Raw genomic sequence first — 72089 nt, 5'->3', positions numbered from 1 at the left:
TTAATTTCTAAAATCGTACCATTTGGGGTATCATGTGAACGGATAAAGCTAACAAGTAAAAAAAAAAAAAACAGCAAAGTTCGGCACGGCCGAACTTTTAATACCATCCACCATTCCGGTGAATAATGTTGTTAATATCATCAAAATACGGAATCGAGAGAGGTACCGTTTTATATTGGCTATACAAAGACCTGGACCTGCATAGAAAATTTTTCGTCATTCAAACTATAAATACAAAATTTGAAACAATTCCGGTCAAAAATGTCGCTAAAATCATGAAAATACCGAATATGGGATGGTAATGTTATATGAGGGATGTACGATGTCGTGGAATAATGTAGAAAATTCTCCTTTAAGAGGTGAAGTACACAGAAGGAGCTCCTGGTGTGAAGGTATAGCCAATTAAATGGGAACCATTAATTGGGGGCTATAGGAAGACGTGGACAATCTCATAGATTGTAGTACCGATTCCGAACGAAATTTTAAATAGTTTCTTTGAATAATGTCGCTAATATTATCAAATTTGTATCAATTCCGGTGAATAATGTTGCTAATATCATAAAAATACGCAATAGAGGGAGGTACCGTTGTGGGCTATACAAGGACGTGGATCTGCATAGACAATTTTTCGCCATTTGAGCTTCAAACAATAAATGCGAAATTCCGGTCAAAAATGTCGCTAAAATCATGAGAATACCGAATATTGGGAGTTACCGATATATGAGGGATATACGATATCGTGAACCTATGTAGACCTTTAGGGGTGAAGTACTCAGAAGGAACTAATGGTGTAAATTTTTTGACAATTTCGGTAAAAAATGTGTCTTATTAAAATACCGAATATCGGGAGGTACCGTTATATGGGGGATATATGATATCGTGGACCTATACAGATAATGCCTTTTCAGGGTGTAAAGTACTCAGAAGGAACTCCTTGTGCGGATTTTTAGACAATTCCATTAAAAAATGTGGCAAAAAACATTAAAATACCGAATAATGCGAAGTACTGTTACATGGGGGTATACGATATCGTGGACTCATATAGACAATACTCTTCCAGGGGGTGAAGTACTCAGAAGGAACTCCTTGTGAAGAATTTCAGAAAATTCGATTGAAAAATTTGGCTACTATCATCAAAATGCGGAATATCGCTGGGAACCATTATATGGGGGATATACGCAATCGTGAACCGATATAGCTCATATTCGAACTTGACCTGCCTGTACAAGCTTCCTATGTAAAATCAAGCTTCCCATCTTAATTCGTTTAGCGACTTTAGCGTGATTACAACAGACTGACAGACGTACGGACGGACAGTGCTATATCGGCCAATATTACAATTTGTACTTCAAGTACACGAAAAGCACTAAATAGTACTATATCCGGTGCAGTTTAGTATAGAGTGAATAGATAGTACTCGAAATTCGAAGTTTGATATTAGGGTAGCTGTTCATGTGTAGCTTGACATATAAATGTGGTATCGAAAATGGGTACTATAATTGTACAAAAAGTGATTTAGTAATTTACTTACAATTATATTACGAAGTTTGGTATTGTGTGAAGTGATAGAGATAAAATTCTGAAATTTGATATTTGAATCACTGATGGTACCTGTATTTAAGATTTGATGTTGTTTTCGAATAAGTCCTATATTTGCACGAAAAGTACTAAGAGGTACTAAATTTGGTGTTGGGGAGTGATAAATGGAGGTGGTTTTGGAAATGTGTACTGTAATTTTATTGGGTGAAGAAGTAGAGCTTAAAAACCTGAAATTTGAAAAAAAGTTGTTGTGGGATATGCATGCTATAATTGTACTATACTGTTGATATCTGAGTTTGAGATATGGAGATTGTTTTGAAAATGTGTACTATAATTGTAAGAAAAGTAGTGAATAGTACTAAATATGGTATTGGGTGAAAGAATAGAGCAGAAATCCAAAAATTTGTTACGGATATTTGTTACGGTGCGAAAAGTTTTAAAATGTACAAAATTTGGTATTGGGTGAAGGGATAAGGCTGGAATCCTCAAATTTGATAGTCAGGTCTCTGTTGGTATATTGAATTGAAATATAGAGATGGTTTTGGAAATGTATACTATATATGTACAAAATGTACTAAATAGTGTTAAATTTGGTATTGGTATTTGGAGAATGTGACTGGAAAGCAAAAAATAGTCCCATGAGTTCCATATTCACAACAGAAGTAGTGTCAATGAAGGTATTGCATTGTGGGAAGAAGAAGAAACAGCGAATAATTGTTTTATTTTTATTTTATGTCACTTGAATTATTTGAAATGTTGACCCCTTGTGGGCTGTTGACTGTTTGTGGGAGAGGTACCAGAAGGAGTGGTCCGATATATTCCTTACTTACAACCGATCTTGTGTTGATATAAATATTAAAATTTGCGAACTTCGGAGGCAATCGGACTTTTATTTCACATTTTACAAGAGTTACAGTTATTCAAAATTTGGACCTTTTGTGGAGGATGTACCAAAAGGAGCGGTCCCACATATTCCTTATTCAAATTAGATATTGTTTTGACATAACTCTTGGGATGTGCCGAGTTTGAATGGAATTGGATGTTTATTTCCAGTTTTACGAGCTTCATGGTTATTCAAAATTTTTCCCCGTTGTGGAGAGATACTAGAAGGAGTATGCCGATATCTATCCTTTTTAAACCAGATCTTGTGTTAGTAGAAATATTGAAATGTGTGAAATTTAGAATGAATCGGAAGGTTATGAGAGATATAATTATTCAAAATACTGACCCGTCGTAAGCGAGGTACCGGAATGATCGCAGTATGATCTTCACACCATTTATGTGTTGATAAAAATATTGGGATGTGCGAAATTTAAGGACAATCATGCCCTTATTTCAGATTTTATAGGAATTATAAAAATTCAAATTATTTACCCTTTGTGGAGGAGGATGATCCTTTTTTGTTCTGAGAGGTAAATTATTTTCTGTAAAATTTGTTTTATCATTTGGGGGGTGGTTCCAGATGGAGTTGACCTATGTTGCCCATCTCTGAACTCGTCAAATGTAGGACAATAATATTACTATGTAGCCAGTTTGGATCAAATCGGATACTCCTTGCGAGAATTATCGTGCGCAATAACCAGTAAGACGGACGGGGGGCGGACACCCCAAGATCGACTCCAAATATAATTGAAACGAATTTGGTCCAAAGAGACCTAGGGTGCGAGAACGTTATTTCGATGAGACACGTTGTGGCGGTGGTTCCGAACTTGATACAATAAGTCCATTGTTACGCGTGATCTGTGACATATGGCACCTTCCTTTTGAAACCATTTATAATGTAAGTCAAGCTCTTACATTTTTCCATAAAAATGTGGGATATCAGCTCACGGCTAGCGCCCACCATTTACAGTTACGTTACGATTCGCAGTATATTTTGTAGAAGTACAGTCCAATGATGCCACCAGCCCATAAACCGCCTCAAACTTTGACTTTTTTAAAACGGATGGATGACTTGGTAGCTTTTGTAATGCGTTTAGCTGATCTTTACTCCAAAATGGACAAATCTGCGTATTTACGTACCCATTGAGCCAAAAATGTGTTCCATCTCCCTCCCTCCCCACGTAGTTGTATGGAGTATAATACCGACAACAAATCTCCTTTTATTTAAAACTCTGATAAATCTACATTCCTCAGAAACATGGCTAATGATTTAAACAATTTCTATTTTAATTAATTCCTTTCAAGGAATATTTTTTGTGTTGAACTACAAAAAATCCCCATAACCAACATCAAAAGGAGAACATCTTAAAATCTTCTTATTATGCCAAGCTATAATCACTTTTAATTGGCCTTGACTGGTGTGGTGTATATTTCAAGGCGCCTCGTAATTTATTTCTACTCTGCTTTTCGCCGTTTTCACAATTTTCTTTCTTTTTGTATCCACCGGAATGTGCTTCGTAAACACCTCATTTTATTCGATTTAATTATCGTGGCAAAAATATATAGAATATTTATAATGCCAACGTTATCATTATTTTCTACTCTTTTTTTTTTTTTCAAGCGTTTTAACGCTTCGCTTTTATTATGATAGACTGCAATAACAAAAGGCTAAATAGGCAGCGGTTTTGATGAGTCAACAAAAGTGTTGCAGAGCATACTTTTGGGAGATGATTTACTAGGAAGAATAGATGGAGAACAACAATTCACTGCTTCCGTCTTTGTGAGGCGCGTTCTTTCCGCTCAGTTTAATCTCTTTTGAGAACATGTTATTAAAAAATCTCTGTGCTGACTGACATTTAATTTCCTCGGTCGTTTCAGCAAATGTCAGTTTAATAAATGCGCCGTTCATAATCTAATCTCGGCAAGGTCAGGTAAGGATATTATAAAGTTATAATTTTTTATCATCGGTATTAATCGTCTAAGTTAAATTGATATTAAAGCAATAGATATTTGGATGGTTGAGATGAGTTTTATAAAAAAAAGTTAGAATCTTTCAAATGAAAGCAACAAATATCAGAAATAGCATCAAATTTTAGAATAAGTTTAGATTTGTTCGAATTGGTCACCTTTGGCACAAAATATGGCCTTCCAACGGCCAATAAAAACGTCACACGCTGCCCGAATGTTGCTTTGCGGTATTTTGGCCCATTCCCGGCGAAGCGCATGCTTGAGTTGATCGAGACTTTGCTTTCCAAAATACTCCAGACACAATAGTCCAACGGATTGGTATCCGGAGAGTTTGGTGGTCATTGTGCGCTGAAAATGAAGCGAGAAACCTTGGGTGGCGCGTGCTGAGTGCGATGGTGCTGAGTCCTGTTGGAATGTCCAAGGTCTGCGGACAAAATGATTGCGTACCCAGGGTTTTAATACACCCTCCAGAATATTTTCGCGATATTATTCGGCATTTATTCTGATGCCACCGTCGATTAATACGGGCGGAGAGGGACCATCGGCCGGCGCTTGAGTTCTGGTGGCCAACCGAAGGTGCACATTTTCATCTGACCTCTTTGGCAAATAAACACGATAATTTTGTTTGTTTACAAACTGCCGGACAACGAATGTTTTCTCATCGGAGACGGAGAAAACCAAATTCGGCCGTTCACCACTTTCGGCTAAGCGAAGCAATTCTTTAGCTCTCTTGAGTCTATTTTCTTTCTTTTGCGGTGTAAGTTCTTGCACTTTTTGGAATTTCAATGGTTTTACCCCGAGCTCATTTTTCAATATTTGCCGAATGGAATATTGCGATATGTTCAGCTCACGAGCCATTTTTCGGCCACAGCGATGCGGGTTTCGATCAAGTCGCTTCTTTACTTTTCGAACCATTTCTGCTGATGTTGCTATTTTCTTCCGTCCATTTCCTTGACGCCGGGCTACGCTACCAGTATCACGGTAACGAGCGATGATACGAGACACAAAAGATTTATGCACATTTAAATGCTGGAGTGCTCTAACGACAGCCACTTGTGGTTTTCCAGCCAAATATTAAGAAATCACACTATCCCTCTTGAATTCCGTCGCGAGTAATTTTTTTCTGGAAAATTCTCACCAAAATGCTTTTGTACGCTTGTAAACAACATAATGAGCTGTGACTGGAATAATTTTAACAGCTGTCGGATGAGTGGCTTAGAAATGACAGTAGTCTGAAGTTGGTTGCAGTTTTTTCAACTCAACCTGTATTCCATATTTACATCGGAATTTGTTTTAGTATTAATATTAAGACGAGTGAAATTTTAAGAGAATTGGGTACTCAGTTGGAATTTTATGATTATTCCAGTTATTCAAAATTTTGTGGAGGTACCAGATGGAGCAGGCCGATACATTTCATTTTCACACCAGATCTTATGTTCATAGAAATATTTTGATATGGTGAGCTTGAGAGGAATTTGATGCTCATTTCGGGTTTAATGACCTTCATGGTCATTCAAAATTTTGACCCGTTGCGGGTGAGGTACACGAAAAAGTGGTGAAACATATTCCACTTTCACATCAGACCTTGGATGTGCCGAGTTTGAAAATAATCGATTGCTAGTTTAGCGTTCCAGGGCCTTCAAGTTTATTCAGAATGTTGACCCTTTGTGGAGGAGGTACCAGAAGGAGTGGTCCGCCAAATCTCATCTTCACACCAGATCTAGTGTTCATACAAATATTGGGATGTGCCGAGTTTTAAATTAATCGGATGCTCCTTTCGGATTTAATAATCTTCCTGGCCATTCAAAATTTTGACCCGTTGTGGGGGACGTACCAGAAGGAGTGGTCCGACATATTCCAACTGTACACAAGATTTTGTATTAATAAAAAAATTTGGATGTACCGAGTTAGAAAATAATCGAATCGAATATGAGCGTTTTTGTATTCAAAATTTTGACCCGCTGTGGGGGAGGTACCATAATGAGCAGTCCGATATATTCCCTCTCCACACCTGATCTTTGTTCATAAAAATATCGAGATGATCGTAATTTGAAGACTATCGGACTCTTATTTCAAATTAAAAAAAAAATTAAAATTATTCAAAATGTTGACCCTTTGTGAGAGAGGTACTTGATGGAGATAATTTCTTGTTCTTTACGGTAAATTATTTTTTGTGAAAATTTTGACCATTTATGGGAGAGGTATCAGAAGGAGTGGAAAGATTTTGCCCATATCCGAACTCGATCTAAATTTGACAATAATATTACGATGAACCAAGTTTGGATCAAATCGAATACTCCCTTTAAGAATTATCGTGCGCAGCAGCCAGACGGACGGACGCATGTACTGACGGACACGCTTAGATCGACCCCATACGTCCTGATACAGATTTGTTTCAAAGACACCTAAGGTCTCAAACAGTTATTCCGATGAGGCACATTTTGGCCGTATCAAATGATATATCTTTACCATATGGCTGAGGGTGTAAAAATGTATTTGTCTCTTAAATGCATTTAAAAAGCAAACATAAAATATCTTTTAAGACTTAAATTTCCCAGTACTGGCTCTTCGCTTAAACACTCACTTAAAACCCCTACAAATTTTCATCTCACCTTTCAATTGTCCTGAAGGTGACACTTAAACATGCACAAACACACACTTTCTCCCCAAAAAATACACTGGCAAACTAAAAGTGTCTGTTAAACTGACACATAACCTAAAGGCTAAAACATTTTTTTTCTTCTCTTCCTGCAGTAGCATACTTTCAGGCATCATCATCGTCGTCAACAAAAAAAACGAAATTATTTAAATTTTCTCGCAGTGTTAAGCTTCTTTAAGGCTGACAATGAAAAACAAATTTTGAAGTCTTCATTTCTGCCATACTTGACATTCTAGGTTATCTCAGGGTACTGTTCGTTTTTATTTTCTGCTATTCTCTCTCTTTCTCTCTCAGTTTCCAACCCATTTCGATGACCAACATTTTTTGTCCATGTCTTTTTTGTTTGGTCTCCTCTCAAAGTCAAAACATATCTTCATTAGAGAACAATGAAAATCATTGAAGCATGTGACACTGACTGACTGTTTGGCTGACTGACTGAGTGACTGACTGACTGACATGATGATAGATAAAATGCCAAAGACAAGGGCTTATTTGGGCAAGAGTAGAATAGCGATTGATAACCGTGTTTCAAAGTAGAAAACTATGGCAATATGTATATACCATTAGCACAGAGGGTATACATCGTTCGATGCGGCCATAACGTGCCTCATCGAGATAACGGGTTTAGACCATAGGTCTCTTGGGACGAAATCCTTTTCTGGACATTTGAAGTTGATCTACGGATGTTCGTCCATCCGTCTGTCTGTCTAGCTGAAGCGCACGATAACTCTCAAAGGGAGTATCCGACTATTATCAAACTTAGATCTAGTTCGGAGATGGGCTATATCGGACCACTTCTCCTGGAAGCTCCTCCACAAAAAGTCAAAATTTTCACAGAAAATATGTTATATCTTAGAACCAGAAAGGGTTATCCAATTTTTTTCAAACTTTGCAAATCCTAACAATTAAATTAGGTCAGCTGTGAAAATGGGTAATATTGGTCCACTTCAACAAGTAGCTCCCCCACATCTGGTCAAAATTTTAAATGTTCATAATTCCTATAAACTGTGAAATAGGAACCCGATTCTTGTCTTCAAATTTCGCACATCCCAATATTCTTACCAACACAAGATCTGGTAAGAAGATGTGTTAGAGCGGACAACTCATTCTGTTACGTCCCCCACAACGGGTCAAAATTTTGAATAACCATGAAGATGAAAAAACTTGAAATGAGAATTCGATGATTTTCAAACTTGGCGCATCACAATATTTCGGACAACTCCTTCAAGTACCTCCCTCAAAAAGATTAAAAATTTAGAATATTTACAACTCCTGTAAAATATGAAATAAGAGCCCGATTATCTTTAAACTTCGCACATCCCAATGATTTTATCAACACAAGATCTTGGGTGACAATAGAATATGTCGGAGCACTCCTTCGAGTACCTCCCCCACAACGGGTCAAAATTTTGAATAACCATGATGGTCATAAAACGCAAAACTAGCATCGAAATAAGCATCCTATTATTTTCAAAGTCAGCACATGCCATTATTTTTATCAACACAGGATCTGGTAAGAAGATGGTATAAAGCGGACCACTTCTTGAAGTATATCCCTCACAAAGAGTCAAAATTTTGAACAACCATTAAGCTCATAAAACACGAAACCAGCATTTGATTATTTTCCAACTCGACACGTTCTAGTATTTTTATCAAAGCAATATTTGGTACGAAGATGGAATGTATAGGACCACTCTTTCAAGTGCCTCCCCAACAAGGGATCGAAATTTTAAAAAGCCATTGAGCTCATTAATCGCTAAACAAACATCCGATTATGTTCAAACTCGGCAATTCCCAATACTTCTTTCAAAACTAGATCTGTTTTGAAGGGGGAGTGTAGCAGCAAAGGATCTGATGTAAAAATTGGATACATCGGTCTTCCCCTTCTGGAACCTTCCCCCACAACGGGTCGATATTTTATGAAGGACATAAAACGCGAAATCAACATCCGATTATTTCCAAACTCAGCACATCCCAATATTTTTTTATCAATAAAAGATCTGTTGTGAAGATGAAATATATCGGACCACTCCTTCAAGTACCATTTCCACAACGGGTCACAATTTTGAAAACGATCATGAAATGAGAATTCAGGATTCGATTCTCTTGAAATTTAATATATCTAAATATTTCCATTAACACAAGATCTGATGTAAAGATAGGACATATCGGTCCTTTCTTTCTGGTACCTCCCCCACAAAGGGTCAAAATTTTGAATAACCATGAAGGTCATAAAACGCGAAACAAGCATTCGATTTTTTTCAAATTCAGGCCATCCCAATATTTCTATCAATCCAAAATCTGGTGTGAAGATGGAATATGTCGGACCACTCCTTCAAGTTCCTCCCCCACAAAAAGAAAAATATAAAATATTTACAACACCTATAAAATAAGAAATAAGAGCCCGATTATCTTCAAACTTCGCACATCCCAATATTTCTGTCAACACAAAATCTGGGATGACAATGGAATATGTCGGAGGAATCCTTCTGATACCTCCCCCACAACGGGTCAAAATTTTAAATAACCATGAAGGTCATAAAACGCGAAACTATCATCCGATTATGTTTAAATTCGGCATATCCCAATATTTCTATCAATACTAGATCTGTTTTGAAGGCAGAGTGTATCGAACGACTCTTCGTGGTACTTTCCCCACAACGGGTCAAAATTTTGAATAACCAACGCGAAACCAGAATGCCAATAATTTTCAAACTCGGCACATCCCTATATTTTCATAAACATCTGATCTGCTAAGAAGATGGTATAGAGCGGACCTCACCCATAATGGGTCAAAATTTTGAATAACCATGAAACTCATAAAACGCCCTATAATTTTCAATCTTGAACACAACCCAATACTTCTATCAACACAAGATCTGCGCTTCCTTATATTTCTATCAACACAAGATCTGGTGTGAACATGTAATATGTCAGATCAATCCTTCAAGTACCTTCAACACAAAGGGTCCACATTTTGAATAGCCATGACCTCTATGGTCATTGCGAATTCGCTAAACGATCATCCGATTATGTAGAAACTCGACACATCCTAATGTTTATATTAACACAAGATCTGGCGTGTAGATGAAATATGTCGGACTGTTCCTTCTGGTACTTCCCCCCCACGTGTCAAATTTTTGACAAAACAATCAGGTTAATATCATTTGCATAGCGGTTTGACTGAAATCCCCATTGGTCAAGAACCTCCGCTGAGAATTTCTACTACCTTCTCACGGATAAAGTGGGACAATTATGTTCTCCCTGTGACATAACTTCAGCAGCTTTGCCCCTTATAACACCACCTAGTAGCTCCATGAAGAATAAGAATTTGTGTGATTAAATGGTACAATAAAAAAATCAGATGTCCTTCGCCAAGCTGTCCAAGGACCACAGCAGAGTCTGCAGAAAAAGGGTTAATAACTACCAGGAATTTTTGCAACTATGACAAGCATTCATAGCTCATCACATTCATTTCTTTCATGCACCACCCCTCAGCAGCGAACAAAAAACCAGCATCCACAACATGTAAAGATATTTTCCATCAATACATTTGAGGGACGTATTCCTTTTCTTTTCCGTTTTTTTTTTTTTTTTTTTTTTGTGGAATTTGTTGCACAATTGTGATGAATTGCAAACAGAATGAAGGACAGAGAAATAGAAAAAAAGAAATGGGGGGGAAAGAATGTAAAATATCCACACACCTCTTCGATGTATGCATGCATACAAAGCATATAATAATGTATAATCTTGAAAGGGTTAAACGTAGGGCGGGTAAGGGTAAGTGGGGAATTGATTTGTATTTGTATTGTATTGAACAAAGGTACAATACAAAAATTGACAACAATGTCAAACTGAAATGAAATTAAATGACACATTGTTGTGAAATGAAAATTGGCTATTGCAAAGAAAGAAGACAACAACAAAAACAACGCACTTACACAAGGACATTTGAATATTTGAAAAGAAAATTGATTGTAAATGTTTGAACTTTCAAAAAAACAGAATGCATTAATTTTTAAACAAAGGCAATACTCTTTATGTACAGTTGATTATGTTTTGACATTTGTGGATAACAAATCAAATGACAGTGAATAAATGTTGAGTTATTGTCAACATATATATCATTTAAAAAAAATATGCAATATATCCTCCATTCGGACCGAAATAAATATGATATAAATATTGTGACGTGTCATGTTTGGGCTACATCGGCTACTTCCATCAATTTATATGTGATATGTGATAATTTTTAGAAAATGTGCGTGATGTGCCCAGATATAGTCGACCGAAGAATTGGTATGGGAAAATTTTCAAGAAAATCAAACATTTTGATTCAATTTTATGCGAAATTATAAATTCAATTTTCATCTCAGGTTTCTGCTTGAGAGAAACATTTAGATCAGCGCTAGCCAGAGAAATTCAAAATTATTTTGTGATTGTATGTGTTTTGAAATAAAAAATATTTGGAAGCGTCTCTTTACCCGGATATACACAGTGAGAAACACTTTGTAAATTTTGTTATTATTATATCTGTTTTCATATTTTTAAAGCACTTTCGAGACTGAATTTTTCAAAGAACCTTCGAGACGTGGATTTTTTAAAGAATATTTTCTGAAGAGCCTTCGAGACGTGGATTTTTTAAAGAATATTTTTCGAAGAGCCTACAAGACGTGGATTTTTTAAAGAATATTTTTCGAAGAGCCCTCCAGACGTGGATTTTTTAAAGAATATTTTCTGAAGAGCCTTCCAGACGTGGATTTTTTAAAGAATATTTTTCGAAGAGCCTACAAGACGTGGATTTTTAAAGAATATTTTTCGAAGAGCCTTCCAGACGTGGATTTTTTAAAGAATATTTTCTGAAGAACCTTCCAGACGTGGATTTTTTAAAGAATATTTTCAGAAGAACCTTCCAGACGTGCATTTTTTAAAGAATATTTTTCGAAGAACCTTCCAGACGTGGATTTTTTAAAGAATATTTTTCGAAGAGCCTATAAGACGTGGATTTTTAAAGAATATTTTTCGAAAAGCCTACAAGACGTGAATTTTTAAAGACTATTTTCTGAAGAGCCTTCCAGACGTGGATTTTTTAAAGAATATTTTTCGAAGAGCCTACAAGACGTGGATTTTTTAAAGAATATTCTTCGAAGAGCCTACAAGACGTGGATTTTTAAAGAATATTTTTCGAAAAGCCTACAAGACGTGGATTTTTAAAGAATATTTTTCGAAGAGCCTACAAGACGTGGATTTTTAAAGAATATTTTCGAAGAGCCTACAAGACGTGGATTTTTTAAAGAATATTTTTCGAAGAGCCTACAAGACGTGGATTTTTAAAGAATATTTTTCGAAGAGCCTACAAGACGTGGATTTTTTAAAGAATATTTTTCGAAGAGCCTACAAGACGTGGATTTTTAAAGAATATTTTTCGAAGAGCCTTCCAGACGTGGATTTTTTAAAGAATATTTTCTGAAGAACCTTCCAGACGTGGATTTTTTAAAGAATATTTTCAGAAGAACCTTCCAGACGTGCATTTTTTAAAGAATATTTTTCGAAGAACCTTCCAGACGTGGATTTTTTAAAGAATATTTTCGAAGAGCCTATAAGACGTGGATTTTTAAAGAATATTTTTCGAAAAGCCTACAAGACGTGAATTTTTAAAGACTATTTTCTGAAGAGCCTTCCAGACGTGGATTTTTTAAAGAATATTTTTCGAAGAGCCTACAAGACGTGGATTTTTTAAAGAATATTTTTCGAAGAGCCTACAAGACGTGGATTTTTAAAGAATATTTTTCGAAAAGCCTACAAGACGTGGATTTTTAAAGAATATTTTTCGAAGAGCCTACAAGACCTGGATTTTTAAAGAATATTTTTCGAAGAGCCTACAAGACGTGGATTTTTAAAGAATATTTTTCGAAGAGCCTACAAGACGTGGATTTTTAAAGAATATTTTTCGAAGAGCCTACAAGACGTGGATTTTTAAAGAATATTTTTCGAAGAGCCTACAAGACGTGGATTTTTAAAGAATATTTTTCGAAGAGCCTACAAGACGTGGATTTTTAAAGAATATTTTTCGAAGAGCCTACAAGACGTGGATTTTTAAAGAATACTTTTCGAAAAGCCTACAAGACGTGGATTTTTAAAGAATACTTTTCGAAAAGCCTACAAGACGTGGATTTTTAAAGAATATTTTTCGAAAAGCCTACAAGACGTGGATTTTTAAAGAATATTTTTCGAAAAGCCTACAAGACGTGGATACAAGACGTGGATTTTTAAAGAATATTTTTCGAAGAGCCTACAAGACGTGGATTTTTAAAGAATATTTTTCGAAGAGCCTACAAGACGTGGATTTTTAAAGAATATTTTTCGAAGAGCCTACAAGACGTGGATTTTTAAAGAATATTTTTCGAAGAGCCTACAAGACGTGGATTTTTAAAGAATATTTTTCGAAGAGCCTACAAGACGTGGATTTTTAAAGAATATTTTTCGAAGAGCCTACAAGACGTGGATTTTTAAAGAATATTTTTCGAAGAGCCTACAAGACGTGGATTTTTAAAGAATATTTTTCGAAGAGCTACAAGACGTGGATTTTTTAAAGAATATTTTTCGAAGAGCCTACAAGACGTGGATTTTTAAAGAATATTTTTCGAAGAGCCTACAAGACGTGGATTTTTAAAGAATATTTTTCGAAGAGCCTACAAGACGTGGATTTTTAAAGAATATTTTTCGAAGAGCCTACAAGACGTGGATTTTTAAAGAATATTTTTCGAAGAGCCTACAAGACGTGGATTTTTAAAGAATATTTTTCGAAGAGCCTACAAGTCGTGGATTTTTAAAGAATATTTTTCGAAGAGCCTACAAGACGTGGATTTTTAAAGAATATTTTTCGAAGAGCCTACAAGACGTGGATTTTTAAAGAATATTTTTCGAAGAGCCTACAAGACGTGGATTTTTAAAGAATATTTTTCGAAGAGCCTACAAGACGTGGATTTTTAAAGAATACTTTTCGAAAAGCCTACAAGACGTGGATTTTTAAAGAATATTTTTCGAAAAGCCTACAAGACGTGGATTTTTAAAGAATATTTTTCGAAAAGCCTACAAGACGTGGATACAAGACGTGGATTTTTATAGAATATTTTTTGAAGAGCCTACAAGACGTGGATTTTTAAAGAATATTTTTCGAAGAGCCTACAAGACGTGGATTTTTAAAGAATATTTTTTGAAGAGCTTATTAGAAACTTCGAAATTTTTTAATCGCATAAACTCATATTTTGATTAAAAAAATCGATGTTATATTTACACAATTTAATAAACTATAAATAATTATGGAAGAGAAAAGATAACACGAATGACATAAAAAAATATTTAAGGTATTGAGACAATGGTTTAAATAAAATTATAAATAATTGGCCCGCCGGTTTTTTTTTAAAAGATATGTGGGAAATAAAAGGATATTTAGAACCTTCTCATTCACTATCGAAATTACACAAATTTTTGGGGAGAGGAAAAATATATAAGAAGTTAAATTTATGTACATCAATATTTCTAACGGTGTACTTGTAAAAATATCCGGCAGCACCTTCCTAATCGACTGCTCGAATAAAACTAAATATTCTACCAAAACCATTTTGACAGAAAATGCAAAACAATTTATTTTTACAATTATGTTGGTAAACACACAGACATCCCATGGGATACTCTTTGCCTACCCCTGATTTAAATATAGAAAGTTTTAAAGAATTTCTGACATGTTTCGCAAGTTACGATATATAAAAGTATTGCAAATTGTGACCCTTTCTGGGAGTGGTACCAAAATGGGTTGGCAGATATATATCATCTTCGCAACATATCTTGAGTTAGCAAAAATGTTTGTATGTGTGAAATTTGAAGAGAGTTGGATGCTTATTTCGCTTTCTTAAATATTGAACCCTATTTGGGGAGAAGATATGGTCCGATCTCAACCCCATTTATAACTGATCTTGTGTTGATAGAAATATTGAGATATACCAAATCTAAATGGAATCGGATTTCAATTTGGAGTATTATGAGCTTTATGGATATTCAAAATTTTGATCATTGTGGGGGGATAACCAGCAGGAGTGGATCGATATATTCCATCTTCTCACCAGGCCTTGGGTTAATAAAAATATTGTGATGTGTGTAATGTGGAGACAATAGGACTTTTACATAATATTTTTAAGATTTAAAATTATTTAAAGTGTTGACCCTTTATGGGGAGGTACTTGATGGAGTGGACCGATATTGTCCATTTTCCTGCAAATATGGGCATTTACAAAGTTAGAGCAAAATCAGATTATCATTTATCTTTCTGTGCAGTAAAATATAACAATACGAAGGAACGGATAAATATCTTCCATCTCCGAACTCGAAGCAAGTTTTATAATAATATTACGATGTAGAAAAGACGGACGGAAATGGCAGTATCGAATCCAACGCATTTGATCCAAAGAGACTTAGGGTCCAAAACCATCATGCGACACGTTTTGGCCATATCAAATGATATATACGTTCTCTAGCTATATGGCTGAGGGTATAAAAATAACACAGTTTTATTACAACATCATGGCACCCAACGTTCAAAAATTTTTGATATTTTCAAAAAAAAATTTTTTTTTGGACTTACCATTAACCGAAAGTTTTCTTTTTCGCCTGAAAAGATAAATATTTTTAATTATTTTCTAGTGATATAAAAAAGGGTGATTTTTAAGAGCTATAGATAAGTTAAAAAAAAACTAGTTGTCGGTTGGTTGATGTCCGAGAGATGTCCGGACATCCGTTGTCCGTTTAACCAAAATATATTTTGGCTTGCGTTGTAATTCCTTCTTTTCCAATAATTATTTAAAAAATCCAGCAGATTATGAAAGTAGAGCTAAAAACGAAGACGGTGTTTTGAAAGTTTACATTACAAAATAAGTAAAATAGACAGGAGCAAGGTTCTGCCTCTCCCACAATTTTGGAAATTTTCAGATTAAGAATCCTCGAAACCCGTGCATTATTGGTATATACAGGATGAGATGAAAAAACTGCAACCAACTTCTTACTGCTGTCTTTGCAAAGACACTCGGTCGACAGCTGTTAAAACGGTGTATTAAAGCCTTGGGCCAACAGGACTCAGCACCATCACACTCTGCATGCGCCACCCAAGAATGGTTACAAAATGATGTTCCTTGCTTCATTTCCAGCGCACAATATCCACCAAAATTTCCGGATACCAATCCGTTGGACTTTTGTGTGTGGAGAATTTGGAAAGCAAGGTTGGCACTAAAAAATGGGGAATGGGCCAAAAATACGGCAGTGCCGTTTGAAGGCTATAATTCGTGCGAAATGTGACCAATTCGAAAAAATCTAAACTTATTGTAAAATTTGATGCTGATTCCGAAATTTTTTGTTTTCATTCAATAAAACTTAAAAAAAAATTAAAAACTATGGCGTTTGACTTTGTTGCAGTTTTTTATCTCAGCCTCTATATAGGTCCACGATATCGTATATCCCCTATTCATTATTCACCGGAGTTGTTTCAAATTCCGTATTCAGAGTTCGTAATGGGAACTACAGTCTATGACAGAAAATTGTTTATGCAGGTCAAGGTCTTCGTATAGGTCCCATATATCAGTACCTCCCTATATTCGGTGTTTTGATGATTGTAGCCAAATTTTTCAATGGAATTCTCTGAAAAGCCACAAAAGAAATTCTTTCTAAGAACTTTTCTCCCTGGAAGAGAAATCTTTTTATATGTCCACGCACCCATACAACGGTACCCCTCAATATTCGGTATTTAGATGATTGTTGTTATTCACCGGACTTTTGTATGAAGAGTTGCTAATGGGTACTACAGCCTATGACAGAAAATTGTTCATGCAGGTCCAGGTCTTCGTATGGGTCCCATATATCAGTACCTCCCTATATTCGGTATTTTGATGATTTTAGCTACATTATTCATCGAATGTTTTCTCAAGTTTCGTATTTGAATATTGTAATGACTTATAACAAAAGTTTTGTATGCAGGTTCATGTCTACGCATAGACCACAATACAACGGCTATATTCGGTATTTTTAAAAAATTAAGAAAACTTTAAGTGATTTTTTGACTTGATGAAGTCGGCCGATATTGTCAAATTTCTCTCCTGACCTAGCACTGATGCAAATATTAACATTTCGACCATTTGTCGTGGATGTACCAGAAGGAGGGTACCGATTCGTCCTGTCTCCGAACTAGATCTAAGTTTGATAATAATATTACAATGTACCAAATTTAAACCAAATCAGATACTCCCTTCGAGAGTTATCGTGCACACCAGCCAGCCAGGCATATGGACATACGGACATCGCTACATAGACTCCAAATGTCGTGAAAATGAGACCTAGGGTCTAAACCCGTTATTACGAGGAGGCATGTTTTGGCCGTATCAAATATACCCTCTGTAGCAATACTGCTGAAACCGAAAATTTTTGTTCTGACGATTTAAATATTTGAAAAACAAACATGTTCCTTCCATTTCCATTTTATATTTCGATAAATATTCTTAAATTTTTTCGTTAAATATTGATTTTAGATTAACAGGAAATTAATGTTGCGATAACCAACAAACAACGAGAGTTTGTCAAGAATGTGACAGTTCTTCATCTTTCTCTCTCACTCCCTTGCTGGAAGGATGGAGTGACAAAACATGAAATCTATCATGTTCGTACATCCATTATTATTGAACTTTTGTCACAATAATCCTCTCCCCCCATTTTGTTTGCTAATGAAATTTTTATATTTTGTAAGGATTAAATTTTTGTGCCGAAAGAAAGAACTTCAACAGCAGCAGGAAATCGACAACAAGTCCGATTGTTGTTGCTGTTGTAGATGTGTCCAATATTGTACTTTTGCCATGATCCATAACATGAAAGTTTCAAATCCATTTAAAAGGCTCAACACAAGGATACTTGTGTTGTGAACAGATTTGCTGGAGAGGCTGAATGCTAAACACTCACACACACCCACCCACAAGGACTTGTAGGTAAACGAATTTAGAAATATGTAAATGTTTGGTTTGAGTTGTGAGTTGTGAGTACGAGGTTGGATGGTTGTGTCTCTTTGGCAGTGTGTGTGTGTTGAAACTTTCTATTGTCTTGTTTTGGACAAGTTTGAATAATTCATTTTGGAAAATTTTCATTTAATTATTCATAGAAGTCTTTAACAAAGTCATTGTAGTGTGGTGGTGTGAGTTTGTAACACTCAACTTCTAGTTTTGTTCTCCGACATGTATTGACTTTACAACGAAAACTATCCATATACTCGTAGACGAGCATAATGAAAAATTGATGCCTTTCTTTCACATTGTGTGTAGCCAAATTGGAGGTCCTTTCAATAATGTCCTAGTAATACCTTGGTAACATGTAATATGTTGTGATTTTTAAACTGCTAGAAAATTATCAAATAAAACAATGACAACTTTTCTAGATTGTTATTTTTAATACTAAGTGATATAAACTGTTTCAACATCTTTAATCCCAATGGACCACTTTAAAAATGTGCAAACGTATCTAGCCTAAAAGTAGGCAAGGTTTTTTATTTAAATGAGGTTTGATGGGAGGTGACATACAAAAATGGCATGGAACTGTTTAGAACTTGGAACGTTTATTAAGAACATTAAGTTAGACCGCCAGTTGAGGAACGGCTTTCATGATCATCAGGATCTTCCACGACAGTTTGATGATTTAATTAAGTTAGTTAGTGGAGAACAATGGTAATGTTTACCAGAGGATAAGGCAGGGATCTCGTCACTTGGGTAAAAAATGTTTTTTGTCATAGAAGTTATTTTCAAAATAACTTCTGGGGAGAATATCCCTGACAAAAAAACAAGGGAACTTATGAGGATTGGTGGCTCTTTCCGAAACCTAGGTATATCCTGCCTTACCCCCTCATAAACATTACCATCGTTCTCCACTAATAAACAAACTTTGTTTTTTATAAAAACAACAATAAAGGGATTAAGCCTGACCATTTCGCAACAACAAAATACTATGGTATCCCGAACAAACTAGCCAACACTGTTCTATTTTGTTTTCTGTAAATTTCCAAATTCGTTCTAAATGGTGGAGGGTATTCAAAGTTCGACCAGGCCGAACTTACTGCTTTTTAACTTGTTTAAATCATCAAACTGTCGTAGAAGATCCTGAAGATCATGAAAGCCGACGTGGACATACATATGCATTGTTTGTCATAAGCCATCGGAGCTGTGCAAAGACCTGGACCAGCGTAGACAATTTTCTGTCATAGGCTGTAGCATCCATTACAAACTTCAAATATGACATCTCAAACAATTTCTGTCAGTATTGTACCTAAACTCGTCAAAATACCAAATATAGGGAGGTACTGAAATATGGGGCCTATACGAAGACCGGGACCTGCATAGACAATTTTCTATAACAGACTGTAGTTCCCATTACGAACTCTAAATACGTAATTTGAAACAATTCTGGTGTATAATGACGCTAAAATCATCAAAATTCCGAATATTGGGAGGTACAATTATCTGGGGGCTATATGAAAACGTGGACCTACATGTCCCATTTACGAACTTAACCTGCCTACTGGAAAAATAAGCATGTGTACAAAATTTTAGCCTTCTATATTAATTCGTTCCAGACAGACTGTCATCGCTAAATCGACTTAGAATTGAACGCTGATCAAGAATATATATACTTTGTTGGGTCTGACATGAGTATTTCGAGGAGTTACAAACGGAATGACAAAGTTAATATACCCTCCATAGTATGGTGGAGGGTATAAAAACACGTAAATAACACTTTAGACTAGAAAATGTTTAGTCAAAAACAAAGTAGAGATTGTCTTTCCTATAATTTCAATTCCGACTTGTACCCTCATAGGCACTATCAGTAATTGAAATTTAGTTTAAACTTGGAACCCAAATTTAACTTATCACAATAAAGGTTATGATTCTATGTCAATTGTTAGGGCATTTGGAGGGGATATAGCCATATCTGTCTGTCAGGCAGGCTAGTGAGCACACAGTAAAATTTTTTTTATCAAATTTGTCACAAATTCGAAGATGGCCATATCGATCGATCCCTATCCCTTGGTACTAACCCTACAAAAAATCGAAAGATACAAGTTAAAAAGTATCAGCCGGTTTTGCCGAGAGATGTGTATCCTCAGAAAATGTTCGATTATTTAAATATATTTTGACTTCTGTTTTGATGATTATATATGGAGTTGGTTCCGAAAGACTAGGCCAATATTGCCATTTCGTATCGGACCTAAATAAATATGATATAAATATTGCGACGTGCCAGTTTTGAATTATACAGGGAGAGATAAAAAAACTGCAACAAAGTCAAACCCCATAATTTTTATTAATTTTTTTTTTTAATTTTAGTGAATGAAAGCAACAAATATCAGAAATAGCATCAAATTTTAGAATAAGTTTAGATTTGTTCGAATTGGTCACCTTTGGCACGAATTATGGCCTTCAAACGGCCAATGAAACCGTCACACGCTGTCCGAATATTGCTCTGCGGTATTTTGGCCCATTCCCGGCGAAGCGCTTGCTTGAGGTGATCGACACTTTGGTATTTTTAACTGCAAAACTTGCTTTCCAAAATACTCCAGACACAATAGTCCAACGAATTGGTATCCGGAGATTTTAATGGCCATTGTAAGCTGGCCACTGTGAGCATTTGTAACCATTCGTGGGTGACGTATGCAGAGTGTGATGGTGCTGAGTCCTGTCGAAATGTTCAAAGTCTGTGGCCAAAATGTTTGCGTGGGATACATGAAGGTGGTTTTGGAAAAAAGACCAAACAGTACTAAATGATACTAAATTTGGACAGCTTTGGTTTAAGGTAACGAATATAGCTGGATTTTGAAATTTTGTATTGGGTCCCTGTTGGCGGCAGGATTATGATATAGAGATAATTTTGAAGATGTGTACTACAAGTCCACGAAAAGTACTACATAGTACTATATTTGATACAATTTGGTATTTGATCAACAGATGGTGCTTAAAATCTGAAATTTGGTAATAGGATCGCAGTCCTTTGTAGCCTGAACATAGGGGGATGATTTTGTAAATGTGTACAATGATTGTACTGCATGTGCTATACTTGGTACTGGGTGAAGGAATAGAGATGAAGTCCTGAAGTCTGATATTAACGTAACTGTCGAATGTGTACCATAATTGCACAAAAAGTACTGAATGGTACTAAACTAGGTATTGGGTGAGGGGGTAAGGCTGGTATCCTTAAATTTTATATTGAGGTGTCTTTTGGTATATGGAATAAATATATGTTGCTGGTTTTGGAAATGAGTACTATAATTGTACGAAAAGTACTAAATGGTACCAGTTTTGTTATTTGAAGAAGTAATAGGACTGGTATCTTCAAATTTGACATTGAGGTCTCTATTGGTATCAGGAATTGAGATATGCAGTAAGTTTTGGAAATGTGTACTAAAATTATACGAAAAGTACTAAATGGTACTAATTTGGGTATTGGGTGAAGTAACAAAGCTGTAATCTGTAAATTTAATATTGAAGTCTCTTTTGGTATCTGTGTTTAAGATATGGAGTTGGTTTTGAAAATATGTACTATATTTGTACGAAAAGTACTATTATTGGATCAGATGTAGATTATTTTGAATGTTACTAAATTTGGTATTGAGTGAAGGAATAGAGCTGAAATTCTGAAAATTGATATTGAACATATAGCTGGTTTTTAGGGCTTATGTATGAAGAAGTTAAAATAGTTTTTGGGTCTATTGTGCTATGGTTTTACTAATGTCCTTCTCGGTAAACTTCGAAATGCAAGATTTCAAAGACTTTTTGGTGCAAAGCCTAACACATTTTGTTATTTTTCTATCCGAAAAAAGGATAAACTTGAATGAAATATATAACCTTGAAAGTCTGAAAATTTTGTATGATATATACATTTTTGATTTAAAAAATTTTACCAAACTGCACTTGCAGCTTGCACTGGCCAGTTTATTTATATTTTTTCTACTTATGAACTCAGATAGTGTTTCACTTTATTTTTTTCAGTTTGCCATTTTTATGAACACTTGACTGCATCTGACACTAAAAAAGCATTCTACAAAATAAATATTATGCAGAAAATTTCTGCATATACAAGCTCAATTCACAATTAATTTAAACTCTAACATTCATTCATGTGAACTGGTTAAAATTGGTAAGCAGTATTTAATTGAAACAGCAATGCATTTTTATGCTGGCATGCCGGGTTTTTTTCTCCCTCTCTAGGGTTAACGAAATAGTTCTGCTATAACATGAAGGATAAATTAAAAGTTAATTTCGCGAAAATTCCATTTTTCTCTGGAATTGTAAGCAAACGTTTTTTCGAGTACCCAATTTTAATATTTCGTACAATTATGAAATTCATTCAGAAAATTTTCAATTAAAAACTCGTTGCACAACCAAGTGCCAATTGCAGAAGTGTGTGTTTCGAAATAACTAAATTAAATCAAGTAACAATTAAACGAACAACAAAAAAAATCACTGAACTAGTTAGTGCAAAAATGTGCTGTATAAAATGGCAAAAAACGGAGCACAACTTAAACAAGAAAAAAAGCAGTGATTTTCTGAACATTGAACGCCCTCCACCACTTTGAACGAATTTGAAATTTTTCAAAAAAAAAATTGAATTTATTAAAAATTCTCTTAAATTCTTAAAAATATATATTTAGTCCATAAGAAGACGTGGACCTGCATAGGCAAATTTTGTCATAGGCCATTACAATATTGAAATACGAAACTTAAAAAAAAAACGGTGAATAATGTATCCAAAATCATCAAAATACCAAATATAGGGAGGTACCATTTTATCGGGTCTATACGAAGACCTGTATCTGTACAGACAATTTTCTGTCATAGGCTGTAGTATTCATTACGAACTTCAAACACTAAATTAGAAACGATTTCGGTAAATAATGCCGCTAAAATCATCGAAATACCGAATATAGGGAAGTACCGTTATACGGGGGCTATAAGAAGACGTGGGGCTTTGGCAGACACTTTTCTGTCTTAGGTCCATTATGAACTTCTAATACTAAATTTAAAACAATTCCGGTAAATAATGTCGCTAAAATCATCAAAATACTGAATATCGGGAGGTACCGTTATATGGGGGCTATACGCGGACGTGAACCTGTACAGACAATTTTCTGTCTTAGGTTGTAGTATCCATTACGAACCTCAAATACCAAATTTGAAACAATTCCAGTGAATAATGTCGGTAAAATTATCAAAATACCGAATATAGAGAGATACTATTATATAGGGGCTATATGAAGATGTGGACCAGCACAGACAATTTTCTGTCTTAGGCTGTAGTATTCATTAGGAACTTCAAATACCAAAATTGAAACAATTCCGGTGAATACTGTTGCTAAAATCATCAAAATATCGAATATCGGGAGTTACCTTTATATAAGGGCTACACGAAGACGTGAGCCTGCATTCGCAATATTATGTCATAGGCTGTAGTTGTTTCAAATTTCTAAATATGAAATTTGAGACAACTCCGGTGGTAAACTTCCCTAAAATTGTCAAAATATCGTGTATCAGGGGTGGTGCCGTTGTATGTGGGCTACACGATATCGTGGACCTATATATGTCTTCTTCTCTTCCAGAAAGTAAAGTGCTTCGAGAGAACTTCTAGTATGGATTTTTAGACAATTCCATTGGAAAATGTGGCTAAAATCATTAAAATAACGAATATCGGGAGGTACCGTTATATGGGGGATGTACGATATTGTGGACCTATATAGACAATACTCTTCCAGGAGGTAAAGTACTAAGAAGAAACTCCTTTCGTGGATTTCCCGACAATTTTATTGAAAAATTTGGCTACAATCCTGAAAATACCGAATATCGGGGGTTACCGTTATATAGGGGCTATACGATATCGTGAATCAATATAGCCCATCTTGGAATTTGATCTGACTGCAGGAAAATGACTGATTTGTGCAAAATTTAAGCTTCCTATTTTTATTTGTTTTAACCCTAGTATGATTACAACAGACGGACGGATGGACGGACAGGGCGAATCGTCTTAGAATTTTACGCTGATACTTTGTTGGGTCTAAAATTATTATTTCGATAAGTTACAAACGGAATGACGAACATATACAGGGTTAGAGGAAAAAGCTGCAAAAAATTCAGACTGCCGCCATTTCTAAGCCACTCGCCCGACAGCTTTTAAAATTATTCCAGTGACAGTTCATGACATTGTTTACAAGCGCACAAAAGCATTTTGGTGAGAATTTTCCAGAAAAAGTTATTCGTGATGGAATTCAAGCGTGATAGTGTGATTTCTTTATATTTGCCTGGAAAACCACAAGTGGCTATCGTTAGAGCACTCCAGCATTTAAATGTAAATAAATCTTTTGTGTCTCGTACCATCGCTCGTTACCGTGATACTGGTATCGTAGCCCGACTTCAACGAAGTGGACGGAAGAACACAGCAACATCAGCAGAAACGGTTTGAGAATTAAAGAAGCGACTTAATTTAAACCCGCGTCCCAGTGGCCGAAAAATGTCCCGTGAACTGAACATATCGAAATATTCCATTCGGCAAATATTGAAAAATGAGCTCGGGATAAAGCCATTGAAATTTCAAAAAATGCAAGAACTTACACCGCAACAGAAAGAAAATAGACTTAAAAGAGCTAAACAATTGCTTCGCTTGGCTGAAAGAGGTAAACTGTCTAATTTGATTTTCTCCGATGAGAAAACATTCGTTGTCCAGCAGTTTGTAAAGAAACGAAATGATCGTGTTTACTTGCCAAAGAGGTCAGCTGAAAATGTGCAACTTCGGTTGGCCACCAGAACTCAAGCGCCGGCCATGGTGATGGTGTGGGCCGCCATATCAGCCTATGGCCGCTATCCGCTCATATTAAACGACCGTGGCATCAGAATAAATGCCGAATATTACCGCGAAAATATTCTGGAGGTCGTATTAAAGCCTTGGGTACACTAACATTTGGACAAATCTTGGACATTCCAACAGGACTCAGCACCATCGCACTCAGCACACGCCACCCAAGAATGGTTACAAAATGAGGTTCCTCGCTTCATTTCCAACGCACAATCTCCGCATACCAATCCGTTGGACAATCGAGTCTGTAGAATTTTGAAAAGCAAGGTTGGCACTAAACAAGTAGAAAAACATTAAGTTCGGCCGGCTCAAACTTTTAATATGGTAAAGGAAACATTAGAAGAAATGTGGCAAAAACCATTTAAATTCCGAATATCGGGAGGTACCGTTATATGGGGGATATACCAAAACGTGGACTTATAATTACAATGACTCGCCACACGAACTGGAACCCATTATGACCTACAACTACCAATTTTCGGAGAAATTCGTCAAAAAATGTGTCAAAAATCATCAAAATACCGAATATTGGGAGGTACCGTTATATGAGGACTATACCAAAACGTGGACCTACACATACAATGTTTCGCCACACGAACTAGGACCCATTATGACCCACAAATACTAATTTTTAGACAATTATGAATATATACTTTATGAGGTCTACGACGAATATTTAAAGATGTTACAAACGGAATGACAAAGTTAATATACCCTCCAAGGTAGAGGGTATAAAAATACCAAACAGTCGATCACCTCAAGCAAGCGCTTCACCGGGAATGGGTCAAAATACTGCAGAGCAACATTCGTGCAGCGTGTGACGGTTTCATTGGCCATTTGAAGGTCATAACTCATGCGTTTGAATTTGTTACAGTTTTTTATCTTAGCCGATTTGTTCCCCATATAAAAATTTATAAAAATGACAGATTAATTAGAATTCATGTCATATCTCTCTTATGGACATGCGGTAAAATTGCCTATGAAAAATGGAGCTCATGAAATTCTCCTCCATATTTAAAACTCAAATCCCCACCTCACGTACACACATCAAAAATATTCATCCTTCACTCCCCTTGAAGTTATGCAACAACCCCTCTCGGATCATAACAGCAACTTATATAAAATGCAGTTTTGTGGCAGCCACAACAATTAATTTACGAAAAGTACTTCTCAACGTAAGGTTTTGTGGTCGGAATAATTCTTGTGGCTTCGACATCTTTGGGTTGCCAAAGAAATTCCGGTTAACCAATGATAAACTAGTTGTGCTGAGATGCGGTGCGGTAGGTAGTTCCATTTGCAAAGTATGCAATATTTTTTATTATTGTTTTATGAGAAGCCTTAAGTTATGCAATTAATTGTTTTCTTTTTCTACCTACCTAGTTTTCCATCATCATCATCATCGTTTTCATTATTTTAGTTGGCCAAGTTTGAAAGTTTGTAATTTGTTGTGGTGCAGCTGTAGTTTTGTAGTTTTTCGATTGTTCTTTTTCTATTGTTGTTATCCTCTGCAGTGGGAGGGAGGGGAAGGGTAATACCAACATTAATTTTCGTTTTAATGAAAATATTTCGAATCTATATATTATTCATGTTTATGATAGGAAAATACCTGTTTTATTTGCTGTGAAATGAGAAAGTCATTTGCCAGGCTTAAAGGCCTTGTCAAAAGTCAAATGAATTTGCAATTTTTCAATTATAGAGACTATGGAGATGAGATGATATATGATCTGATAATCAAACATTTTAATCCTTATTTAACAAAGGAGCAGCAATTAATATTTAAATAATAATAAATGAAAAAGAGAAAAGGTTTAAATGATTTAGGCATACATTTATGGATCGTAATTTTGAAAAGTTTTTTTTTTTTCATTTCGAGGATAAATAATTATCTCAGCTCCCTTTAACTCGTCGATACCGACTCTGCTGCAGCTTGTCTTTAAAAAGTCCTTGCACCTCATCTACAATGAATCAATTTGGCTAAAAGAACACCTACTCAACTCGCCAATGAGCGCTCCTTACAGCTCGAATTATTTAGAGTCTAGAAAGACTGTTCTTCAGATTATTCTAGAGGACTTGCCTATAAAGGGTTCTGCAAAGAATCCCCTTTAGCTCGCCTATAAGGACCCCCCTAAGATATTCTACAAGAATTTCAAAAAAAGTGCTATAAAAGCTTTTTAACAAAAAAAAAGGCACCCATTTAGCTCATCTACAAGGACTTCGCGTAAACTCCACTATACAGGTTCTCCTTCAAATCGTCTATACAAGCTATAACGACTCCCTTCAACTCGTCTTCAAGGACTCCAATTCTACTCGTCCTTAAACCTCGTTAATCAGGGTCTCTTTGGTCTCGTCTATACAAAGTTTCTCCTTCAGCTCTGCTGTAAGAACTTCCCTTCAATTCAACTCCTCTTTCACTCTCCTACAAGCGCCTTCGTTAAATCGTCTACAAGCACTCTCCTTCAACTATTTTATAAGGATTTCCATTCAACTCATTTTCCATGACTCGTCGTTAAACCTCGTTAATAAGGACACCGCTTTAGCTCGTCTACAATGACTTACCGTCAACTCTTTTGCATGGAGTATCCTTCAACCCGTCTACAAAAACTCCCCTTTAGCTTGTCCATAAGGATTCTCCTTTAACCCCTTTAACTCGTCTTTAAGGACTTCCCTTCAGCTTCAGATCGTCAAAAATAACTCCCCTTCAACTCATCTACAAGAACCTTTCCTCATCTCGTCAATAACGCCTTATCTAACAATCTTCTATGAGGATTCCCCTCAATCTCGTCTACAAGGACCCCCATTCAACTCGTTTGGAAGGACATCTCTTCAACTCTTTGTCATGTTCATCAATAAGTGCACCCCTTTAAATCCTCTATAAATATCTGTCTTCAATTCGCCTACAAGGACTCCCCATAAGGTTTTTCCTGCAACCCCTTCAACTCGTCTTCAAGGACTCCTTCCACTACCTATATAAAGATTTTCCTTCATTTTGCCAACAAAGGCTCTCCTTAACCTCGACTATAAGGACTCCGCTTCAGCTCCTCTACAAGGAGCTTGACAAGCTGCAGTTTTTCTATAAAGATTCCCTATTAGTTCATCTTTCAAGGACTCCATGCAGCTTGTCTATAAATGATATCATCAATAAAGGTCTCCACTTCAGGTCGCTTATGAAGGACTCATCTATGAAGGACTCCCCTTCAACTTGTCTTTGAAGAATTTGACGTCAGCTCGTCTATAAAGGACTCTGTTTAAGCTCGTATTTAAAGGACTCGACTTTAGCTCCCCTATGAAGGACTTCCCTCCAACTCATCCTTGAAGGAGTCGACTTCAGCTCATATATAAAGGACTCGACTATGAGGGCTGGTATAAGAAGAACTCGGATATGAAGGCTCGTCTATGAAGGATTTGACTTCAGTTCGTCCATAAAGAACTCGACTATGAGAGACTCGACTATGACAATAAAGGCTCGACTATGAAGGACTCGGCTATGATGGTCTCGGCTATGAAGGCTTGTCTATGAAGGCTAATCTATGAATGACTCTACTATGAAGGCTCGTCTCTGAAGGACTCGATTATGAAGGATCGTCTATGAAGGACTGGACTTTAGCTCGTCTATAAGGGACTAGACTATGAAGGACTCAACTATGATGGCTCGACTATGAAGTCTAATCTATGAAGTCTCATCTATGAAGGCTCGTCTATGAAGCACTCGAATTCAGCTCATCTATGGTGCTCTCGACTTCAGCTCGTCTATGAGAGACTCTATTTCCGCTCGTCTATGCGGGACTCTATTTCCGCTCGTCTATGAGGGACTGGGCTATCGCTTGTCTGTGAAGAATTCCCCCGCTTCAGCTTATCACTAAAGGATTTCGCCGCTTCAAATTATATCTAAAGGACTCTAACGCTTCAGCTCGCCTATGAAGGACAGGACTTCAGCTCGTTTGTGAAGGATTCCGACCCATATATCGTCAATGAAAAATTCGACATCTTCAGTTGATCTCTATAGGACTCCGTCCCTTAAGTCATCTATGAAGGATTCAGCCGCTTCAGCTATAAAGACTATAAAGACTTCCCTTAGTTTGTATATAAGGCACATCTACGAGGACTCCCCCCGTGTGTCTATAAAGGCTTCCCCTAAGCTCGTATATTAATCTCCCATTCATATATGAGCACACTATTTATCTCATCTGCAAAGATTCTCTCCCTCTTCCTCAACTTCATGTTATCTATAAAACATGGTCTCCCCCCATAGCTAATCGTAATAGACTCCTCCCAAAGTCGCCAATATGGAGTCCCTCTATTGAATCTGTGAACACTCTCCTCCAGCTCATCTGTAAGAACTTCCTTTCACAATTTTCTTTTCGACTTTCCAATCTGCTTTTGTTTTGCAATAAACCCAAAAAAATCTAAAAAAATCTGTCATTTCGTAAAATTCCATTAAAAAATGGACAAGCTTCTGCCATGACAAAAGATTAAATACAACAGTTCAAACGTCAATTATACTTCAATACAATTCATTGGAATTTTGTTTGTCTATTTCCTTAATTTAATTAAATTCATGTGTTAGGTTTTTGTTCTCGATTCTAAATAACAAAAATCTGTTAATAACATTTTCAACAGAAAAGAACATAAAAAATTAGAAATAGTTTTTTGGAGGCAGTAAAAAAATGATAATTATATTAAATGTTCTTCAATAAAGGAACAGACTTTTCATTAAAACGGAGGTTATAGCTCAAGCTTAAGGAATTTTATAAAACTGTACAAGTCTTGTAACTATAAATTGGTGGGTATTTCTTTGCCCACATTATAAATTCAATGTTTCTATAGATTTAAAACTCCCAATTCTATGGTAGCATATTTTAAAAATTCTTCAACATTTTTCCGAATAATTTTACCTTTTAAAGTTATTTTTGCCTTACAAAATATTGAGCAATACATTGCACATTTGGTTGTATGTTATGTTGTTGCTGTGTGTGCGTTTTTTTTTTTTTTTTGCAAAATCTCTTGAATTCGAAATGAGCAAACTTTTTAGATATTCATTAAAATTAAACGGCATTTAGTGTATAATTTCAATAATGCTTCTAAATTATGTTCATTGTGGTGGAAAACCCATTACGTATGAGCAATTTTGTTTTTTTTAGTTAAGCAAACATAATCATCATACGCCACATTGTCCGACAATGTAAATATATTTGGTAATAGTATTAAATTAATTATTTTGAGCATATTATTATTATGCATATTTTAAGCTCACACACACATATTGCGATGACAACCATTGGATACTCTACACAGATGGGATACACATCCGATGACTAGCTAATGCCAGAAGCAATGATATGCGGTATTATTCTAAAAAATGCCAGGTAAAAATATTGAAATAGCAGCAACCGGAAATTTTGATATTATGGTTTAAAAATTTAAAAAAAAATGTAAAAAACGGGTAAGTTCATCCAGGCCAAAATTTTTATACCCTCCTCCATTTGGAAGAAACTTGAAAAATTTCCGAAAAAAATTCTGTCGAAAAATACCGCTCGAATGAAAACTGCTATATGGAGGCTATACGAAGACTTGGTCCTGCGTAAGTAATTTTTGTCATAGGCTGTGGTAACGGTTCCGAACTTTATATAAAAAATTTGAAATAATTCCGGTGAATAATTTCGCAAGAATCATGAAAATACCGAATATCTGGGGGTACCATTATATGGGCGCTATATTAAAACGTGGACCTATTTAGACAATTCCCTTTTAAAGGGTAAAGCACTCAGAAGGAACCTCTTGTGTGGATTTTTAGACAATTCCATTGAAAAACTTGGCTCAAATCATAAAAATACCCAATATCGTGTGGGTACCGTTATATAGGGGCTATAAGATATCGTGAACCTATATGGACAATTATCTTCTAGAGAATAAAGTACTCACAAGGAACTGCTTGTGTGAATTTTCAGACAATTCCATTGAAAAATGTGGCTAAAATCATCAGAATACTGAATATCGCGTGGGTACCGCTATATGGGGACTATACGATATCGTGCACCTATATAGACAATTCTCTGTCAAGAGTTAAATTACTCAGAAAGAATTCCTCGCATGAATTTCAGACAATTCCATTTAAAAATGTGGCTAAAATTATGAAAATATCAATATCGGGGGTACCGTTATATGGAGGCAATATGATGGACCGATATAGCCCATCTTCGAACTTGACCTGCCTGCAGACAAAAGATAGATCTGTACAAAATTTAAGCGTTCTGTCTTAATTCCTTTGACTGTAGCGTGATTCCAACAGACAGAGAGAAGGACGGTAGGACAGTTCTAAATTTTGGTTTTTTAAAAACCTTTTTAATTGTCGAAGTTTCCAGACTATAAGTTTTTAATAGGATCTAGGTCACATTTTCCAAACAAAGATCTCTATTGGAGGTAAAGAAGTAGTTCTCTACTCCAAGCCTTCTACAAAATTCGACCTTCATTTCAGATATGTACACACATTTCTAAGGCTTAATTCTATAGTAGAATAATTTGTAAATAAGTACACCTTAGAGCATACACGTTAGAATTCGATCGAAGGTATAAAGAATATAATAGATTTGACATTTAGGAGTCATATATAGTAGAAAATATCATTTAGATATCTGCTGTGGCACGAAATCCTAGTAATACTATGTAGCAGAAGGTCTGTATCTGTTCCCTGTTTTCTGTAGAAAAATACGTCCGTGAAATGTCCCTTATAGGTCTTCTATTGAAGACAATTTCGCGTCTTTTCACGGAAGAACACCCATAGCCAATATTTTCCATTACAAAGTCCTCCATTGGAGGTAGAGAAGAATTTCTCTACTCGAAGGTTTCTACAAAATTGGACGTCTTCCATTCGAGATCGTCTACAGAAGAAGACCTCCTTGCGAGACAACCTATTAAAGAAGCCCTCCATTATAGGAATTTTATAGAAGAAGATCTATATAATGAAAACAAATATTTTTGAGGTTATAAAAAATATGAAAAATATAAAAAAAATATTATTTTTAAAATTAGTTGCTTAGTCCTTGAAAAGTTATAAAAAGAACAATATTATGGTCGATTAATCCCTGAAAAAAAAATATTTTTGAAAATTCCACCAAATATACAAAACCGGACAAATCGCAGACTTTTTTTAATAAAATCAGCCCTTGAAGGAACATCTTTAAAAATTGTACGATTAATCGTCGAGTAGTTCTTGATAAAAAGTTTTTGAAAGATCCTGGATTAGTCCTCGAAAAAAATAAAAGTAAAAATTCACGATTTTAAAAAAATATTTACAAATAGTTAATAGTTTAATAAATTGCTCTTGTAGAAATAAAAGTAAAAATTCACAATTGATTCTTAAAAATAATTTTCAAAAAAAATCTGAGATTTGATCTAAAAAAGTCGTTTAATAGTACTTGATTTTTTTTTAATTCTAAATTAGATCCTGATGTTTGTCCACACCAAGTTGACGTTTCCAACTGAATTTTTGAGAATAGGTCGTTAAGTAAAACTCCACAAAAAGTACCAAAACGGAAAAAGGTCAAAAAAAGGAAATATTATGTTAAATTATATTATATTATTATATTCTATATATTTTTGATTGTTTGGCTCAAGGACGGACTCTACTGAAATTGGTGATAATCGCTTCAAGTTTATATATAGCTCCCATCACCAACTTACCCAGGGGGTGGACACATGGACCCGGGTCCTCTCCGAAATGGTAATGTTTTAGATATTTTTTAGAACATTTTGCTTTTAAATCTACATTTTTTGTCGGATTTCAAATTTGGTGAAAATCGGTTTAAATATAGCTATAGCTGCCATATCTATGCTTCATCCAATTTGGTGTTTAATAATCTCACATTCGCAGTATGCACTACACAACGATCATATTTGATGCCAGAAATAACTCTGTCAAATTTTATCGACATCGATTCAGACAGATTTCACTGTTTTTGTGCACCATATACGTAATATCACATATCTCATTCCATTTGGAACACCTCGAAATACTCGTCGGAGACCGAAAAAAAAAAAAAAAAAAAAAAATATATATATATATATATATATATATATATATGTATATATATATATATATATATATACATATATATATATATATATATATATATATATATATATATATATATATATATATATATATATATATATATATATATATATATATTGTCTATCGGTCTATTGAAATCACGATAGAATACAATTTGATACAAAGGTTAATATTATGTGCAGGTTGATTGGTATTAAATAAAATACAATTGACTATATCGATCTACGTGTAGGTACATCCCCTATATAATGATTCCTCCTGATTTTCGGCGTTTTAAAGGTTTCTGACACAATATCTAACTACATTAGATAAAACCTGGCAACTGTTCTCTCCTTGCCAAGAATTTTTAATTCAGCTCCATTCTTTGGTAATGTAGCAATGTTATTTCGAAGAAGTTGACCTACATAAGTTTTTTTTTCGTAGTCTGTACTACCGAATCCGAACTTCAAATGCGAAATTTGACACAATTCCGGTAAATAATGACACTCAAATCATCAAAACGTGGACCTGAATACTTGATTTGTTGTTATAGGCGGTAGTGTCCATTACTAACTTCAAATACGAAATTTGAAACAATTCCGGTTTATAATGTCTCTAAAATTATCAAAATACCGAATATTGGGAGGTACCGCTATATGGAGGCTATACGAAGACATGGGCCATTAAGATCATCAAATACGAAATTTGAAATAATGCAGGTCTATAATGTCTCTAGAATCAAATACGAAATATTTATGTCCCCAATTATGGCTCTTATAGTTTGATAGAATTTTTTTTTTCAAAAATTCTTTAAAATATATTTTTAAAAATCCAATCTCGTTCTTTCTTGAAATATCCCTAAGAAAAGATCAAGATAAAGACGATCTTTAAAATTTTCGATTTTGTTTTCTATTGGCATTGCTCTATTATATAGAGAAGATCTTGCCTCATCACAATGAACACTGTCTCAGATTCTCGAAATTAATGTAGTATACCGTAGCGTATGAGTGGTGACGATGCGAAATATTAAAATAATTAAAATCACTCATACGCATAAAAACACGCCCCCACGTCACATATGCCACGAGATTTCATTACATTTCAAAATTAAAAATAAAACTCAATAAACCGCTGATATTAAATAAATGCAATGTAAAATCATGCGTGCGCTTATCGCATTTGTAACACCAACAACAACAAGTGCTTGTTAATTTTCGTTGATATTATCTAGATACAATGTATGTATGTTCGTATCGTGGTTATGTGGTTATTGTCGCTGTTTTTGCCATCATTACTATTCAATTATTATTAGGCCCAAAAAGAAGGCCAGAATTTTAATTTGTTACTGAGCCATCTCTCCCACTCTCTCTCTCGCCCTCCCTTTTGCTATTTACAACAATTTATTTTTCATAATTAAATTTCATTGTAATTAAATGTCAAATATCCCACAGGCAATCATTTGCAATAGAGAATCAGTCCGTGTGTGCGTGTGGTCTTTGGTTGTTGAGGTTTTTTTCTATGAAATATGTTATGTAAATGACTTGACTTGACTATTTGTGAGTTTTCTCTACTTTGGTTTTTCCTTCGTCCCGTATTTTAAAATAAGCTGATAATTGATGTTGGCTATGTGGTGCTCAGCCTTGACGATCTCCGTCAACTTGTTTTGTATAATTAAAATTTAATAATCAAATTAATATGTTGTGGGTTTTCCCAGCGGCAATAAACATCGTTTTAATTGAAAAAATATTCAAGAGAAAAATGAAAAAGAGAAGATTAATTTGCGTCTTTGCAATGTGGAATGGAAAAATTTCAAATGGCTGGGAGAAAATGTTAATAGGTAGGAAGAAGTGACAGCGGACAAGTATTTTTTTTTTTTTTGTTAATTTCATCGGGGTGCAACTGTGGTTCAGAGCTGCAACCGCTGCTTTTTATACCCTTCAACATACATGTCATAAATATCAAGTTTGTCATTCCGTTTGTAACTCCTCGAAATACTCATGTCAGACCCAACAAAGTATATATTCTTGATCAGCGTAAAATTCTAAGACGATTTATTCCTATCCTCCTCCCTTATGTTGTAATCACGCTAGAGTCAAATCAAGTAAAGACAGGAAGCTTAAATTTTGCACAAATCAGTCATATTCCTGCAGGCAGGTCAAGTTTAAAAAGGGCTATATCGGTCCACGATATCATATAGCCCTCAAATAACGGTACCCCCATATTCGGTATTTGAAAGATTTAAGCCACATTTTTCAATGGAATTGTGCGAAATGCTACACAACGAGTTCCTTCTGAGTACTTTGCTCCCTGTAAGAGGATTGTCTATAAAGGTCTACGTCTTCGTATAGACCCCATTTAATAAAACCTCCGATATTCGGTATTTTAATGATTTTAGCGATTGAAATTGCGCCTGCAGATTCACGTTTTCGAATCAGAAAATCGTGATGGAATTGATAGGGTGATAGTGTGATTTCTTTATATTTGGCTGCAAAACCACAAGTGGCTATCGTTACAGCACACCAGCATTTAAATGTGAATAAATCTTTTGCGTCTCGTACCAAAGAAGTGGACGGAAGAAAACAGCAACATCAGCAGAAATAATTCGGAAAGTAAAGAAGCGACTTGACCGAAACCCGCGTCGCAGTGGCCGAAAAATGGCTCATGAGCTGAACATATCGCAATATTCCATTCGGTAAAAATTGAAAAATGAGCTCGGGGTAAAGCCATTAAAATTCCAAAAAGTGTAGGAACTTACACCGCAACAGAAAAAAAAATAGACTCAATAGAGCTAAAGAGTTGCTTCGCTTGGCCGAAAGTGGTTAACTGCCGAATTTGGTTTTCCCCGATTAGAAAATATTCATTGTCCAACAGTTGGTAAACAAACAAAATGATCGTGTTTACTTGCCAAAGAGGTCAGCTGAAAATGTGCACCTTCGGTTGGCCACCAGAACTAAAGCGCCGACCATGGTGATGGTGTAGGCCGCCATAACAGAAGATGGTCGCTCTTCTCTCGTTTTAATCGACCGTGGCATGAGAATAAATACCGAATATTATCGCGAAAATATTCTGGAGGGTGTATTAAAGCCTTAGGCATGCAAACATTTAGGCCGCAGACCTTAGCAATTTCAAAACTGGCTCAGCACCATTGCACTCAGCACGCGCCACCCAAGAATTGTTACAAAATGAGGTTCCTCGCTTAATTTCCAGGCCACCAAAATCTCCGGATACCAATTCGTTGGACTATTGTGTCTGGAGTATTTTGGAAGGGAAGGTTGGCACTAAAACATACCAAAGTGTCGATCACCTCAAGCCAAAATATCGTAGAGCACCATTTGGGCAGCGTGTGACGGTTTCATTGATCGTTTGAGGCCATAATTCGGGGCAAAGGTGACCAATTCGAACAAATCTAAACTTATTCTAAAATTTGATGCTATTTCCGACATTCTTTGCTTTCATTCAATCAACTTTAAAAAAAATGTAAAAATTGGGGCGGTTTACTTTGTTTATGACCAACAAATACCAATTTTCAGACAAATCCGTGAAAAAATTTGGCAAAAATCATCCAAATACCGAATATCGGGAGGTACCGTTATATTATACATGTATTATTTCGCCACCGAAGCTGGAACCCATTATGACCGACCAATACCAATTTTTAGACAAATCCGTGAAAAAATGTGGCAAAATCATCAAAATACCGAATATCGGGAGGTACGGTTATATGGGGCCTATATCAAAGCGTGGACCTGTACATGCAATGTTTCCCCACACGCACTGGGACCCATTTTGACCTACACATACCAATTTTCAGACAAATCCGCGAAAAATGTGGCAAAAATCATCAAAATACCGAATATCGGAAGGTACGGTTATATGGGGGTTATACCAAGGCCTGGACCTTTACATACAATGTTTTGACACCGAAGCTAGAACCCAATGCTAACTGCAAATACCAAGTTTTAGACAAATCCGTGAAAAAATGCGGCGAAAATCATCCAAATACCGAATATCGGGAGGTACGGTTATATGGGGGCTATACCAAATCGTCGACCTATACATACAATGTTACGCCTCACGAACTCCGACCTATTTTGCATCACAAATACCAATTTTCAGATAAATCCGTGAAAAAATCAGCAAAATACCGAATATTGGGTGGTACCGTTGTATGGGGACTATACCAAAAAGTGGACCGATATATCTCATTTCTAATGCCAGCCATCCTACACACAATACAAATTGTTCTGATAAATTTTGACGATCTACGTCAAATAATGTGGGCCGTACCGTGATTTCAACAGAGAGACGGACAGACAGACAGACGGGCATCCTTAAATCGACTTAGAATTTTATGCTGATTATGAATATATATACTTTATTGGGTCAAGGACGAATATTTAGGGATGTTACCAACGGAATTGGTCTTTCCCTGAAATATCTTATTTTCCCCAGACTTGGAATCGTATTTCTTGCCTTCAAATAACTAAATTATTCTTCGCCTAACTTCAATATTATTATTTATAATGACAAATGAAGCCGCAATCCCAGAGGATAATAAATAGAGTCATCCCCACACAAACACACGCACTCTCTGGCTCTCTTCCTCCTCCTCAGATTTCAGGCATGCATTAGACAAATGTAACATTTAATGAATGACAAACAGGAACGTGCTTTATTATTAATTTCTTCAATTCCCTGTCTGAGGTCTTTTCCCAGTCATCAACACCAACACCACAGTTGCCACAACCAACACCACCCGACGCCCCCCAGTTAAGCGTCCAAGCGTTCAACTGCTGTGGCAAGTGGCCAAAGGTTAATCGTGATTAATTCCACAAACATTTAAAATATATATTGAATGATTCCGAGAAAAAATGTGTTTTATTTATTCTTTGGTATGGGGGAGACAGGACTTACTGACACACATCCAACCACACACCCACTTCTCCCACATCTCCATCTGCCGGATGGACAATTAAAATAAATGGTCTTTAGATCATATAACCACTGCATGTTGGATACTTTGCCTTTGTGTTGGCTGTAATTAGGAAAAATTACTTAATTAACATAAGATCTAAAGGAATGAAACATTTTTTCTTTGTTGTTTGCCAAAATTTTATTTGAGGTCTTCTTCAGAAGATGGCAAGTTGTGTGTTTTTTGGGGATTTGTAAAACGAAAATATTTGGTAGCTTGGCCACAAGGTGCTGTTATGCCATTAAATGGACATTATGTTAAAATATTAATGAAATGTTATTCATTTTTAATTGATTCAAATGTGATACCCAAAGTGATGTTAAGACTGTAAATTGATGTTATTTAAAATTAAAAGGAATAAATCACTCAAGGACCTTTAAGGATGTGGGAAGAAACTAAAGATTTATTTCCAGATGCTTGGAATTATAAAATTGAACATAGAATGGTATTGAAGACCGCAACACATTGAGTGTCAAAGGTCGTAAAATCTCTCCTATATTTTAGTAAGCAAGAAAAATAACTCGAATCCTTCTCAAAAAAATTCAAATTGGAAAATTACATTTTCCATCAAAAAAACAGGGAACGGGAAATATTTTTTGCAGGCAGCGAACAGACCTACCAAGAACCCCAAATGTAAAGTTTAAGCTGATTTGGTTGGTAGTTGTGGCAGAAACTTTCAAAATACTGAAAATTTGTAGGTACCGTTATATGGGGAACTATACCTAAACGTGGACCAATATAGCCCACTTTCACGAATCAGCCTGTGCAAAATTTCAAATCTCCAGATTAAATTATGTGGATTCTATCGTGATTTCAACAGACAGACAAGCGGACATCCCTAAATCGCCTCATAATTCTGATCAGGGATATATACATGGGGTCACCGATGAATATTTACAGGTGTTGCAAACGGTGCAACGGTGTTGCAAAAAGTAAAATAATCATAGAACCAGATTTTTTATTTATTTTTATTTTTCGAAGCTATGATTTTGGCTCCAATTATCCTTGAAAAAAATTCTCTGAGAGTAATCCTAGAAAAAATATTTTTAAAAACCACAATTGTGACCCTGAAAATTATTGAAAAATATTCTTCGAAAGTCCCCGATTCCAGCTCCGATACTTCTTTGGGAAAACTTGAAACTCTTCTTGAAAATGAGGTCCTGATTTTTTTTAAGCAAGATAAAACTAGATTTAATACCTTCCACCATTTGGAACGAATTTGTTGAAATCTTAAAAATACTAAATGCATAGGTAACTTTTGTTGTAAGCCATTACAATATTCAAATGCGAACCTTAAAAAAAATTATGTGTATAATTTAGCTAAAATCATCAAAATACCGAATATCGGGAGGTAGCGTTATATGGGGGCTATATGAAGACGTGGACCTGCTCGGACAATTTTCTGTCCAAGGCTGTAGTATCCATTACGGACCTTAAACACCAAATTTGAAACAATAATGTCGCTAAAATCATCAAAATACCGAATATCTGGAGGTACCGTTTTGTGGGGGTTATACGAAGATGTGGACCTGCACAGACAATTTTCTGTCTTAAGCTGTAGTATCCAATTCGAACTTCGAATACCAAATTTGAAACAATTCATGAACTTTATGGATATTCAAAATTTTGACCCTTTGTAGTGGAGGTACCAGAACGAGTGGACCGATGTATTCCATCTTGACAGCAGACCTTGCATTAATAAAAAATATAGTGATATGTCTAATATGAAGAGAACTGGATGCTTTTTCGGATTATATGATCGTTTTAATTATTCAAAACTTTCACCCTTTGTGCAGGAGGTACCAAAAGGAGTGGTACGATCTTTACCATCATTATAACACATCTCGTGTTGATAGAAATATTAATATGTACAAAGTCTGAATGGAATCGGATGTTAATTTCGCGTTTTATGACTTCATGGATTTTCAAAATTTTTACCCTTTGTGGGGGAGGTACCAGAAGAAATGCTCCGATCTCTGCCATCTTTATAACAGACCTTGTGTTGATGGAAATATTGAGATATGCCAATTCTAAATGGTATCGTATATTAATTTCTTATAATTTATAGGAGTTATAGGTATTCAAAATTTTGATCCTTTGTGGGGTAAGTACTGGATGTAGTAGACAGCACATGATCTAGAACTGATGCAAATATTAGGATTTGCCAAGTTTAAGCAAAATCGGATTATCCTCTCTCTTTCTGTGCAATAATTTATTTTCTATTATTATTTATTATTTGTGGGGGAGATACCAGAAAGAGTGGACCGATATTGCCCATCTGCTAATACAAATATTAAGATTTGTGAAGTTAGAGCAAAATCGTCTGATTCGTCCTCTTGCTGTGCAATAAAATATTTATTGAAAATGTCAACCTTTTCTGGGGGAGGAACCATTAGAAGCGGACCCATATTGCCCATCTCCGAACTCGATCTAAGTTTAATAATAATATTACGATGTACCAAGTTAGGACCTAATGGGATACTTCCTTCGAGTGTTACCGTGCTCACCTGTCAGACAGACTGACAGACGGACATAACCATTTCGACTCCAAATGTCCTGAAATGCATTTAGTCCAAAGAGACCTAGAGTCTGAAACCAAATGTATATATATCAAATGATATATACCCAGTTCAGCCATATGGCCGAGGGTATACAAATTACGTTAAACTCGACAATTATGGCTAAGAAGTCGTTTAAAGAAAATATACCTAAAACTCAAATAAAATATTCTGACTATAATAGTCCTTGAAAAAAAAAAACATTATAAAATCTTTGCAAAGGCTCTGCTGTTCTTTGAAAAAATCTTAAAAATCAATTATTTCGGCTCTGACGGCAATTAAAAAATATTCCCAACAATCTCTCATTACTGTTTTGATAGTTTCCAAACAATAATCCTCAAAATCCAATACGACACTCTAAAAATCCTAGAAAAAAAATTTCTATAAAATCGGCAGGGAAAAGGACATGGTTTAATCGACTTAGAAAATAATATTTCTATACATTGCAAAACGAATATGAAAATTTAAATATCTCCATCTTATGCTGGAAAATACTATACATCCATAAAAAATTAAAATTGAATCTATTGTTACATTAAAAAATTCTCCCACAAATCCTCGTTTTTAGTTTACCCTGTGCTCTGTGGTAATCTTTGCAAATAATCATAATATTTTTCTAAAATATCAAAGAGATTTTCAAATATTTACCACCACCATCATCACGACCCGTTACACATTTGAGTTTAATGTCTAAATCTCTAAATTACCCCCAAAAGACATCGTTTCCCCACTGATTTACAGATTTAAAAGGTTTTGTTTTCTATTGACACATACACGGAGCTGGCCGGGGCAGAGCAGGGCATCGCTTTTTTATTTGCTTTCTTTGCATTTTCAATAGACTTTGGCAATTACAGGAAAATATTTTCCCCAAACACATATTTAATTCTTTTTGTTTTCCACTTCAATTTATTTTGTCTGAGCTGGATAATGACGATGTCGATGATAATGATGATGATGGTGGGGGCGGGGGTGGGGATGGCAATGTTGTTTGTTGCTCGTTTTCATGGAAAACCCTCCTCTCCCCCTCCGCTCTCTCTCCCTCTACTCACATACATCTTCAAACAAATGTATACTTTCGCCCTAAATCATTTAATGCCTCCACACAGAGTGCTGCAGAGGGTTTGCCATGGGACTTAACTATGTATTCCTTGCTGACATCACACTGTCTGCCATCATCCTTGTTGCCACCTTTTCTACATCTTTTGCTCCTGCTCCTGCTCTAGGACCATTACTTAGATTTTGTATTATCGCCATTGTTTACCATGTCGTCTCAATACATTTCGATTTATGATCTTTGTTTGGGTATTAGTGTGAGCTATCTCTCTGTGTGAGTGTGTGTGTGGGAGTATGGAGCCCAAATTGGCAGGAGAGCTTTGATGCTTATGCTTGTCTTTGGTATTTTGAAAATAATGCCTTTGTTGATTTATTAGGGACACCTTGAAAAATGTTGGAGATATTTTTCAAAATCTCAATACGCATTGTGGAAATAGATTTTGCTTTGCTTAATATTTGAATGTTTAATTAAACGGATACTCTGCTGACCTAAATGGGACATATAGAGATTACGAAAGAAGACCAATATGACCAATAGGGCACCACTAAAGGATTTCCATAAAGACTATGATTTGTACATCATTTTCTCAAGGATTATTACAATGAGGACTATAGAGGATCTGCAAAGAAGAAGTTTTTAAAGACTAATAAATGGAAATTAAAAAATTTTAAATAATGTTTTTACATGGAAACCGGGATTACCGTAAACGTGGAATACCGGAACTGTTATCCTGAATTTTATTCAAATTTTTGTTACTATGGCCATAATAGTTGATTTTAAAAGAATATGGTTTAGGCAATTTCATGCCCCTAATAGTGGGTTTTATTAGAATTTTTGTCAAGCACTGTCAGATCCATAAACTTGGATTTTTAAGAATATTTTGCAATGGAATTTTTGGAGCCATTATCCTGGATTTTTTTACGAATATTTTTTCAGGGACTATCAAAGCAAAAATATGGATTTTTAGAGAATGTTTTTTTCAAAGACAATCGGAGCCACAAACGTGATTTCTTAACAAAATTTTTGTTTTCGAAGATAGATTTTTTTTTAATTATTCGTCAAGGACTATCACTACCATGGTTTTCTAAGAATATTTAGTCGAGGACTATTGGAGCCATTCTCCAGGATTTTTATATTTTTATGAGTGTTATCGGGGTCATTTGCTAGATTTTTACGAATATGTATCCTGGACTATCGCATCCATTATCATGGGCAGTATAGGAATATTATCTCAAGGCTTTTTGTTTAAATATTCATAAAGAATTATCACTACTGTGGATTTATGAGAATATTTTGTCAACGACCATAAAATATTTTTATGAGGACAACCGGGGCTTTTCCCTAGATTTTTCAAGAATATCTATCCAGGATTATGTGAGTCATTATGCTAGATTTTAGAAGAAAATATATTCTCAAGGACTATCAGAGCCATAAAAGTAGACTAATTAAAAAAGGACCGTCGAAAAAGAGCTATATGCAGGGTGAGATGAAAAAACTGCAACCAAACTCAGACTTCTGCCATTTCTAATCCACTCATCCGACAGCTGTTAAAATTATTCCAGTGACAGCTCATTTTATTGTTTACAAGCGTACAGAAGCATTTTGGTGAGAATTTTCCAGAAAAAAAGTTATTCGTGATAGAATTCAAGCGTGATAGTGTGATTTCTTTATATTTGGCTGGAAAACCGCAAGTGGCTATCGTTAGAGCACTCCAGTATTTAAATGTGAATAAATCTTTTGTGTCTCGTACCATTGCTCGTTACCGGGGTACTGGTAGCGCAGCCCGACGTCAAGGAAGTGGACGGCAGAAGAAATTGATTCGAAAAGTAAAGAAGCGACTTGATCGAAGCACGCACCGCAGTGGCCGAAAATGGCTCGTGAGCTGAACATATCGCAATATTCCATTCGGCAAACATTGAAAACTAGGCTAGGGGTAAAGCCATTAAAATTCCAAAAAGTGCAAGATCTTATACCGCAACAGAAAAAAATAGACTCAAAAGAGCTAAAGAGTTGCATCGCTTGGCCGAAAGTGGTGAACTGCCGAATTTGGTTTTCTGAAAATGTGCACCTTCGGTTGGCCACCAGAACTCAAGCGCCGATCATGGTGATGGTATGGGCCGCCATAACAGCCGATGGTCGCTCTCCGCTCGTATTAATCGACCCTGTCATCATAATAAATACCGAATATTATCGCGAAAATATTCTGTAGGGTGTATTAAAGCCTTGGGCACGCAAACATTTTGGCCGCAGACCTTGGACATTCCAACAAAACTCAGCACCATCGCACTCAACACGCGTCACCCAAGAATGGTTATAAAATGATGTCCCTCGCTTCATTTCCAGCGCACAATGGCCAGCAACACCTCCGGATTCCAATCCGTTGGACTATTGTGTCTGGAGTATTTTAGAAAGCAAGGTTGGCACTAAAAATACGAAAGTGTCGAATGGGCCAAGATACCGCAGAGCAACATTCGAGCATGCTGAAGGCCATAATTCGTGCCAAAGGTCGAGCAAATGTAAACTTATTCTAAAATTTGATGCTATGTCCGGCATTTTTAGCTTTCATTCAATAAAATTTAAAGCAAAATGTAAAAATTATGGTGTCTGACTATGTTACAGTTTTTATCTCACCCTGTAGACCCTAGTACCTTCCTCACAAAGGGTAGAAATATTTAATACTTATATATTTTATGAAATGCGAAATAAGCATCCGATTGCAAATTTCGCACATCTCAACATTTTTATACCCTACACCACAAGGTGGTCAGGGTATTATGTCTTTGTGCATTTGTTTGTAACAGGCAAATATATACATATAATCACATTCTGAGTCGATTTATGAATGTCCGTCCGTCTGTCCGTCTGTCCATGTATTTTTGTAAACAAAGTACAGTTCACATTTATTGCCCTATCCAGATGAATTTTTGCACAAATCATTTGTTTGGCCCAAGTACGAACCCTATTGATATTGGAGATATAGCTCCCATATATATATATTCCGATTTGCCTTTTATTGTGCACCAAACGTGTAATATCAGTCCGAATAGTATGGAATTTTGCACGTACGATCAGGTTGGACTTGAAAATAAGTATGCCAAATTTGATCGAAATCGGTTGAGATATAGCTATAGCCCCCATATATATTGTTCATCCGATTTGTTGTTTTCGTCCTCCGCAGCCGTAATATGCACTCTGTAACAACAATATTCAAGGAAATATATCAAATACAGCTCAGAAATATCTTTGCCAAATTGTATCGAGATCGGTCCAGATTTGAATATAGCTCCCATATATATTTTTTATCCGATTTTAAAAGATACAAATGCTTCGGCATATTTAGTCCTTTGAACTTTAAATTATAATTATAATCATAGTGTGTATAATTAAATTCTCCCATAAAAACTTTTAATTGTGTGTAGGGTATCATAAAGTCGGTCCGCCCGACTTTAAGACTTTCTTTACTGGTTAATAACAGAATATGTGACACGAAGATGGTATATATTGGTCTGGTACCTCCCCTACAAAGGCGTAATAATTTTGAATAACAAAACACTCATAACATTCGAAATGAACATCCGATTATTTTCAAAATTGGTACATGCCAATATTTCTATCAACAAAAAATCTGTTATTTTCTATCAACAAAAATCTGAAAATGATATATATCGGCCCACTCCTCCTGGTACCTCCCACAAAGTGGTCAAAATTTTGAATAATTACATCTCTCATAAAATCCGAAAAAGCATTCGAATCACTTCAAATTTTACACGTTCCAAAATATTTACTAACTTAAGTTCTGATGTGAAGTTGATAAATATCGGCCCACACCTTCTGGTACCGCCCTCAAAAAAGATCAAAATTTTGAAGAATTATTACGGTTATAAAATTAATTATTACGGTTATAAAATCTGAAATACTGCATGGTACTTTTATTGATATTGGGTGAAAGAATACTGACGGTATCCGTGTTTGGAATTTGGCGGTGGTTGGAAATGCTTCGAATATTTGTACGAAAATTACTAAATGGTACTATATTTGTTATTGGGTTAAGGAATAAGACTGGACTTCTTAAATTTGATATTGAGGTCTCTTTTGGCATTTGTAATTGAGATTTTAGGTGCTTTTGGAAATTTCTACTATAATTGTACAAAAAGTACTAATTATTACTAAATTTTGGTATTGGGTAGAGGAATAGAACTAAAATCCTGAATTATTACCATTTCTCTCAACTAATAAATAAGCGTTGTTTTTAATAAAAGCAACAATAATGGGATAAAAACCTAACCATTTTCCACCCACAAAAAATTTAGATTTCCACGTAACCGATTTTTAGAAAATGTACTTCTGTTGAAATTTAAAAAGTGTAACTCCGTTGAACACAGAACAACTTTATTGATTTACTTTTATTATATTTCAATAAATTGTTTTACGACGTTTGCACCCACAAAATATTGCCTATCCTGTCCATTTTCTTTCCAAAGAATAATGGCATGGCAATGTAATTTAAAATGAATTTACATGGATTAATACTCCTTCGGGAGATTACTTCAAAATAGCACAGAAAGGAAATTTTCCACCCATTTCCCCATACAGCTCGCAGCACGTTTTTGCCATTACAATTGTAAATCTTGTGTTTTTTTTATTAAAGAAATGACAATTTCCAAAAACGAAGTAGATTTGTACGTGATTTAAAGAAAATACATCAAGGACTGGACAAAGTGCTAATTTGTCCGGTTTCTAATATAGAAAGTGGGCTTTCATTTGTTGACACAATTGTTGTTCTCCTCTTCTCTTATTTATTTAGCTGGCCATCATTTCGATGTAGATTTCCCAGTTGTTTTCATTAAAATTGGATATTTTTCTTTTCAATATCGTCCCCACTCACCCGCACACATTTTTTTCTTTTTCAATAAATTGAAAACAAATAGCCAGCCAAAAGCAATACCAAAAATAATGGCAAGTAATAAAATATGCCAAGAGGGTGGCGCATGTGTCCCAGGCCGAGGAGAAAGGAATTAATTAAATCGTTTCAAAAACATTTCAGTTATTATCCAGGATACCTGCATTTGGGTCAACTTTCGTTCAATGCAAACATTCGGTAATCGTAATTTATACTTTGAGATATTGTTTAATACCCCTCCCCTCTCCAGACTCAATTTTATTGTATCTCATGCCAGATACAGTATTTTATATTTATTTTTGATGAGGGGAGGAAGTGGGAAAACCAACGTTTACGAGCAAAGGAAACCGAAAAACGATGAATAGAGAAAACAAAAGAAAATATTCTACAAAATGTAAGAAATGTGAGAAATTCCTGGAAAAGACGGGAGATTTTATAGAATTTCCAAAAAAATGTCTAACCAATGAATTTCCGGACAATAAACACTTTACATTGATTATACCGCAAGTTATGATAGGAGTTTTTAGCCACCTCAAATATAAAACGGGTGATAGTAACAGTGGAAAGAATCTGAATCAATAAAAGAGTTAAGTAATTGAATGACTGACTTAATGGGTTTTTGGAAGTTCGTACTAGAACGGTACGAAAAGTATTAAAAGGTCCAAAATATGGTAACCTTTGCATTTGAGGAGGCAGTAGAGTTAGAAATCTTAAATTTTGAATAAAGGTCACTGGCAGAGTGCGCAGGATGAGATGAAAAAACTGCAACCAATTTCAGACTTCTGTCATCTCTAAGACACTCGTCCGACAGTTGTTAAAATTATTCCAGTGACAGCTGATTATATTCTTTACAAGCGTACAAAAGCATTTTGGCGAGAATTTTTCAGAAGAAAAGTTATTCATGATGGAATTCGAGCATCTTAGTGTGATTTTTTTACATTTGGCTGGAAAACCACAAGTGGCTATCGTTAGAGCACTTCAGCATTTAAATGTGAATAAATCTTTTGTGTCTCGTACCATCGCTCGTTACCGTGATACTGGTAGCGTAGTCCGACGTCAAGGAAATAGACGGAAAAAAACAGCAACATCAGCAGAAATTGTTCGAAAAATAAAGAAGCGACTTAATCGAAACCCGAATCGCAGTTGCCGAAAAATGGCTCGTGAGCTGAACATATCGCAATATTCCATTCGGCAAATATTGAAAAATTAGCTCGGGGTAAAACTATTGAAATTCCAAAAAGTGCAAGAACTTACACCGCAACAGAAAGAAAGTATACTCAAAAGAGCTAAAGAGTTGCTTTGCTTGGCCGAAAGTGGTCTGCCGAACTGGCACTAAAAAATACCAAAGTGTCGATCACCTCAAGCAAGCACTTCGCCGGGAATGGGCCAAAATACCGCAGAGCAGCATTCAGGCAGTGTGTTTCATTGGCCGTTTGAAGGCCATAATTTTTGCCAAATGGTACTAAATGGTACTAAATTTGGTAAAGGGTGAAGGAAAAGGCTGGAATCCTCAAATTTGATATTGAGGTGTTTGTTAGTGGTTTTGGAAATGTATAATATGCAGTACTGAGTGGTACTAAATATGGTATTTTTTGCAGGGTTAGAGATAAAATTCTAGAAGTGTTTGATATTTGGCGGTGGTTTAGAAATGCATCCCATATTTGTACGAAAAATACTAAAAGATACAACATTTTAAATTGGGCAAATAATTTATGGTCATATAAGCGAACATTGGCTGGGAGTATACATCTGTCGATCAAACCGACTGAAACTTTTTAACTTGTTAATTATGGATTAATTAATGTTTCAAAGTTTTGCCTTCTTTATAAGAAAACCAAACCACATGTGATTTTTCTCTCTCATCTGTCCTGGAAACAGGTGGATAAAATGCCTCCGTGTCAGTATCACCCCACATCTTTTGCTTATTGCCATGCAATGTCAGGTTTTGATATTTTATGTTTATACATCAATTTCGGCTGTAATATTAGATTTTCATTTCCACAGAAACTCGTCGACTTACTCCTTTTATTAACTATGCCTGTATGGCCCTTAATTTTACTAATATAGCTTCGTATTTTCTTGTAAAATATTTATTGGCCATCCGATTTGATTGCTGTCATTTTCAGCCTCATTATTAGCTTATTGGTAGATTGTTTGATCTTTCGCTTTGCTAATATAAATTATTGACATTAGCTTCCTAATTTGAAAATAATTGATAATTATAAATCTATTTGATTTTATTGGTTGGTTATTTACGACGACGGCGATTAATAAATAGCAACGTATGTCCAACGTATGATAATGTATATTTACATTTAACCACACTGGGTGTATTCCCATGATCATATATATTTTTCCATAAAACTGAATTAAAGGTATTATAATGCAAAGCTCCGCATACACACATATATGTATGTACATATGTGTTGGTAATATTACATGTCGTTCGCATTTTGCTAATAATCACATGAATAATACCAACTATGAAAGTAGCGGATAAATACATGTTCTGTTAGAAAGACACACACACACGACATCGATGAAATTAGGGTCATGACATTGGCCACTCCCTTGCCACGGATAAAATATTGAATTCATTTTGTCTTCATTAGAAAAGTTGGTCAGTCACGGCAAGTAAATATTGTCCGGTTGGGTTATGTGACACATTTTGCGTGCCATGGCATTGATGGATATTTTTATATTTTTTTCTATTCTATTATCAACTGTTGCAGTTTAATGGCATAATGGCAGTGAGACCTGGCAATTGGGGGATTGGTTTTAAATTGAAAAGAGAATTTCAATCAACAGCAGAAAATGTTAGGACTTGGACTTAAAAATCAAAACATATTGATGTGACAAATTTTATGTAAATCTATCTTCGTAGCAAAAACTGTTTGGTCCGGACGGAAATTTAGAAAAGGAAAGTTTTTTAATTATATTAATTTCTCCGGGTCCTTCTGCTATATTTCTTGGGGTAAGGCATAATCACACTACTAAACTGCTATGCCCTTAGCCAAATGGATACGTGCCTCATCCAAATAATGGTTTTAGACCCTATGTTTCTTTGTACCAAATCCGTTTTAGGATATTTAGAGTCGATCAAAGGCTATCCATCCATCCGTCCGTCTGGCTGGTGCGAAGGGTAACTCTCGAAAAGAGTATCCGATTTGATCCAAAAACGGTACATAGCAATATTATTATCAAACATAGATCGAGTTCGGAGATGAGAACATCAGTCCATTCCTTTCAGTACTCCCCCACAAAAGGTTGATATTTTCAAAAAATATATTTTCTGAATAGAAAGATAACGTATAATTCAATTTTTCTCCAACTTTGTGAATTCTAATATTTGCGTCAGTGCTAGGTTTGGTGCGAAAATTGACAGTATCGGTCCCCTCCATTAAGTGCCTCCCCCAAAAATGGTCAAAATTTTGAATAATTACAACTCTCATAAAATGTGATTTAAGAGTCCGATTGCCTTAAAATTTCACACTTTCCAATATTTTTATAAGCCCAAGGTCTGGTGCTAAGATGGAATACATCGGTCTACTCCTGCTGGTACCTGCCCCAAAAAAGGTCGAAATTTTCAAAAAATATATTTTCTGCACAGAAAGAGAAACGATAATCCCATTTTTCTCCAATTTTGTAAATTCTAATATTTGCGTCCGTTTTACGTAAGGTGCGAAAATGGACAATATCGGTCCACTCCATCAAGTACCTCCCCCACAAATTGTCAAAATTTTTAATAATTACAACTCTCATAAAATGTAATTTATAAGTCCGATACCCTTCAAATTTCACAGATTTCAATATTTTTATAAGCCCAAGATCTGGCGTTAAGATGAAATATATCGGTCCACTCCTTCTGGTACCTCCCTACAAAAAGTCGAAATTTTCAAAAATAAAAAAATATTTTCTGCACAGGAAGAGAAGCGATAATCCGATTTTTCTCTAATCCTAATAATCCTAATATTTGCATCAGTGCTAGGTTAGGTGAGAAAATGGACAATATCAATCCACTCCATCAAGTACCTCCCCCACAAATGGTCAAAATTTTGAATAATCACAACTTTCAGAAAATGTTCTTTAAAAGTCCGATTGCCTTCAAATTTCACACATCCCAATATTTTTATAAACCCAAGATCTGGCGTTAAGATGAAATATATCGGTCGACTCCTTCTGGTACCTGCGCCACAAAGGGTCAAAATTTTGAATATTAAGCTCATAAAACCCAAAATTAACATCCGATTCCATTCAGATTTGGCACATCTCAATATTTCTATCAACATAAGATCTGTTATAAAGATATAAGAGATTTGATAATTCCTTCTGGTACCTGTTTTGAGTAACCAAAACGTTTATAAAATCCGAAGTAAATATTAGCACCAAATTAACATCCGATTCCGTTCAGACTTGGCATATCTCAACATTTCTATCAACACAAGAAACGTTATAAAGATGATAGAGATCGGACCATTTCTTGTGGAACCTTCTCCGCATAGGGCTTACGATTCTGAAAAGCCAAACGCTCAAAGAAATCGAAATGAGCATCCAAATCTCTTCAAATTTCACACATACAAATATTTTTGCTAACGCAAAATCTGTTGTGAGGATGATACATATCTGCGAACCCCTTCTCGTACCTCACTCACAAAGGGTCACAATTTTCAATACTTTTATCTGTCATAACTTGCGAAACAAGTCGGCGATTCTTTAAAACTTGATATATCTAAATATTCCTCTCAACCAAAAACCCGGGATTAATATGGAATTTGTAATTTCGCATAAAATTGGATATTGGATACAAATATTTTTATCTGTATTAGACGAATTATGAAAATTAAATACTTCCGTCGACCATATGGTTCCTCACGCACTTTCTTTTTTTTTCAAAATTATCACCACATATAAAGTAAAGCAAGTAACCAATATACATAGTCCGAATATGGCACGTCGCAATATTTATATGTAATATTTATTTAGGTTTGATAAAAAATGGACAATATTGGTCCATTCTTTTGGAACCTACTCTAAAGGGGGTAAACAACTTGAATGATCATAACATAAGTCAAAATATATTTAAATCAAACATTGGCTGAGGATATATCTGTCGGCAAAACTGATAAATTTTACTTTTGGAAAGGGCATAACAACACTTTCAAATTATTTTTTACATTTTCGCAAATTATTCACTTTCAGAAAATTTTTAGAAAATATTTAACTTTGAAAGAAAAATGATAACTAAATGAACGGCAGCCGGTTGTTTTGTTATGGCCGCGGCAGAACACCAAGATTCAAACGGTATCTAGTATTACGGTTTTGGCTATGGCGTTATGGATATTACAAAAAAATAAATTACATTTTACCCCATAAAATTAGTTTGGACAGCTGTTCTATCTGGTTACGGTTATGGCACGTCTAATTGAATATTTAGATACAATTTTATAAACTAAAATTATATAATCCTTGAAATATTTGTCGTCCAAAATTGTAAAAGAAGTGCCATAACTTTAGTGTTCAAATAAGGATTTCAAATAAATCTCTTTAATATGTCGAATTTTTTCTCATAAAAATATAATTTTTTTGGGTAGCTATACCAAAGTCATTGCATGCCGAAAGAAAGAAAGAAAAAATAACTGTGATTTAACTCTCTTTGAACCTTTCAATTTATTTTTTTTTTTTTTTTTGACAAGGGATATCTCTGCATCACATCAGACCTTCATCAAATATGGCATTTGAATAATGGTCATGTCTTCAATGTAAATTAATATTTAATAATCAAAAATTTTGTTGAAAGTGTCAATCTGAATTACAAGTAATTTTATTTTAATTCATTTTCGCTAATGCAGAAATATTTGAAATTCTCGAGAAATGAATGTGTATCGAACTCAACTCTATTCTGTTGGAATGATTTTCAAAATTGAATACACCATTGAAATATTTTAAAAAGGGTGATCGAACTTTTTGTGGAGGGCACACGTGAAAACTTAAATTATTGTTAAATACCATAATATTATTAATAAAATATAAATAATTTTATGGTGTTTCAAAAAACATTTAAAAATACATTATTGCAGACTATTTACTTTGAAAATGTGGTTAAAAACTCCGAAATTGTAATTATTTGTTGGCTACAACTACATAATAATATTTCAACCTAAAACATATTAGGAGATTTCAAAAAAAATACTTCAACTTGCTTCGGTTGAAAAATGTGAGTACGATCTTAAGAATCTATAAAATCCAGTCGGTGTCCATATGAAACTTCTGACAAAACGAGGACCCATAGAAAAGGTGAATTTTTACCAATAAAATCCTACAAGTAAACCGAGTTGATTATGAATGTAGAACTAACAAGTTAAAGAATATCGGTCGGTTTTGCCGATAGATGCATACCCTCAGTCATGCGTTATGGGTATATGTATATCATTTCATATGACCAAAACGTGCCTTATAGAAATTACGGCTTTATACCCCAAGTCTCTTAGATCGAGTTCGGAGATGGACAATATTAGTACACTCCCTCTAGTACCTCCCACACAAAATGTCAACATTTCCAAAGGAAATAATTTACTGCACAGAAAGAGAAATAATAATCCGATTGCCCATCTCCGAACTCGATCTAAGTTTGACAATAATATTACGATGTACCAACTTTGGATAAAATCGGATACTCCCTTCGAGATTATCGTGCCTACCAATCAGGGAGACAGACGAACGAACACCCTAGATCCTTACACGGATTTCGTCCAAAAAGAAAAAACTCTTTGTGAATTTTTCAAAAGGTTTTCAACTCTGAGCAGTATGTTTTTTTTTTTTTTTTTTTTTTAACTAACTACCAGGAAGGCTGAAAATTATTGAATTGGAAAGGCATGTTTAATCGTGGATTTTATAAGAAAATTTTATTAAGGACATGTTAACAAAAATGGAGATCCGATATTATTCAAATACTATCTTAAAATGTCTCCCCCAGTACTGAACATTTGTTAATGGCACTTTCTGTTGTTAGATTTTAGGTGATAACATTGTTACCAGCAAATCCAGGATAACGGAAATTACCAAGTCAAAGGACACAAAAATTCCGTGTCAATAAAATCACAAAATAAATGCGAAACAACAGAAACACTTGGCAAGAAACCAATTTAAAAAGTTGTCAAAAGAAAAGTGTTGGCCGGAAATTATCCAAGGGTTGTTGCGCACAAATAATGAAGGTTGAAAGAAGCCACATTTAATCTTAAAATGTTTTTTAAATTGCTAAAATTTAAAGAAACCTTAATTTTTGTTAGATTACATAGAACAATGAAGTTGTTCGTCGGTTCCGATTTAATGATACTCAACAGCTCTTTCAATATTTAGTAGAGTCACGTGTAGCAAGTAAACGTTCATATTTTAAATTCAGGTATTTACCAAGTACTAAGGCTTTAGAGCGATTTTGAAATTGGTTAAAACTATCCTATAAAAGCTATATCGTAATCGGTTTCTACTAAACTTGACTGAGGCACATTTAGAGGGTGAGATGAAAAAACTGCAACCAACATCAGACTGCTGTCATTTCTAAGCCACTCGTCCGACAGCTGTTAAAATTATTCCAGTGACAGCTCATTATCTTGTTTACAAGCGTACAAAAGTATTTTGGTGAGAATTTTCCAGAAAAAAAAGTTATTCGTGATGGAATCCAAGTGTGATAGTGTGATTTTTTTATATTTGGCTGGAAAACCAAAAGTGGTTATCGTTAGAGCACTCCAGCATTTAAATGTGAATAAATCATTTGTGTCTCGTACCATCGCTCGTTACCGTGATACTGGTAGCGTCAAAGAAGTGGACGGAAAAAACAGCAACATCAGCAGAAATGGTTCGAAAAGTAAAGTAGCGACTTGATCGAAACCCACGTCGCAGTGGCCGAAAATGGCTCGTGAGCTGAACATATCGCAATATTCCATTCGGCAAATATTGAAAATTGAGCTCGGGGTAAAGCCATTAAAATTCCAAAAAGTGTAAGAACTTACACCGCAACAGAAAGAAAATAGACTCAAAAAAGAGCTAAAGAATTGCTTCGCTTGGCCGAAAGTGATGAACTGCCGAATTTGGTTTTCTCCGTCTCCGATGAGAAAACATTCGTTGTCCAGCAAATTGTAAACCAAAAAAATGATCGTATTTACTTGCCAAAGAGGTTAGCTGAAAATGTGCACCTTTGGTTGGACACCAGAACTCAAGCCCCGGCCATGGTGATAGTGTGGGCCGCCATAACAGCCGATGGTCGCTCTCCGCTCGTATTAATCGACAGTGGCATCAGAATAAATGCCGAATATTAGCACGAAAATATTATGGAAGGTGTATTAAGGCCTTGGGCACTCAAACATTTTGGCCGCAGACCTTGGACATTCCAACAGGACTCAACACCATCGCACTCAGCACGCGCCACCCAAGAATGGTTACAAAATGAGGTTCCTCACTTCATTTCCAGCGCACAATGGCTACCAAAATCTCCGGATACCAATCCATTGGATTATTGTGTCTGGAGTATTTTGGAAAGCATGGTTGGCACTAAAAAATACCAAAGTATCGATCACCTCAAGCAAGCGCTTCCCCGAGAATGGGCCAAAATACCGCAGAGCAGCATTCGGACAGCGTGTGACGGTTTCATTGGTCATTTGAAGGCCATAATTCGTGCCAAAGGTTACCAAATCGAACAAATCTAAACTTTTTGTAAAACTTGATGCTCTTTCCCACATTTTTTGCTTTCATTGAATAAAATTTAAAAAAATATATAAAAATCATGGCATTTGACTTTGTTGTCTTTTTTTCTCTCACCCTGTATATGAGTACTATTCCTATATCTGAACCGAAATTTAGCATCCTATTTGGGCTAATATTACGCATTTGGCAAATAATATATTTGAAATCGAAAGAAGATATATACGAGAGCTAATTCCAAATCTGAACCGATCTCCATAATACTTGGCAGAGGTATTTCTGAGCTCAATCTGATGTTTGGTACCAAAAATCACTGTTATAGGGTGCATATTATGAATGTGGGGGAATTAAACCCAAAATCGGATGAAACATATGTATATAGGAGCTATAGCTATATCCAAACCGATTTTCTTCAAATTTGAAGTTCAGCTTTCTAGGATGATTTCAGCCGGATGTACTACAATTCAGGCCATTTGGGCTGATATTATCCAATTGGAGCACAAAAAATCTGAAATCGCAATAAGGCAATATATGGGAGCTATATTCAAATCAGAACCGATCTTGATAAAATCTGACAGAGGTATTTTCGAGCAATATTTGATGTCCGGTATCAAATATCATTCTTTTGGAGTGCATAATACGAAAGTGATGAATTTAAACATCAAATCAAAAATATTTGAACCGATTTTCAGCAAGTTTGAAGTACTTGTTTCTAGGCTGATTTCAGTCGGATGTACTAAAATTTAGTCCATTTGGGCTGATATTAGCCCTTTTGGTGCACCAAAAATTTAAAATCGGATAAAGATATATATGTGAGCTATATCTAAATCTGAACCGGCCATGGTGATGGTGTGTACAGCCGATGGTCGCTCTCCGCTCGTATTAATCGACCGTGTCATCAGAATAAATGCCAAATATTATCGCGAAAATATTCTGGAGGGTGTATTAAAGCCTTGGCCACGCAAACATTTTAGCCGCAGTGCTTTGACATTCCAACAGGACTCAGCACCCAAGAATGGTTACAAAATGAGGTTCCTTGCTGCATTTCCGGCGCACAGTGGCCACCAAAATCTCCGGAACCCAATCCGTTGGACTATTGTGTCTGGAGCATTTTGAAAAGCAAGTTTGGCACTAAAATAAAAATACCAAAGTGTCGATCACCTGAAGCAAGCGCTTCACAGGGAATGGGCCAAAATACCGCAGAGCAACATTCGGGCAGCGTGAGTTTTTTATCTCACCCTGTATATGGGAGATATAGCTATATCTGAACCGATTTTCTAAAAATGTGATGCACTTGCATCTAGACTGAATTCGGTCGGATGTAACAAAGTTCAGGTCGTTTGGACCATTTGGTACACAATTAACCCGAAATCGTTTGAAGATATATATGGGAGCTTAATCTAAATTTGAACCGATTCTCACCAATGTCGTCCTTGGGTCTAACAAATATATTTTGGAAGATTTCATCTCAATCGGTTAATAAATGCGACCTACATTTTGTTCAAAAAAATACATGGACAGACGGACGGACGGATGGACGGATGGACTGACATGCATAAATCGACTTCGAGAAAGTGATTCTATAAAGATCCTCAAAATTAACTATGGGTCTATCTTGCTTCCTTCTCCCTGTAACAAGCATATGCAAAAAGACATAATACCCTTACGTGAATGTGGTGTAGGGTATATTGAAAAAATGAAACCTTTTAAGTATGTGATATGAGTCGTATGAGAGGTGGGGACCTAGGGATCAATAGCGCAGAGACTTATCTTGAATTGACGGAATTAAGGCAGTTGGCAGTCAAATATGTAAATACCTAGATTTAAATTTCGATTTTTTTTTTTCATTTAAGGGAACCTAATACATAGCCAAGCCAATAACTGTAGTATTTTGTAGAATATACTCTTTTCTAGAATATGATCCGTACGTACATATAAAAATTTTGGACGGCAAATCAGCTGATACTTTTTTTCCTAAAATCTAATTTCCAGGACACTTACCTTTGGTCTCCTTGATAAGCTCAATATGTTTTAGTTTCTGAAAATGAAGAAAAAATTAAAAATAATTTATTTATTTCTATTATCATAAAATCTCCATAATCTAAAACACTTTAATAAAAATAATTTATTTAAATATTTCATTTATTTCATTACTTCAAAATTAAACTAACAAATTTGCTAAGCCCTTGCCACCAGAGCGAGTAAAAAGGTTTCCATTACTTTCCTTTCACAATATACGTATATTTGAAAATTGCTTCATTAGTAAATTATTATGGCAACAACAAAAACAAATAAAAAATATTCTCGGCTAAATTGGAACCATATGAAATGGCCATAGCTGGGACATACAACTACGAGCCCACACTCAGACACACACATATGCAAAATTGGGTTTTTTTATGTTTTCATTTTACAATGGAAACCCCTCTTCGTAAAGAAGAGAATATACAACAACAACAAAAAAATAAAGGGTTAATATTTGTATAACTGAAACAAATGAGCAATTTGACACACTCATACACACACACCCACTCAGTTACCACTCATTCCTCTCAGACTCAGAAGAAGAGCACCACCACTACTGCCAACCCCACATGGCATGTATGTTGAATGTATGTGTATGTGTATGGCCAGTCATCAGTTATAAGTGTGTACACATGGCACATACTTGTTACAAGTATTCTTACTTATTTACCCTCATCCCCCTTCCACGCCTCCCTCCCCCTACTCCCTCATACATGTTTGTCCTGTCAAATGTTTGAAATATATATGTTGTGAGGCGCAAGGGGGAGAGCATAGTTAAAAAAATATATATTCCATTCACAAGCACTTTATTTGACATATGAATGTGGTTGAAGTTGAAGGTTTAGTGTTCGTTCGTTCATTCAGTCCAACAGACAGTTAGTGGATGGATCTGGTGTATGGCAAGTTGTGATAAAAATACAAACATTTATATGTCTTATGTGTGGAATTTTCCACACAACCACACTTTTATGTGTGTTGCATTTTTTCCATCTCAGGTAAATAGTTGGGATGTGGAGTTGAAAAACAAAACAATATGTTCTGGTACTATTTTTTTTAGAGGTAGAGCAGATATTTCTTTGTTTTGGAATTTGAAAAAAAGTAGATACTTAACTGAAATGCAAATGTTAGAAAATGGAATTTGACGACTTGTGACTTAAAAATGAACTCAGTGCTGGATTCGGTTGGATGGACCTCTGCCTTATTTTATGAAAGAAAAATGTAAACCTTAAGTGTCATTTAAATCATCATTGCGCTACAAAAAACTACTCTTTAATAGAAAAATGTGCAGGGCAAATTCCCATTCCATGAAAAAAAAGAAACTATATTTTTCCCTCGGTTGAAAACTGGAGAAATGGTATCTTTAAACCTGGTTCAAAAAACTGAGAAGATAATGTAGATTAGTTTTTCGTGTCTTATGAGCTTCGTGGATATTAAAAACGTTGATCCTTTGTGGAGAAGGTACCCGAAGGAATGGTCCGATCCATACCACCTTTATAGCAGATCTTGTCTTTAAAGAAGTTTCAGAGTAATGTCAAATATGAATAGGATCGGATGTTAATTTCCGTTTTATGGATATTCAAAAATATTTACCCTTTGAGCGGGAGGTACAAGAAGGAGTGGACCGACATACTCCTTCTTCACACCAGACTTTGAATTAATAAAAATATTGCGATGTGTATAATTTGAAAACAATCGGACTCGTACATCCCATTTTATAAGAGTTAAAATTTTTAAAAATGTTCACCTTTGTGGGAAAGGTACATGATGGAGTTGACAGACATTGTCCATTTTCGCACTTGACCTGGTACTAAAGCAAATATAAGGATTTGCAAAGATGGAACAAAGTCGGACTGTCCCTTCTCTTTCTGTGAAGTAAAATATTTTTTTTTTTTTTTTTGAAGATTTCAACATTTTGTGTGGGAAGTACCAGTGGGAATAAACCGATATTGTACATATCCTAAATCAATCTAAGTTTGATATTAGTACAACGATGTACCAATTTACGATGGTCCAAATCGGATACCTTGCCAAAAAATGCCAATTAATTTTCACTCGGTTGAAATCTAGAGAAATGGTCTCCAAAACTAATGCAAAAAAAACTGGGAATATTATATTGAGTCATACGAAAATTAGAACACATGTTGGAAACAATTTGCTGAAATGTCTTCAGCAAAGATTGACCTTCTAATGGAGATACATTTTTCGAAGTTACGAAGAAATATCCATGAATTATTTTGCATTTTATGGAAGTCACAATAACTGAAAACTGACTGTGCCGGTCCGCGTTAACGGCTCGCAGTTTTAATCTTAAATGCATTTTTTGAAGCATAATAATTCACAGATCTGGCTCATATTAGTTAACCTGGGAGGTACCGTCATATGGGGACTATACCAAAATATATACCTACTTTAATAGCCTTAACACAAATTCGTAGCCAAATTGTCGATTGAAGAATGTGTTCAACATCCTCGAAATATCTGAAATGTGGCCAAGACCTCGGAAACCGTTTTGAGCTTAATGGATATTCAAAATTTTGACCATTTGTGGGGAAGGTACCAGTAAAAAATGGGCCAATATCTTCTATCTTTACAGCAGATCTCGTGTTAGTAGAAATAATGGGATGAGTGAAATATGAAGAGAACCGCGTGCTTATTTCGGATTTTATAATCATTTTGGTTATTCAAAACTTTGACCATTTGTAGGAGAGGTACCAGAAGAAATGTGCCGATCCCTACCATCTTTATAATAGATCTTGTATTGATCGAAATATTGTGATGTACCAAGTCTGAATGGAGTCGAATGTTAATGTCGCGTTTTATGGGCTGCATAGATATTCAAAATGTTGACCCTTTGTGGAGGAGGTATCACAAAAGATCTTGTGTTAATAGAAATAATGGGATGTGTGAAATATGAAGAGAACCGTATGTTTATTCCTGATTTTTTAATCGTTTTGTTTATGCCAAATTTTGACCGTTTGTAGGGGAAGTACCAGAAGATTCCGAACAGATCTTGTGTTGATAGAAATATTGAGATCTGCCAAGTCCGAATGGAATTCGATGTTAATTTTCCGTTCTACGAGATTCATGGTTATTAGTAGAAGTAAGGGGATGTTTAAAATATGACGAGAACCGGATGCTTATTTCGGATTTTATGGTCGTTTAATGATCCTCTCATGTTCTCTGTGGAAATGTTAACTTTTTGTGGGGGAGGTTCCGGAAGGAGTGGGCCTACATTACACATCTCCGAACTCGATCTAAGTTTGACAACAGTATTACAACGCACCATGTTTGGATGAAATCGGATAGTCCCTTCGAGAGTTATCATGCGCACCAGCCAGTCAGACACCTAGACAGATAGACGGATGGTTGGACGGACATCGCTAGATCGACCCCAAATGTCCTAAAACGGATTTTGTCCAAGGAGATCGAGGGTCTAAAACCATAATTTTCCTATCTAAGAATGAAACAGAAGGTAGCCGATATATTATATATTCACATCAGATCTCTGGCTAAAAAAAATATGAGATATATAAAAACTAAAAAATTGTGGAGGAGATACCAGAAAGGCTGGGAGGATTGGATCTTTTATTAGTTAAAAATAATGGGATATTTGATATTTGAAGAAAATCTTATTTTACATTTTTGAGCATTTAAAACTTCCTTTGTGGGGAAGGTACTAGAATGAATGTTTCGACATACTCCATCTTCACACCAGATCTTGTGTTTATGAAAATATATATGATATGTGTTATTTGAAGACAATCGGACTATTATTTCATATTTTATAAGAGTTATAATTATTTCAAATTTGAACCTGTTTATTTTCGCACCTGACCTAGCACTGATGAAAATATTAGGATTAGCAAAGTTAGAGCAAAATCGGGTTATCCATTCTTTTTCTGTGTAAAAAAAAATATTTTCTTTAAAAATTTTAACTTTTTGGGGGAGGTACCAAAAGGAGGGGACCGATACTGCCCATCTCCGAACTCGATCTAAGTTTGAAAATAATTTTACAATGTACCAAGTTTGGACCAAATCGGATACTCCCTTCGGAAGTTATCGTGCGCACCAGCCAGCCAGACAGACAGGCGGACAGGCGGACGGACGGACATCGCTATATCGACTCCAAATGTCCTAAAACGGATTTGGCCCAAACAGAGACCTAGGGTCTAAAACCGTTATTTCGACTAGGCACGTTTTGACCGTATCCAATGATATATACCCCCTCTAGCCATTAGCTGAGGGTATAACAACCGTATAACAAAATCTCGTTGAGAGTACAATCTTCCCGATTTCGAGCGGAATTTTCTCTCACCCTGAAACGAGCTCGAAATCAAGTAAAGAGTGAAACGAGCTCACATTTCTGAGCTATGCTTTTGGCGGACCTTATACAAATGCATAATATCCTCCCCCCTCCCATATAAAATACCATTTGTCATAACTCCTTCTCATGGCCTCTTTAAAAGTTTCCCAGAATTCTCTTCAAAATAAATGACAAAATGCCGTGAAATGGTGAAATGTGACAACAACAAAAACAAAAAGTTTTGTTTTAATCATTTCACTTGCAACCACTTGATATCTCATCATAACGCCACATATCACTTCATTTGATGTTGTTGAGCCCCGTCTCTGCTGATTGCTGTCTGTCTGTCTGTCGTTTGGTTTCCTCCGTTTTTTTTTATTGCTGGCGCTGTTGCTCTTGTCTCGCACTTTGTCATTATTAACCAGGAGTTATGTGGTTGTTGACAGTTGTCTTTGTATTGTCATTTTCATAAAACAAATAATTTTCTGTTTATCAACAATGAGTGAACAACACAAATAACAACAACGGCAATAAATTCATAAAGATTGTAATATACACACATGAATCCGCACTCACCCACTCACACCAACCCACCCACCCACCTTCTTTCACAACAAGTATGTTTTACCTTTATTTTAGCCACACACACACATTCAAGTTCTTTTTTATGATTCCGAAATGTTCTGCCATTTGACAAATGATTTAACAAGCGAGTGTCAAGTGGATGTTTTATTAGAACTCATATTGCGGTGCGGTGCTTAGCTGGCGTTGTGGCTCTTGTGGTGTCAATATTGAGCGCTTGTTGTTTGAAGTTTTGCCATGCCATGTCTCAAAAGAAATAAATCATTTTTTTGCCTCCCCGAATTTTTGGCGTTTGGGGGTCGTAGTTCCAGCTTAATGTCTATATTGCATGTGTGGGTGTACGTGAGAGTGCTAATTCGGCGTCACATATGTCATTTCTTCTTTTCAAAATTATTAAAAACAAGATCTGCTTGATAGAGCTAATTGATATTTGTCGTTTGATACCTATTTCCATGGTATACCAATGAAATATATATGTATTTTCCCGGCAAGAATAGTTAAGTGCCGCTAATCACGGCATTCAAATGATACAGGTGAGAAATAATTTCCAATGGAGGATAATTTATGATCTATTAACATTCAACCAGAAATTGGTGAAGACATTTGTATGCCGAAGAAAATTAATCCCACACTAAATACAATATTTCACCTAAGAATTTTCAAGACAGAAGGTCTTCGTATAAAACACCAGAAGGTCTTCTTATAGAAGGCCGGGAGGTCTTCTTAAAGAAGACCAGAAGGACTTCTCGTATAGAAAACCAAAAAGCCTTTTTCTATAGAAGAGCAGAAGGTCTTATCATAGAAGAGCAGAAGCTCTTCTCATAGAAGACCAGAAGCTCTTCTCATAGAAGAGCAGAAGGCCTTCGTATAGAAGAGCAGCAGGTCTTCGTATAGAAGAGCAGCAGGTCTTCGTATAGAAGAGCAGCAGGTCTTCGTATAGAAGAGCAGAAGGTCTTCTCATAGAAGAGCAGAAGGTCTTCGTATCGAAATCAGATGGTCTTCGTATAGAAGAACAGAAGATCTTCGTATAGAAGAGCAGAAGGTCTTCTCATATAAGACCAGAAAGTCTTCTCATAGAAGAGCAGAAGGTCTTCTCATAGAAGAAGGTCTTCGTAAAGAAGACCAGAAGGTCTTCGTATAGAAGACCAGAAGGTCTTCCTATAGAAGACCAGAAGGTCTTCCTATAGAAGACCAGAAGGTCTTCCTATAGAAGACCAGAAGATCTTCCTATAGAAGACTAGAAGGTCTTCCTATAGAAGACCAGAAGTTCTTCGTATAGAAGACCAGAAGGTCTTCGTATAGAAGACCAGAAGAAGGTCTTCGTATAGAAGACCAGAAGAAGGTCTTCGTATAGAAGACCAGAAGAAGGTCTTCGTATAGAAGACCAGAAGAAGGTCTTCGTACAGAAGACCAGAAGAAGGTCTTCGTATAGAAGACCAGAAGAAAGTCTTCGTATAGAAGACCAGAAGAAGGTCTTCGTGTAGAAGACCAGAAGAAGGTCTTCGCGTAGAAGACCAGAAGAAGGTCTTCGTGTAGAAGACCAGAAGAAGGTGTTCGTTTAGAAGACCAGAAGAAGGTCTTCGTGTAGAAAACCAGAAGAAGGTCTTCGTGTAGAAGACCAGAAGAAGGCCTTCGTGTAGAAGACCAGAAGAAGGTCTTCTTGTAGAAGACCAGAAGAAAGTTTTCGTGTAGAAGACCAGAAGAAGGTCTTCGTATAGAAGACCAGAGGAAGGTCTTCTTGTAGAAGACCAGAAGGTCTTCGTATAGAAGACCAGATAGGCCCGTTTTGGACGTATCAAATCATATATATCCTCTATAGCCATATGGCTGAGGGTATAGCAATGATTAATCGATTCTCCCTATTTTATGCCCTCCGCCTATTGACTACGGAGGGTATATGATTTTGATGCGGTCTGCCTGACTGGTGTGCAGAGAGTATTCGATTTGACCTTAGCTTGGTACATCGTTATATTAATAAGATCGATTTCGGAGATGGGCAATATCGGACCACTCCTTCTGATACCTCCCCCACAAAAAGGTAAATTTTTCCAGAAAATAATTTACACTGTAGACCTAGAAGAGATCATTCAATTTTATGCAAACTATGCAAATCTCAATTGTTGTTTCATTTCTCTGTCAGGTGCGAAAGTGGACAATATCAGCCCACTCCATCAAGTACCTCCCCCACAAAGGTCTAAAATTTTAACTAATTATAGCTTTCATAAAATGGGAACGAATGCGTTTAACACATCTCTATATTTTTATCAATACAGGATGTAGTGTGGAGATGGGGTATATCGGTTAACTCTTTTAGGTACATCCCTCAAAAAGGGTCGAAATTTTGAATTTTTATATCTCTCATGACATGTGAAATAAGCACCCGTTTCTTTTTAGATTTCATGAATTGTAATATTCTTATCGGTCCACTCTTTCCGGTACCTCTCCCACAACGGGTCATTTTTGACCTCAAAGTCTTTTTGTAGAAGACTTCAAGGTCTTCTTATCTAATACCTCTAGGCCTTTTTATGGAAGGTCTTCTTATAGAGCACCAAAAGATTTTCATTTTCTCTAAGAAGAACAGAATGGTCTTCAACCCTTTCACTTTGAAGAAACTTATCATTTTTCCGTTTTTTTTAAGTCTCTTCCATAAATTAAATTTAATTAAAAATACAAACAAAGTGAAATCAAAACTAAATTAGATTTTAAAAGCGAGTAATGCGACGACTACCTCCACTCAACGTGTATACATATTTCCTTGCCCTAACCGTGGATAGTTATAATTATTGTGATAATGACCATAAAAATAAGCGCAAAAACGATTGGAGGGACCGCACATTCATATTTTCCTAACAATTCTCAATCTCTTCTTACCACGGATGGTAATACGAGACTACTAGATAGCTAACGGTTGCCCTTTTGGCAACATAAATTTAACTAGGCAAGCACAAGCCTTTTAGCATCCTCACGAAAACAAGAAAATGAAAACCGAAAGCACTCGAATTAATGAATTTCACTTTAATTCTTAAATGCCTTACACAGCGGCTCAAGTGATTTTTTATTATGCCCCGGGCATAATTGGAAAGGATAAATCTGTTGCGAAGAAAGGATATACACCCCCGTAACGAGGAAAAGAGCTTCTCACATTGCCGGCGACCATTTTTCATATAAATAACTTTGTAAAGCATTTGGTCTCTCGCTCTCTCTTTCTCTATCTCTCTCTTTTTTGTTTGAAGCCACAGAGACACTGGCACTTCACTGGGTTCTGTTCATGAAATAACAATTAACCTCGAAAAAACCGGAAGCGGCTGGGCAGAAAAATAGCTGCAGCAATTAAAAAAGGGAACGTCTAGAGAACGTACATACAGTGAGCATATGCGAATCTGCTGATTTAAATGTTATTTGGGTGGTTTAGGAATTACAGCAATCTATGTTGAAAAAGTCTCCTTTTTCAGTAAAATAATTTTTGGTTTCATGAATACCATTATGATATCATATTAGGAGGTAAACAACTGATATTTGAAGAATAAAATGAGAACAACAAACAAAGCGACTCTCACGACAATTCACTAATAATTAAATATCCTGTGGAGGAAATCCCTCCGGTATAAAGTTGGTTTTATCTTAACCTATTAAAATACCAAACATGAAAAAATTTTGTTCAATTTATGTCGTTTGTCACTTGAAATAAGTGGTCATTCTTTGGCTATCATAAAACATGACTAATTATTTGTCGACTTAATTCTACCCAGTTAATAACTTATTTCGTAAGACATATCCTCATTTAAATAATGGGTTTGTAACCAGATTTACATTGAGCTCCTTTTAATTGGCAATTAAAATGTCAGAGTTGGAGCAATATAGTTCATAGTTCAGTACATTAGTTGCTGAACGTATGAGTGATTTAATAAATTTCATAGATTTCATATCACTCATACGCAGAATTATCATTCAAACAACCGGAGTCCACGGAACTAGATAAGGAACAAGGTTGTTCGATCGAACTAGATTGGCACAACTGTAATGGCTATTAAGTGTGGCTGCATTGGGTTAATAATAACATTTGCGACTTATTTTTAAAAAAAACAAGTAAAAGGCAGCTATTTTCTATTTTCGGCCGGGCCGAACTTTTAATAAACATCACATATAAAGTTTAGCCATAGAATATGAATTATGAATTTTCGCGGAGAAAGTAGCCACAATTGCTAGTAACTTTTAAAAAGGGTATATATGGTAGTCGATTTTCCCCAAAATTTTGTTCAATTCAACAATTTTACGGCATTTCTATGTTGGAATTCCCCAAAAAAAAAACATCTCCTGCTACCTCCCCACAAGGCGTCAAAATGAAAATATACAGGATGAGATGAAAAAACTGCAACCGACTCCAGACTACAGTCATTTCTAAGTCTTTCGTCCGACAGCTGTTAAAATTATTCCAGTGACAGCTCATTATATTGATTACAAGCGTACAAAAGCATTTTGGTGAGAATTTTCCAGAAAAAATACTGGCAGCGTAGCCCAACGTCAAGGAAGTGGGCGAAAAAAACAGCAACACAGAAGAAATGGTTCTAAAAGTAAAGAAGCGACTTTTTCAAAATCCGCGTCGCAGTGGCGAAAAATAGCTCGTGAGCTGACTATATCACAATATTCCATTGAAATTGCAAAAAGTGTAAGAACTTACACCGCAACAGAAAGAAAATAGACTCAAAAGAGCTAAAGAGTTGCTTCGCTTGGCCGAAAGTGGTGAACCGCCGAATTTGTTTTTCTCCGCTCCGATGAGAAAATATTCGTTGTCCAACAGTTTGTAAACAAACAAAATGATCGTGTTTACCTTGCACCTTCGGTTGGCCACCAGAACTCAAGCACCGGTGTGGGCCGCATAACAGCCGATCAGCCGTCACATCAGAATAAATGCCAAATATTATCGCGAAAATGTGCTGAAGGGTGTATTAAAGCCTTGGGCACGCAAACGTTTTGGCCGCAGACCTTGGACATTCCAACAGGACTCAGCACCATCGCACTCAGCACCATTGTGCTGAGTCCTGAGGTTCCTCGCGCACAATGGTGACCAACATCTCCGGATACCAATTGTGTCTGGAGTATTTTGGAAAGTAAAGTAACTTAAAAATACCAAAGTGTCGATTACCTCAAGCAATCGATTCGCCGGGAATGGGACAAAATACCGCAGAGCAACATTCGGGCAGCGTGTGACGTTTTTTATTTTCATGCCAAAGGTGAACAATTCGAACGAATCTAAACTTATTCTAAAATTTGATGTTACTTCCGACATTTTTCGCTTTCATTTAATAAAATTTAAAAACAAAAAATGTAAAAATTATGGCGTTTTACTTTGTTGCAGTTTTTTATCTCACCTTTATTGTACCTATTTTGCAAAATTTCCGATATGTTGGCTGTCGACGTATCATCAACGTATTGGACAGAAGTGACCTTTTTTGGTCAACCCCTAAATATTTTGCAATCATCTACAAACACAACATGTTTCTATTCTGACCCTATCTGTCCCATTTTCAATACCATGAGAATCGGCCTATAATTGCGACCTGTAGTATGACTATAAATTAACATAGACAGACGGACAGACAGACGGATGAACATACATAGCTAGATCGACTCACTCGGTAAGAAAGGAAGATCCATATATATTTTCCTATGTGGGCGACAAATATTTCGAGGCGTTACATAATTTTTGGCCCAATCAAACGTACAATACCCCAACACATGGTGTTGTACAGTATAACAAGTTAAGAAGCAGTAAGTTCGGCTGGGCCGAACTTTAAATACCCTCCACCATTTGGAACGAATTTTCAAAATATAAAATCTGTTAAAATCTTCAAAATACCGAACGTAGCTGTTATATTGGGGTCTATTCGACGTGGACCTACACAGGCATTGCTTGTCAGACGTCATTACCATATTCAAATTCGAAACTTGAAATAAACGGTGAATAATGTAGCTAAAATTATTAAAATATGTAACGTATATACGGAGGTACCGTTATATCGGAGCTATACGAATACCTGGAACTGCATAAACAGTTTTCTGTTACAGGCTGTAACATCCATTACGAACTTCTAACACAACCTCTCAAACAATTTCGGTGAGTATTGTACCTAAAATCGTCAAAATACCAAATATAGGGAGATACTGATATGTGGGGCCTATACGAAGGCCTGGACCTGCATAAACAATTTTCTGTCATGGACTGTAGTTCTCGGTATGGAAAGCAGCAACTGGTGAGGAAAAAGTAAAACATATAAACTTCTCCATTTTAAATATGCTGATGCCCAAGAGTTATGCACAGCACTTGAATACAGATGCATTCAAGGGAAATTAACCTATAAACGGTAAAAATTTTGAAAATTCACAAGTCGCATACATTTTGAGTAATCTTAAATCCTATTAAAACAAATTCACTACCCGATTTCACCACAAAAATACAAAACTTCATAACTTGTCATCATTTTCTTCGTCAAAGTATTGAGGAAAATCATATCCCAATTTTATTTCTGATATTTTTTCATTCTGCCTTCAAACTTTCCAAAAATTTTATTGGTTGTAGATTAATTTGCATCGCTTTATCGCCAGCTAATTGTGCGTAACTTGTGTAAAAGTTAAAATAAGAAATTAAAGTTTTTTTTTTTTCATCTTATCTCTCCCCCGACCTGTGTATCCACAATTTTCATTGCTTTTATTTCTATTCAAATTTCCCAATGCAATTACATTAACATGTGTCGCGTCGGCTCGAATCACAGTCAGGACATTTAATAAAACAGCTGCCGAGGAAAAACGCACGTCAGAGCGTGAAGAAAATGAAAACAGAACAGAAAAAAACGCACACAAACTCAATCACAGGCATTTACGGATTATTAACTATAACCACATAACAGACCTCAGAGGATTTATTCAGAACAGCAATAACAGCAACAACAACAAAACCGCATAAACTTTGTCAAACACAAACACCCACGCTCACTGGTTGGCACACACGAACACACTCGCACTCACGTTGTTACGTAGAAATGTACTTATTTCACCTATTTAATGGGTTTCGTGAGGTTGTGAGTTAGGTATGCATGCGCGTGTGCGATTGTGACTTTTTACAATTCCAACAATGGTTTTATTAATGCCATTGTCGTTCTCCTCCAAAGACCGCCATTTCTCCCTCCATCTCTCTCTCTCACTCTCTCTCTCTTTATTTTCCACCAAAAAATTTTAGGGCGTTCAAAAACATGTGTCGTTCATCATACGCTCCGTTAGACGTTTACAATGGCAAGCCATAAATCGTGTATTTTGTTACCTTTCCCCCCACCCCCTCCTACTTCTAAACTAAAGCTAAGAGAGGGAGGATGGGGGGCTTAAAATATTACATTTTATATGTGTGTTGTAATACATTTCAAACGATTTTTATATGGTCTCCCCATCCATCGCTTTTCCCATTTCCATTCAACTAATCGAAATATGTTTGCCAATGCCATTGCCGCCCACACATCAGACAGGTTGTCGATAATAGAATTGTATGGTGTAATACCTAATGTATTAAAATACGAAAAACGTATAACTTAACACACACACACACACACATACACACATGTGCATATTAAAAAAAAAAAACACAAATATGAATATTTTTATACCCTCCACCATAGTATGGAGGGTATATTAAGTTTGTCATTCCGTTTGTAACACCTTGGATACTACAGCCTATGACGAAAAATTGATTGTGCAGGCCCACGTTTTATAACCCCCAGGGTACCTCCATATTTTGATGATTTTAGCTACATTATAAACAGACTTTTTTTTTCAAGTTTCGCATTTGAATATTGTAATAGCTTGTGATAAAAGTTACCTATGCAGGTTCACGTCGTCGTATAGACCCTAATATACGGCTACATTCGGTATTTTTATGATTTTAACTGAATTTTTTACGGATTTAATTTTTTTGAAAATTGTTAAATTTGTACTAAATGGTGGAGGGTGTACAAAGTTCGGCCCGGCCAAACTTACAGCTTTTTTACTTGTTCTGCTCTCCCTCCCTCCTCCTGTTTCTCGTATTCCAACCAACAACATTTGCAATAAAGCTTATTTCGAAAGTTACTTCATGCACTTCCAGTGCTTTAGTAATTCATGTGGTGAGGTTAAAATTACAGTGCCTAAAGCCTTTTTTCCACTCCGATTTCTTTTTCAACGCTTCGTTTGACATTAGCATTTACCATGCCTAAGCCTCATTACCTCCAATAAAAATCGTTCGTTCAATTGCAAATCAATTTAAATCATATAGGATTTAAGTGTGTGTGTGTCAAATGGGTTGGAGGGAAGTTTTTGGTTGTGATAATGGGAAGGGATTAATATTCAACAGTATTTTTCAAATATGCATGTAGGTATATACAGGTTGAGATAAACCTGCAACAAAGTCAAACACCATAATTGTTACATTTTTTTTAAATTTATTGAATAACCAGTAAAGAATATGATATGAATGATACCCTACACCACTTTGCTAATTTAGTAGACCTGCGCATAACAATTAAAAGTTTTTATGGGAGAATTCAATCATACACGCTATGATTATAATTATTATTTAAAGTTCAAAGGACTAAATATGCCGAAGCATTTGTATCTTTTAATTCCGGACTTGTATTGCCCATTTGGCGCACAATTAATTTGAAATCGGATACAAATATATATGGGAGCTATATCCAAATCGGAACCGATCTCGATAAAATTTGGCAAAGATATTTCTGAGCTGTATTTGATATATTTCCCTGAATATCGTTGTTACGGAGTGCATATTACGGCTGTGGGTAACAAATATAACAAATCGGATGAACAGTATATATGGGAGCTATATCTATATCTGAACCGATCTTCGCCAAATTTGACATACTAGCTTTTAGACTTAATTCGGTCGTAAGTACCAAATTTCATCCAATTTGGGCAAATATTAGACGTTTGGTGCACAATAAAAAGTAAATCGGACGAAGTTATATATGGGAGCTATATCCAAATCTGAACCGATCTCGATAAAATTAAGCAAATGTACTTCTGAGCTGTATTTGATATATTTCTCCAAATATTGTTGTTACAGAGTGTATATTACGGCTACGGAGGACAAAACTAACAAATCGGATGAACAATATATATGGGAGCTATAGCTATATCTGAACCGATTTCGATCAAATTTGGCATACTTATTTTGAGGTCCAATCTGATCGTACGTGCAAAATTCCATACTATTCGGATTGATATTACACGTTTGGTGCACAATAAAAAGCAAATCGGACGAAGATATATATGGGAGTTATATCTAAATTTTGACCGATTATCTGCAGTTTCAATAGGGTTCATCCTTGGGCCAAACAAATGATTTGTGCAAAATTTCATTTGGATAGGGCAATAAATGCGATCTGTACTTTGTTTACAAAAATACATGGACAGACGGACAGACGGACGGACGTACGGACATGCATAAATCGACTCAGAAAGTGATTCTATGCAGATCATCAAAAGGAACTATGGGTCTATCTCGTTTCCTTTTGCCTGTTACAAACAAATACACAAAGACATAATACCCTGACCACTTAGTGGTGTAGGGTATAAAAATCAAAAAAAGTCGGATATAGCATCAAATTTTAGAATAAGTTTAGATTTGTCCACTTCCCTGACATCGGGCTACACTACCAGTACCACGGTAATGAGCGATGGTACGATACACAAACGATTTATTCACATTTAAATGCTGGAATGCTTTAACGATAGCCACTTGTGGCTTTCCAGCCAGATATAAAAAAAACACGCTCGAATTTATTGTCCGATTGTGAAAAAATGTTCCACAAACCATTTGAAACCAAAAACCAAAGACCAAAAAATGCAAGAACTTACACCGCAACAGAAAGAAAATAGACTCAAAAGAGCTAAAGAGTTGCATTGCTTGGCCGAAAGTGGCTAAATTGTAGAATTTGGTTTTCTCCGATG

This window comes from Musca domestica, unplaced genomic scaffold (assembly GCF_030504385.1).
Source record: "Musca domestica strain aabys unplaced genomic scaffold, Musca_domestica.polishedcontigs.V.1.1 45, whole genome shotgun sequence".
Taxonomy (NCBI): Eukaryota; Metazoa; Arthropoda; class Insecta; order Diptera; family Muscidae; genus Musca; species Musca domestica.
The sequence above is the reverse complement of the archived record's forward strand: the minus strand, read 5'-3'. Positions refer to the sequence as shown.